We start from the raw sequence: 72,089 nt of genomic DNA on the forward strand, positions 1-72,089 counted from the left end.
AAATTTTCCCTACAAACAGGAGTGCACTAAAGCTGTGTTTCTGCTTCTAGCATTTCCTTCTTCAAATATACTACAGATCATTCCGAATCAGAATAGGCCACCTCATTCTCTTTAATTGCTTAATTGAACATTGAAGGGAGTATTCTGGGTTTATTCTATCTCTTTTTATTAATGGAGATGTGGGTCATATACAAGATGTTGCTGTTTAAAAAAGTAAAGTAGCATTGAATATTGTTGTACATATGTCACTTTACACATGTGCAAGTTTGTCTGTGGAATAACTTCCTGAAAATGAAATTGCTGAGTCAAAGTTTACATGAGTTTTAATTTAACAGGAATTTTAATCTATTTTTCCCTGAAGTAGCACAACTACAAGCTCTTATCAACAATGTATGAAAGTGACTTCCCACATGGGGGTGGCATCAAACTATTCGATCTTTGCCAACAAATAAGTTTTCAAAACTATATTTGAAGTTTTAACTTAAGTATATTTATTTGTGAGAAGTTTACAAGATCAGAAGCTTTTCTATCTTCCACAAAACTGCCTTGCCAAGCCTTACTTGTTTCTCTATTAGATTCTTGTTTATTTTAAAAATATCTTTGTGGGGTTTGGGAGATAATCTGATGCTTGGGTTGTCAGCTGTTAAGTCTATGCTATAGTCTTCAGATATTTCCTGCACTTCACTGTTTGTCTCTTGACTTTTGTCTATGGTATTTTTTCCACACAGGATTTTAAGACAATTTTTTACGCAATTAAGTTTGCAAACTCAGCATGGCACGAAGAGAAGCGATTGAGGATGCAAAGGTTGATAGTGTAAAAGTGGTTGATTAATGGATTAGCAGTTGTACAAAGTGCCAAGTTTAATTGCCAGATAAGGAGCACAAAGGCAAGTGGGTTGATGGGTTGAGATGGAAGGCGAGAGTGGAATGGTGTCCTTCTCAAGAGATCAGAGGTGCACTGGTGATGACAGGTTAAACATTGCCCTCGGAATTATAGCTGGTGGGAAGTGAATGACTGGTGATGCTCAGGCAGAAGAACAGTGTGAAATAGGTGCTGGGAAAACCCGTGTGTGGCTGCGATGTGACAGGTATGAAGGAATATTAACACAGGTAAGGTTGAAGCAACATCAGGGTATTTAAAAATGCTCAGTTGCAAAGAAAAATGTGCAGAAGGCAACAGTTTAGAGTTTTATTTAATTTTGTTGTTTCAGTTTTATAATGTTGTATCAGCATTGCACTGTAGGTCAAGGACTGGATGGAGAATTGCACGATAGGTCTCTGGGACCTGGATATTTGGCACTGTGGTTAAGATGCCTGCATTCCGTATCCACATGCTTGGGTTCAAGTCCTCGCTCCACTTCTAATTCCAGCTTCATGTGAATGCACACTCTGGGAGGCAGTAGATTATGACTCAAATAGTTGGGCCCCTTCCATCCACACGGGAGACTTGGATTGAGTCCCTGGCTCCTGCTTATTACTTTGTATTACTCTGGCTCATGGGCATTTGGGAAGTGAACCAGCAGATGGAAGATCTCTCTGCCTTTCAAATAAATAAATATAAACAAAATTTTATAAAGATAGATCTCATGTATGGGACTCTTCTCTAAACCTTAGCGTTTTCATCTGTACTGTTAGTCTTTTGGACTGAATGAGTTATGCAACCATTTACAGTTTCAGTAGTTTATAGTGCCCCAGCAATACAGAATGATACTCTTCCTGGCATACACATGATGGAGATGGGTATGAAACCCTGGCACAGACATCATCCTATCAGTGAAGGTAGACCTGTTTTCTGGGTTGGCATGACACCATGGATAAGCAAGGCTGTCTCCAAGGAAGCCTATGAAATATTGACAGCCAAGTTGGATTGAGGCCCAGAATTGAAAAGAAATCAAAAGCATAGCCTTAAATAAAACCAGCTGGAGATATAACTATTGAAAAAGGAGTGGGGAGGAAACACATTCTGTAGGCTGGGACCTTATTTTAACACATAAAACACAAACACTGGAGGCCGAAAATCAGACCCTTTGGCAGAGCATTTGCAGAAGAGGTTGGGCATCCATTCTGATGTATGCAATGCAAACTGATTGTTTAAACAAGTTTAGTCTCATTAACCATGAGTGGGAAGAGGTGTCTTTCCTTTCCTGCTTAATAGGACTGTGGAGCATTTTTTGCAAAAAGAACTTGGAGGTGAAGAGGGTAAAATCCCTCCATTTTCTCTCATTTAACTTTTATTAGGAGGTGTCCAAGATTATGTAATTAAGTGCTGTGAGGCTGAGTATGTTTCTAAATAACTTGAGGCTCAGACCATTAAAATAACTTGGCCAAGAAAATCACCATCCTGAAGCCCTTAAAACTAAAACTCTGGCAGAAATAATAGAAGTTCAGCATGGAGTTGTGTCAGTAGACAAATGGGATAGACGGATTCCTAAGTGCCTTGGTTCTAGAGTAGGGTCACACTTGGATCTAGAGTGGGGTCTGATAATTCTTTTCTCTCTTTTTGTTAAAGATTTACTATTTATTTATTCGAAAGGCAGAGTTAGAGAGAGAGAGAAAAAGAGATAGAGAGGGAGAGACAGAGGAAGAATCTTCCACCCACTGCTTTACTTTCCAAATGGCTGCAATCAGGGGCCCAAGAACTTGGGTCATCTTCCACTGCTTTCCCAGGAGCATTAGGAGGGAGCTGTATCAGAAGTTGAACAGCTGGTATTCGAATTGGCACTCATATGGGATGCTGGCCCCACAGGTGGCAGCTTCACCTGCTATGCCGCAGTGCTGGCCCCAGATAATTCTTTTCTAACAAGAGATTGTTCTCTACATAGTAGAGCACTTAATAGCATCCTTTTTTTGGTCAGTATCCCCCTCCCTCCCAATGATACCAGCCACAACTGTCTGCATACATATCAAACAAGTGTCCCCTGGTCAGTCTCAGACTCATCACTGGTAGGAAACCACTGCACTGAACTAAAAAAGGTGGTTATCACACATGATGTGGAAAGGGAAACATATTGGAACTAGAGAACATGATGGGGACATGATCACACGAGGAAGGCAGAAGCTGGCTGTAGGATCTGAGTCCCAGTGGACAGTGATCTGTTTTCTCAACTTAGCAGGTTGACTCTGGAAAGAGGTTCATGCATGATTCAGACATCTGTGTTTCTAAACACTCTAATGTGTACCTTGCTGCCCTTGTCATACGAGGAACACAACAGTGATCAAGTCAGTTGATCTCTTTAATTCAACATTTCTTCATATGCAAGATTGGATAAGGATATATAATTTTATACTCTTGAGAAAGTTCAAAAATAAAGGTAAAATAGAAATCTAGATGATGTAGGATTTGACAATGACCTCTTAGCTACAAAATGAAAGATGCAATCAGTGAATGAAAGAATTGTTGAGTTAAACTTCATTAAAATTAAGAATTTCTCTCTGAAGTGAGGAGAAAACATACACTTTACTTATGGCCGTGTCCAAATACTGATGAAGTCTATGGTCACAAAAGGCTTCCATAGCCTTGGCAGCCCATGGCAAGAACCTTGGGTGGTCACAAACATCATAAATAAGAGTGTTAATTGTTAGAGGAACAACAGAAGTCACTGTGCACTTACTCCCCATGTAGGACCTCCGTCATTAATGAGTTGCACTATGAGAATTAACTGCAAATCTTTTTCTCAAATTGTACTCTCTCTATATATATATGTATATTGTGTGTGTGTACTAACTTGAAATCTGTGCTTAACATGGAGTTTGTCCTCTGTATATAAAATCAAACAAAAGACGAACCATAATGAAGAAGGGGATGGTGAAGGAGAGGGAAGTGGGATGGGAGTCAAGGTTGGAGCGTCGGGAAAGAATCACTATATTCCTAAAGTTGTACCTATGAAAAATGCATTCATTAAATAAAAACTTTAAAAAATAAAATAAATTAAGAATTTCTGTTCTTCAAAAGACACTGTCAAGGGAATGAGAAGATAAGCCACAGACTTGGAGGGAATATTTTCAAAACACATATCTAATAAATGATCAGTATCCAAAATATACAAATAGCTATTGAAATGCAATAAGAAAACAAATAACACACTTAAGAAATGGATCAAAAAACAAAAGAAATGGGCCAAAGATCTTTAGGGAAACCTCCCCAAAGAAGATACATATTTCACATGACAAGTCATCAGAGAGAAACAATAGTGGGATACTATTACACACCTGTTGGAATTGCAAAGATTTGGAACACTGACAACACCAAATGATGGTGAGTATATGGAGCAACAAGAACTCTCATTCATTGCTAGTGAGGGCACAAAATGATGCAGCCACTTTGTAAGACCATAGCTTATTATAAAGGTGAATCCCCCTTATAATAGTATCAAAGAATTATGCTCTTTGGTGTTTATCCAGAGGAACTAAAAGCTGTGTCCACACAAAAACCTGAACCTGATGTTTACAGCAGTTTTACCAATAATTGCCAATATCTGGATGCAACCAATATTTTTTTCAATAAACAGACACATTTTGGTACATTCAGCAAATGGAATGTTAGTTCTAAGACATGCACTATCAAGATATGAAAAGGCATAGAGGAAACTTTAATGCTTATCACTAAATGAAATAAGGCAATCTGAAAAGGCTGTATATTATGCTTCCAATTATGGACATTCCGGAGGTGGCAAAACTATAGAGCTAGTTATAGGATCACAGCTTGCCAGGTGTTAGTGGAGGAACAAACAATGACTAGGAAGGGCATGGAAGAATGTATGGGCAGTGAACCTGCTCTGTGCAATACTATCACAGTACATGTATGTCACCACACAAGCCAGTGTTGTGGCATAGATTAAGCCACCATCCATGATGCTGGAATGCCATATAGGCACCAGTTCAAATCCTGGCTGCTTCACTTCCAAACCAGTTCCCTGCTAATGGCCTGGGAAAGCAGCAGAAGATGCCCAAATGCTTGCGCCCCTGCTACCCACGTGGTAGACTTGGAAGTGGTTCCTGGCTCCATTGTGGCTATTTGGGGAGTGAACCAGTAGGTGGAAGATTCTCTCTCTCTCTCTCTCTCTCTCTCTCTCTCTCATTCTCTCTTTCCCCACCACCCCACATCTTTGACACCAAATGATGGTTCAAGCAGGGTGAACTTATAGAACACTAACTTCAAGGTGTTGTAGGGAACCATAGGAGATAGTACAAAGACTGGAACTAGCAACTCAAAGGCACATGAACAGGGAGCACTTACTGACTTTTGCTAATAGTTTCAGTTTGTCTTTGCAGGTCAAGCAGGAGTTCAGCACTTGCTTTGCAAACTCTAAATGTCGGTGGCAGACAGCCCCTCTTCTTCATGTCAACTCAGGCACATTCCTTAATTTATAAAATAAATGCAAACATGAGAGTGTAACTCCAGATATTGGCTGGCTGGAATTGTTCTCTCCAGACTCTGAAAATCCTCAGATGGCCCTGTGCCATGTGTCTGTGTCTCTTGGAAGTTTGCAGGAAGACTTAGCCCTTTCATTTAGAAATAATTGTGAACACATTCAACAGGTGCAGTTCACCCCGTTAGTCTTTTCCCGGCTCACGGCTAGAGTTTGTGGTGCTCTCCTATACCACAATAGAACAGTTGCCTCCCAACGACTTCTGTGCAAAGCCCACCCTTCTGCTTTCTCTAGAGCTAAATGACGATTCTCCAACATGATGCTGCTGTGCCACTATCCTGGGTCCATGGAAGATATCACCAATCAATCATAGCATGTCCGTACAACAATTAAACTCAAAGCTTGGTATGTGAAACACAAGTAATTTGTAACCTCTGCTGTAAGTTGTACTCACAACAGAGTGGTACATTCTCCAGTTGGGATATGTGTACATATGACACACACATGAAAACTAAATGAAAAACAAAAAACAGATCTCATTTCTTACTTACCAGACACTTAATGAGCAACTACTATGTCAAACTCTGTGCCAGGGTGATAGTGTAAGAATATGGTTATTGTAAAAATGCTTAGAGTTCAGGGAGCTACTCAAACTAATAATGTCCATGAGTTTAATCTACTTTAATAGAACTTTATACAGAGGGGATGGCTCAATTCTGTGTGGGAGACACAGATGCCAAATAGGCTGTTTTTATCTTCATGAACACCATTAACATGGGCTCCAAATGGGGCCTGTGTTCACTGGGGAATGATCTTACTAGCATTTTCTCCATTTGACTCTGGAAAATTGAATATGACTTAATAACCTATCAAGGGGCCAGACGACATTCCACTTGACCCCAGGAAATGACTTTTCTTTTACTCCGAAATCATAAATGCAGACACTCGGGAAAGGCTTATTTCATTTTATTTATTTACATGGTCATCATCATCATTATTATTGCCACATTTAATATTTATTGAATTTCAAGCAACCTTGGTCTAAGAATAGCATGGAGTAAGGAGGAAGCTTGTGGTTTGACATACAAAATGAGTCTGAACAATGAAAAATCTGAAATTCTTTTGTGATGTGTAGATTCATGCTCAGAAAGGGATTTAGGATAATAACAGACCACAAGGGTAGGCTCAAACTGTATGGCAGACAGCATTGCTCTAGCCTGATTCCTTTTAGGGGATTTTTTCATTTCTTCATAAAATACTTACTAGTGTCTCTTCAGCCAATCTGTTGAACAAGTCATGGTTAAATATTTGTACTTTCTCCAGAAACTCAAGCTAGTTTTATATAAGATAAAGCAAATATATATTTCTCAGAGGGAAAGAGAACAGTATAATAATCAGGTATGAAAAGTGAAAAATAAAACAATAAATTTGAATGTGCCCTAGTTATTTCAAATATAAAGATAATAGATTTCATGTATTTCATAGATATAATTCTAAAAAGATAACCATACTTGTCTCCTTTCCTCTGTCCCTCAAACCCTCTCCTTCTTACTTCTTTTTTTCCTTTAATTTTTGCAATAACATATTTCTGTATTCTGTGTATACAGTTTTAAGAGCATAATATTTAAGACTTTATTTCAATCTTATTTGAAATGGGTAGAGACAGAGAGAGAGAGAGATTTTCATCTGCTTGCCCACTCCTCAAATGTCTGCAGTAGTCTGGGCTCACCAAAGTAAGGGTCCTGGAACTCAATCAAAGGTGCCAGGGACCGAATTACTTTCGTCATCATCTGCTGCTTCCAGTGCTGTGCGTTAGTTGGAAACTAAAATGAAAGTGGAGGCAGAATTCAGACCCAGGCACCCTGACGTGGGATATGGGCATCCAAGTGGTGACTCAACTGCTCTGCCAAATACCTGTCTCTAGGTACATTTCTAAAATGTTTGAAAAAAGAAAGAATAAAAGAAAAAAAGTTTAATTCTTAGTCACCAAGTAGGCATGTCTCCATTCATGTTGTTGCAACTCAAGGACTGAAGCAAAATGGAAAGAAAGGGTATGTTTTTGTGTAAGGAATTTCAGGATTTTTTAAAAAAATAGATTAATTTTTTATCACAATGTGAATTGTAAAATCAACACCAAGTGCGATTTTACAACATGCGGTTAATAATAAATTTTTGTCCCAGCAGAATGAATTATCCAATTTTCTCTGTTTGAAACACCTCTTCACATGTCTTCGTGGTTAGACATGTTCCTTTGGCCATGGAATTTAGCTCTGGATTAGAGATCATGAATATGAATCTAGTGGACTATGGTTGGATCGTTTTGGCTTCTAAACTTACAGAGTGTGGATACAAGGCCTATTGCAATAGCCAGTTTTCAGAGGAAGACAGACTGAGAACAACACCATAATAGAAGGCAGTGTTCAGGGTCTCTAAGAGATATGAGGTTGGAATCTTGATATCATGGTAAACATCCAAATCAAACTGCCTGAAGCTTCTCCATCCTTTGGGTTCTAAGTCTCATGAGTTAAACATTCATGTTATTGTTTACATCAATTCAGATACAGTCCTTTTTTTTTTTTTTTTTTTGACAGACAGAGTTAGTGAGAGAGAGAGAGACAGAGAGAAAGGTCTTCCTTCTATTGGTTCACCCCACAAATGGCTGCTATGGCCGGCTCACTGTGCTGATCCGAAGCCAGGAGCCAGGTGCTTCTCTTGGTCTCCCATGCGGGTGCAGGGCCCAAGGACTTGGGCCATCCTCCACTGCCTTCCTGGGCCACAGCAGAGAGCTGGAATGGAAGAGGAGCAACTGGGACAGAATCTGGCGCCCCAACTGGAACTAGAACCTGGGGTGCCGGCACCGCAGGTGGAGGATTAACCTAGTGAGCTGCAGCGCTGGCCCAGATACAGTTTTTATAAGTCGTCACTATGATGGTCCCAACCAACACATGTTTGGAAATGGCAATTTTATTTTTGCATACTTGCCAATGTCTGACTCTGAGATAAACACATGGAGTTAGAGAGTTATAAATTCCGTCAATCTATTTTCTCCTCTTTCCTCCTGCTTTGGTTCAATTCAATTTCCCCCTTCTTTAAGCTAGTCCAATTTTATTTTTGACTTTGAAAATAACCATTTCCTTTCTGCTTACATGATCTTGTGATTATACTTTCCTTAGGGCAGTTATCACTTTGTCTTCTGGTTGGTTGTTTATAAGATGGTCTATGCAATAATCTAAGTGCCTGAAACAGAATTCTTTGCATAGGATGTGCTCAACAAATATGAGGGGGCTTTAAAAAGTTAGTGGAAACTTTGCATTGTCCTTTCAGAGAACAATTTTTGTTTTATGACGGGAGCGAGTGGAGTCTCCTGTCTGTTGGTTCACTCCCCAAATGCTTGTGATGGCCAGAACTAAGCTGAGCCAAAGCTGGGATCCAGGAACTCCATCCAGGTGTCCTGTGTTGGTGGCAGGAACCCAGTTATTTAAACTGTCACCACTGCTTCCCAGTGAGCAATAAGCTGGAGAAGGAGCCAGATCTAGATATCAAACCCAGGTACTCCAAAATAGGGTGCAGGCATCTTCAGCACTGGGCTCAATTCCTGCCACAGTACACTATCTATAAATCCCATTTTTCCAAGACCATTTGGAAGTCCCTCCACCCTGTATATGTATGCATTTCATTTATTCCTTCTTAGACATTGTACCCAAAGCATGGGAATTAAAGATGAATATCTCAGTCTTGACTTTTAAAGAAATACAGACTAGGGATGTAATATTTTTTGATTGCACTTTTCTATTAGTTTGTATGTTATTAGTTTCTGCACTTAAAAGTAAATGAAACACATCTGGGATAATCAACTGTTTACTGATTTATAAATTATATAAGTTTACTACTCTGCTAACATACATTCATATTATAAAATGTAAACTAGACAATGGATGAGCTAATTATGCATAAATCAAAGATCTCCTGTTCTACTGATGCTTCCTGATACATTGCCTTGCAGTGCCCTGGATCCCACACCCACTCTGAAGACCTTTGTCTCAATGACTCAGAGATCAGTGGGAGATGGTTTAGGAGTTCCAGGTAAGACCTGGCCAGGAGGAGAGGGAGCAACCGCTCTGATCCAGAGGCTCCCTGGGAACGGTGGTAAGAACTGGGCACGGACTGCTCAAATGGCCCTGTGGCTTTACAGAGGGGGAAAGGCTTGTGTTCCCTCCAGAAAAATACCACATTTTCCCTTCTCCCAGAATGACCCATGGAAAGCAGGCTTCCTGTGGAGACTAAAGGAGAATGTCCTCTGGTGAGAGTTAATCCTGTTGCTTCTGCAGCGTTCTGCTTGCATGATTCTTCACAATTCCGGCTGCAAAATGCGTGCGGAATGCCACACTGCCCAAACAAGGCCTTCTCTAACTTACCCTTCAGTTCGTGCTCAGCATCCATATTAAACTCGGAGGACTTGACTTTAACGTTGACGCCAAGTGGACTTTATGGGCTCTCTGACTCGCAATGTCTCCACCCAGGCAGAACTAAGGGGGTTCAGTCTTTATTTCATTTGCTATATGCCCACTGAATATGTTTAAAAGGGAAGAATCAATGAACTAGAAGGCATTATCTCACGTATTTTTCTTCCTTACAAAAGCTTGATGATATATGTGTTATCACATTTTACAAAAATGATAATCAAGACCATGAGAATTTGATAACTTTTCCCAAGGTCAGTTAATAGACTGAAGAGTCAGGACTGAAACCAGAGTTCTCTGGCTTGACTTTTTTATTCTTCCCACTACATTGCATTGTTCTATCTCATTAACGATAGGAGTAATTGGAATAAAGTGGGAGATTCTACCATATTTGTAAGTAGGTAGCAGGTACATAGAAATGAAACAGTGTCAGAGGTTGAGAGGCACTAAGAAATAACATTCTTCTCATTGCAGCAGTGTTATTGTTCTTGCTTGTAGTATGTGTATGTATTTCACCAGGAGGGTGGAGCCTAGATTACAGAGTCCTCCTTCTACATCCGAGTTTCTTTTTTACCATTTGATGTGCCTTATCTGATATTTTATGAAGTAGATGAGACAGTGCTTTATAATTATCACGTTTTAGCATTTTATAACATCTCAGAATTTAGTTAATGCCTGTGCATGCGTTAATTCTTCTCATATTTACCCCAGAAGCATTCTTGCTCCACTTTACAGATGAGGTCATAGATAGACTCATGACTGGGTCATGACTGGGAACAAAATCTTAAGCCCACAGGACTCTGCTGAATTCAGTCTGATTTTCTGTCCTCATCCAAGAGCACCTAACATTAGACTTAGTTTTTTTTGCAAAGGATTTTATTTTTTGACTTATGCAAGAGGTGAGGAGACAAACACAGAGAGTACCCATCTTCTGGTTCACTTCTGAGAAGCCCATGACAAAGGGGGGTGGGCCAGACCAGCTTAAGGAGCCAGGAACTCAATTCTGGTCCCTCACATGGGCCATCACTGATGTTTACCAAGGTCTGCAATACCAAGAAGGTAGAGCCAGGAACTGGAGCTGGGTTTCAAACCCAGATGCTCTGATATGGAACCTGGGCATTTTAACTGTTATGCTAAAGTCCGCTCCAATTTGTAGCTTTTTGTTTGGTGTAAATGCTTTATTTTAGCTTCACACTTTATTTCCACCAACTCATACATGAAGAAGATGGAGACACAGTGATTCAAACTGACTTACTCCTTGTCACATGGAGAGTCGCTATTGAGCCTGCCTCCTAATTTAATCAGGAGAGCAAAAGGGGATGGAGTTATCTGTTGGTGAGGCTTTTACTTACTCAATCTCCAATTGTAAACAGTCACTTGTGTTAAAACAGAGATGTGAAACCATAATAAATTGTAAAAGTGTTAGTGAAGTGTAACAAGTGGAGATGAAGGATGGATAATGATAAAAGCCATGGCCTCCCGGGTTCTAGTCCCGGTCGGGGCGTCAGATTCTGTCCCGGTTGCTCCCCTTCCAGGCCAGCTCTCTGCTATGGCCTGGGAGTGCAGTGGAGAATGGCCCAAGTGCTTGGGCCCTGCACCCCATGGGAGACCAGGAGAGGCACCTGGCTCCTGGCTTCATATCAGCGCGGTGTGTTGGCCACAGCGCGCTGGCCGCGGCGGCCATTGGAGAGTGAACCAACAGCAAAGGAAGACTTTTCTCTCTGTCTCTCTCTCACTGTCCACTCTGCCTGTCAAAAAAAATTTTTAAAAAGCCATGGCCTGACTCACAGGGGTGACCTGAGCTCTCCTTCTATGACACTGATGTTAATAACAACAATAGACCCATACTGGGGCCTCAGTCTGTTTCCTGTGTTGTATCACTAAGTGCTCACAAAATCCTATGAAGTAGGCTGATAATCAAAAGGTTATCATTATTCTAATTTTACAGAAAGAAAGATCTAGTTGTGTTAAAACTCCATAGGGTCTATCTGACCTTTGGTTCCAGACCCTCTAACCATAGTTCAAACCCTACAACGTTCCTGGGAAGTTTTAAGATTTCTTCCCTTTTAAGGTATTCTTGGTGACAGATGCATGTGGAGGTTTAGTTCACCTTAGGATGAAAGGATGATCTTTCTTCACAGAAAATCCTCATACCATTATTTTTAAAATATTTCGGGTGTGTGTGTGGTGGGGGGAGGGGGCAGATGGTGGTGCTGTGGCATGGCGGATTAAGCTGCTGCCTAGGACACGGGCATCCTATGTGGGCACCCGTTTGTGTCTCTGCTCTGCTTCTGATGCAACTCCCTACTAATAGCCTGGGAGAGGCATCAAAAGATGTACCAAGTGTGTGAGCCCCTAACACCCCCATGGGAGACCCGGTTGAAGCTCCTGGCTCCTGACTTCAGCCTTGGCCATTCTCAACCATTGCAGCCATCTGGGGAGTGAACTAATGCATGAAAGATCTCACTGTCTCTCCCTCCCTCTCTGTAACTCTGACTTTCAAAATTAAAAAAAATTAAAAATGTTTCTTGGGGAATGGGCATTTGGTGCAGTGGTTAAAATACTGCATGGGAGACCCAAATCTCAACTGGAGTGCCTGGATTTGAGTGTGGCTCTACTCATGATTCTACCTTCCTGCTAATGTGCACCCTGGGAGGTAGCAGATGATGGTTCAAGTATTTGGGTTTCTGATACCCGTGTGGAGACTCAGACTGGGCTCCAGGCTCTGCTTCAGCCTGGCCCACCCTTTGCTAATGCGGGCTGCTGGGGAGGAAACTGTGGATGGCAGATCTCTGTCTGTGTGTCTCTCTGCCTTTCAAATAAATGAAATAATTAAATAATAAAAATTTTTTTCTTCAGTGATTCAAGACTCAAAATCCAATAAACTTTAATGTTCTTTGAGGGGGTAATGTCCTTCTCAAAGAATCTATAAGATAATGACAGTATCTTTTGTGTTGCTTCTCCTCCAGTCAAAATGGAAATGGAAAAATTTTTATTGAGTGCTAAGATTGGATGTGTGTCACAGAGCACATAATTAGTTCCGTAATTGTGATATGAACCGAGAGCCTGAGTGTGCCAATGCCACATAAGCAAAACAATGAAGAACTCAAGAAAAGTCCAGGATTTAAGCCTCATGTATCTGAACCCAAGCCTGTGCATGCCCCTTCCACACAGCATTCTCAATCCCCAGTTGAGCACCAGTTTTTTTTTTTTCAATCAATTTCAGCAAACGCTGAGCACCAGTTGTATGTGGGAAAGAAACTAACAAGACACAGAGATGACAAAGTCAGGACTGAGTTAATTATGGAAACCTTGTGACCACGGGGAGGAAGTCAAGTGTGACACACAATGTAAGAGCTGTCTCAACACCTGAGTAGATGTGTGCAAAGAACTAACATATTTTGAGAGGAGGACACAGCATGGGATGGGCTAGGAAAGGCATTGAAGAGTAAGTAGCCATTGAACTACGAAGATGAAGGAGAACAGAGCTGGAACACCCAATGACAGTGCAAAGAAGGAACCATAAAGAGGATCCTGTGAGTTCTAACACCAGCAGTGATAGTCACAGTGGTGACTCAAACATTTACTTTACCGGGTTGGGTTGAGTTGGTTACAGAGATCTTTAGTCTCATCACTTCTCCCTCATGCAGCTCCCTCTGCGGCTGTTGATGTATCTGCCAGACCCACTAGATCCTTTCTTCTTGTCTGAATGTTCAGCTATTTGGGAAACAATACAGGTCAACAGATAGAGATCACGTATGGCATTCATATTGCAGATAGTGGGACTTACCTGAAAGTAGGAGCAAAATGTACCTGGAAAGTGAACTCCTCATTTACACAGACTTCCACAACTATGATAGTTACTCTGCCAGGGTAGACTTCCCTAAGATGGGATGGGCAGGGGCCGCCCAGTTACAATTCACTGCCTGACAGGGCAGGAGGACCACACTGTGTACAGCTTGGTCTCCAGAGGAAAGTGGACAGAGATGAGCTGAGCATCCCAGCTTATTCTAGAAAATTTAACTGTTGATGGAAGTCACTAAACCTCCTTCATAGAAAGTTCTGAAAATGGCTTGAGCTTGAAATCGATTGGTTCCCTTCCTGTGTATGCGTTGGGGCTGGGTGGGGTCTTTCTTTGCTCTCACAGGACGTATGATTCTCTGCATGAGGACTAAGTCTCAGATAGTATCAAACATTTTGGGGTTCAGCTAAGATGAAGGGCAGATCATTCTAAATCAACTAAATGGTCAGATTGGTGCAACTATCAAAACTCATGCCTTATTCCAAGTTATAATTCCTCCTCTGCCCCAAATCATGTTGATTTTAGGCCTGGAAGCCTGGGTGGTACAGTGGCAGAGGTGCCTTTTCTCTTTTCCATCCAGTTTGTACACTATCCCCTGATCTCTGGGCAAGATCTCTGAGCACTCTGATGTTGAGTGTAGGATTGGTAGGTGTTGGGGAGAAAGGGATAATGTAAAAGGACTCACATGAGAGGGAAATGTGGGCTAAGTGTTGGTTGGTGCTGCCATGACCTAGCCTCTCTGTCCTTCATCTCTCAAGGGGTCCCTTCTGAAAATATATTTTGGATAGATATGTTGAGTCTTCAAGCTTGAGGTTGGTATCAACAATACACTGAACACAGATGATGCCACATCTCCAGATGTTCCTTGAAGCGTTTCCTACTGCCCACTGGGCTTCCAACTATCCACCACACATAAACTCCAGGCTGACTTCCAACACTGGGGCCAGGTAGAATCTTCTGGGTAACACTGCTTCATCCATCTCCTTCCTCTGCCAGAGTATCTGAGGTGGACAACCCTAGATACAATTCTCACAACCATGATCTCCCCAGGTAAGGTCACATGCTGCTCAACTCCCATAGCACACAAGTCTACCAATCTAAGTGTCTCACTAATGCTCCTTACACTTGGTTTGAGGTAAGGAAAATATCCCCCTCTTCTCCTTATATGTTTGGAGAACTCACCATGGCTGGGTAATTATACACAGACATTCCCTGAAAAGCAATCCTTACTCACCCATCCTTTACTCAAACTATTTAATCCTTTTAAGTGGGTAATGGACAATCTCAGCTGTACAATTTTTAGTAAAAGACCAAGTCTTTAACTGATGTGGCTGATTGGCACCTATTGTTATGATCTTCAGAAATTCCTCTGATGAGGAGACAGAGGGGTGTTCCATTTATCAGCTTCTCATGCTGACATTTATTGAGGGCTTACTACTTGCCAAACACTGTGCCATCTTTGATTATTTTATTTAATCTCTGGAACAACCTGTCAGGTAGAGAATATTATACTGATGAAGCAATTGACAATAATTCAAGTTAGCTTAGTTATGAGCATTGACACTGGATGTAAATCCAGGCAGTTTGATAAATTCCAAATGGTTAATCACTGCCTTGAACTTCTTTCCTCACAGATACAACAGGGTTGGGAGTCATGCCAAGATCAACTTCTTGGAGGAAACACAGGCTTCTTTCTTGCCAATGTTGAGAACACTGCTTGATTGCAAAGAGCACAGTGGATCCAGGGGGAGCACAATGATGAGAAAATGGATGGTTGCCCCTAGAAACCAAAGAATGAGGCAGGATGTAGAGAAAGGGTATAGACTTTGATTTTCAATGGTCCTGGGCTAGTGTCTGACCTTTGTCTGCTAGGGGTTTGACCTTATGTGAATTATTTCACTAATCTGAGTGTTAAAGTTCATAAAGTAAGCAATATACACAAAGTTAACTTAAAAGCTATTTAGATAAATCTAAAGGGCAAGTTTATGTTGGTGCAAAAATTTTTGAAATTCATGTACACTGTTTTCATAACATGTTATGAACTTTTTGAAGATCTTTGTGTGTGTGTGTGTGAGTGTGTATGTATCATGGGGCTTATCTGAGAAATAAATGAAATGTTGTACATCCCATAAAATAATTTTAATGTTACATAATTGAGGGCTGCAATTCTTATCATAGTAATGATAATAGCTAGCATTTATGAGGCAGTTACTATACCATAAGCCAGGTAATGGTCTAAGCATTTTATATGTATTTACTTGTTTAAATTTTACTATCTAAAATGAGATGAAAGTATTAGTACTGTCTCCTTTTACATAAAGAAGATATACTGAGGCATGGATGACTAATAGTTTTCTGGATGTCAACACAGCTAGTGAGTGGCAAGTGGAACGTGAGCACAGGTGACTGTCACAGAACTGCTAGGGTACCACTCAGGTCAGCATGAATCTTTTCAGCATGGTACATGGTAATGCACCACTCTAACCATTTTATGCAACTATTTAGGAAAAAGGATTCAGAATATCTCAATATTATCAGGGTATATTTGAGGAATAAATATTTCTTAAATGAATTATTGACTAAGATGCTGTATGACCAGTTAATTATCCGTTGCCCAGTTGGTTGAATACAGTATTTGAAAATCATTTTGTGGACACAAAGAATTCATCTTGCCCTTTACTTTGAAACATAGAGGAAACAAACAAAAATAGGTAGAAATATCCTGTGATTTTGCAGATACTCCGTTTGTTCTTCGTCATGTTTGCAGTCTGTTTATCTGGAGCATGCTTGGTTTAAGATACAGCATAAATGGTTTGGGAAACAGAAATAGATTTCACTTTATTATGCCTTTACCAACAAAACCCAATCTGCTTGCAATGATTTAATCAGCAACAGTGAAGTGTTCACAGGAAACCTACATAAATCAAAAACTTCCAATGCATATTTACTTGTGACTTTTCCAGTGACCTGTCACCAGATGGGTTAGCCTTCTGTAACTGTATTTATGTATATAACAAATCCTGAGCAGCCACAACATCGGAACAGATTCTCTTTTTTTTCCCAGCCTGATAATTACTAGCATTTTAGTTGACTTGTGTATTCTCTGTATTTGGAAAAAGTATTTTATTTTAAATGTGGAGACATGATTTTTTTAGATGACTGTTTATCTACAATCCCTACATGCTTACTCCTTTTTTCCTTTTCTTCCTAAATCAGTTAGATTTTTATGGTTTCAAGCAAGGTACAACTTAGATTAATTTGAGTAAAATAAGAACAAATGAAATAAAAGAAAGTAAGAAAGGCTATATTTGATGGATTCGGTGGATTTAGTGTAGCCCTTTGAATGCAGAGAAAAGGTGAATCATAGCTTTTCCATCAGAAGCTTTCTCACCGTTTTTCTAGTCTCCCGATACCCAATCAAAGCTGCTTCTAAGTTCCATTGTCTATAAGAATTAGCCATTATTGTGTAATGAACCCCTGGAAATCTCAGTGGCTTAAAACAGAAGACACTGCTTAGCTGAGTTTGCAGTTTGGCTGGGAAGATCTTCTTGTCTAGACCAGGTTTTGCATGTGTCCATGCAGACACGGTCAGTCGCTGCTCAGCTGAGGACTGGCTTCATGGATTGTACGTGTCCTCACACACTTCCGGGACCTTGCCTTGTGTGAAAAGGAAGACTGAGCCCCACCTGGTGTTCCATCCTCAGAGGAATGTCTGGAGTTTGTTTAAATGGAGCGGGAGGAGGTTCTAGGAAATCTTCACAAGGGAGAGAGGCCACCTGACTCCTAGGTTCAGACCAGGCCATTGCGTATTTTGGTCAAGGTATGCGCCATAGACACCCCTAATTCAAAGTGGGGAGTTGAGAAATGGCCTTTATTAACCACAAAGCCGCATTGGGAAGGGGTGCATCATGGCTATTTTTGCACACAATCACCCCTAATTCAAAGTGGGGAGTTGAGAAATAGCCTTTATTAACCACAAAGCCACATTGGGAAGAGGTGCATCATGGCTATTTTTGCACACAATCTCCTATAGGCAGGAACTGCAACTCCCAAAGGATCTCAGAAACAAGAGAACAAATGGACACAGTATTCATGATATCGTACTGGGATGAGTTGACTTCACTTGTCTTCATCTCTCTGCCATTCTACTTGAGACTCAATACTCACCGTCTCTGGAATTAAGGTGGGTCCAAAAGCATTTTGATAGACAGCCTCACCAAGATGCCTGGAGAGTGGGATGGTGAGTCTTGGAGAAGTGCCGAAGTCTTATCAAAACCAGAAGGAGAAATGGGTAAAGGAAGATAAAAGACGGGATTTTGCACTTCGCATTTCAATGTCTGAGTCTATTGGGAGGTGGAGTTGTACACCATTCAGCTCTGGAATATTATTGAGCTGGTTTTGATTAGATCTTCTTATCTGAGTTTGTTGAGGCCTCTACTTGGAGTGCTCTTTGTTGACGATAAGCTAAACCACGATGAATAGCAGGTGACTACTGAGGGAAAAGGAAGCATTCTCAGCAGGGACTGATGGTGAGAAATAAATACTCCTCACTTCCATCATCTGCATGTTGTGAAAGAAACTCAAGGAGGTAAGTCTATGTTTTTTACTATACATTTGGCCTGTGCATTAGTAAAATGCCTTACGTGGATGACATATTTGGAAGGAATAAGTGGGGATGCTCGCCTGAGATAACTCTGTATTTTAGTTGTTCAGGTCCAACACCGATTGAGCTTGAGTGAGTAGGTATACTTGATTCCAGAAGCTGTATTTACCAATCCACTCTATCAGCTTACCTAAGGAGTTGTCTTCCAATTTGGCTTCTATCTGTACTCAGTATCTTCTGTGGCTTCCATATTTGTTCTGTCCTTTAATTTCCTTACTTATTCACAATTCAAATGGGCAAGGATTATATTTTGTAGGCCCTTTTGGAAATCTGACAAGAGTGAAGCAATGTGTGTACAAAATCACCAGAAAAAAAATTTTTTGGAGCGTTTGGGAAGCTCTGGTTCATATAAATGGGCTGGACATGTGGGGTGGAGTTTTATGGTGAGATAGCTGGGCATATGAGAGTCTGATAATGTAAAATTCATATATCACATGAAACACTATGGACCTTTTGCTGAAGGCGTTATATGAGAACAAACAAATTACTGTTTCATCCCTGGAATAAACATTAAGGGCATGTCAGTATTTTGGAAAACGCACATAGGCACCATTGTAGAGAATGTCCAGCCACAGCCTCAAGCACAACACAATGGAGCCATGTTATGTGGATCACCTTGAGATTCAAGTGTGTACCTTCAACAGGACACTAACAAGCAGGTGAAGCCAAATGACCAAGAAAAAGAGATAAAGGGAGGTTTTCGAACAATGTGGATTACTTCACTGTCCAATCTGACAAATTAGTATGTTGGTGTTAGTTTGGCCCTAAGTAATAGACACAAAAGCACAGTCTGCTCAAAATCAATTTCAATCTGAAATTGTTGATCTTTAAATCTAGAGGGATCCAAGGATTTGGGCCATCTTCTACTGCTTTCCCAGGCCATAGCTGAGAGCTGGATTGGAAGTGGAGCAGCCGGGACTGGAACCAGAACCCATATAGGATGCCGGCACTGCAGGCGATGGTTTTACCCTCTATGTCACAGCACCAGGCCCCATATTTCAGTTTTCAATAAGGTATTTTCAGATCAAAACTAGCTCGGCTAGTTGTGTTAAGTATCTCATATGTATGTGTTATATGCCAGACTTGAGAAAGGAGTAGTTGTCCTCCACTCTATCTACTTGCTTTCTCTTCCAATTAGATTAGTTGTCTTGTTACTGGTTTACTGTGACATCAGGAAGTTCACATTAGAGTTATATTCCAGTGCAGCTCATTATTAATTATGTCAGTTCTCTGCTAAAAAGTTGTCATTCCACAAGGGTGTAAGAGCATGAAATAAGAACACAGTGTCTAAGAATTATATGAAAAATGCTAACATCACTAGCCATCAGGGAAATGGAAGTTTTTATTTATTCATTTATTTGACAGGTAGAGTTACAGACAGTGAGAGGGAGAGACAGAGACAAAGATCTTCCTTCCGTTGGTTCACTTCCCAGATGGCCACAACAGCCGGAGGTGCACCGATCTGAAACAGGAGCCAGGTGCTTCCTCCAGGTCTGCCATGCGGGTGCAAGGACCCAAGCACTTGGGCCATCTTCTACTGCTTTTCAGGCTGTAGCAGAGAGCTGGCTTGGAAGAGGGATAGCTGGGACTAGAACTGGCGTCCATATGGGATGCCAGCGCTGCAGGCAGAGGATTAACCTACTGTGCCACAGAGCCAGCCCCAGGGAAATGGAAGTTAAAACCTCAAAGAAATATCACCTCACCCTAGTTAGAATGGCCACTATAAAAAGACAGAGCATAACAAATTCTGATGAGGATGTGCATACAATGTTGGTAGGAATGTAAATCATTATAACCACTATAGAAATCAATATGAGAGTTCTTTAGAAATCTGGAAACGGAACTGCTGTATGATCTAGCAATCCCACTTCTGGGTATATGTCCAGAAGACATGAAATCATTGTTGAATCAAAGAGACACCTACTCTACCATGTTTATTGCAACACTATTTACATTAGCCAGCTTACAGGACCAAACAACATGCCTACCATCAGATGAATAGATAAGAAAAAATGGTGTATATGCACAATAAAATGCACATAGAAATAATAAAATCCTGTATTTTGCTCCAAAATAGATGAAACTGGATGATACCATGTTAAGCTAGACACAGAAAAACAAATGTCACATGTTCTGCCTATGTGGAAGTTAAAAAATCAAACTGAATACAGAATAGCAGTTATTACACATTGAGGGAAGTAGGGGAGATAGAGGGAGTTTGGATAATGGGCACCAAATCAAAGTTAGATCAAAGGAATAAATTCCCAGCTTTCCACAGCATACTGGGGTGACTGCAGTTTGAAATAACTATTATATATTTAATGAACAGACAGGAAGAAAGGAGTTCTAAGGCTCCAATCATAAAGTAATGTCACAGAAGCAGAAATGTTGATTACCCTGATTGGATCAGTACACATTTTTATATGTGTATCAAAATGTCACACTGTAGTACATAAGGATGTATAATTCTTGTTCATGATTTTGTTTCAAAAGAGGTCCAGGTTGTCTTTGCACCAATATTCTATGATTTTTTTTGTGGGCATGTCCCTTGTGCCCAGTCTTGCACCTAGTGCTTGAGGATACTAGGTAGAAGAGCCTAGACTCAACTAAGAATCACCAGACTTGCTCTAAACTACTTCCATCCTTGCCCCTGTTTATGCTGGTACTTACACTACTGTTGCCATCTCTCTGCTAAATCCTGTAGTTTCATTAGGTCACCAATCACCCCTTGTAGTTAAACTCCCAACACCTCTGCTTTCAGAGCAGAAGTTGGCAAACTATGTTCCGTAGGTCGGCCTGCCGTTTTATGGTTTTGTTACAAACATAGCCATGGCCATCACTTACTGTAGCTTGCATGCTTCAGCAGTAGACTTGAGTCATCGTGACACAGACCTTACAGTACACACGCTGGGAATGGGAATGCTTACTATCTGCTCATTGACAGGAAAAGTTTGTTGACTCCAATGTAGAAGGTTAACCACATAGCACTTTGCTTTTATCCAACCTAATAATAACCAGTGGCTGTTAACAACAGTCACCACTGATTGAGTGGTTGGGTTAAGAATGTGGGGAACAGGAAGATTCCTCTTTTACAACATTCAGTGTTGACATCATTATCCGAGGAGTAGATGTAAGTTTTCACTTGTAAGCATGCTTCAGAAAGTTTGTGGAAATTTTATTTACTTTGATGTAAAACATTTTTGAAATCCATGCATACAGGGGATCCTCAAAACATTCATGGAAAATGCACCTTCTGAAAACACTACACATGAATTTCAGACATTTTTGCATCAAAATAAACTTATCTTTTAGTTCCAATTTCCATCATTTTTATAAAGTACTCTCACAAGGAAACAAGTGCCTAGAGTGGTTAAGGAAACTAACTTTCAGCAGTTGTAAGTAGCAGAGGTGGAACCTGAACACTTTCTGGTGCTGAAGTCTACACTCTCACCTGCTTTCCACCTCATGGTGTGTGTTTCTTCCTACCTGGGCTGGATTTTAACCACTTTGTACAGGGCTTAACATGGTATCTTGTATGGCATATTATTGTCCTGTGGAGTCATTGCAATAATTTATGGTTACATTTGTGGGGAAATTAGGCACAGGAGGCAATTCAAAGATGGCGCCCAAAGGAAGTAAGGTGGGCGGTATCCAAAGTTGTCTACCACCAAAGCTGATTGCCTGCGCAGCATCAGGGGAGGTGATGACAACTGATGACGAGTGTACAGACATGTGGCTGGTCCTGTAGAAAACTGCCCCGTAAAATGACCTTTTAAGTAATTGGTTGGTCTTTATGCCCTGCCCCAGTAATCCTGCGGTCTTGTGATTTAAAAGGCTTTGCTACGCATGCAATAAACCGAGTTCTTGCTTGTTTGACTTGACTCCCCACTGCAGCTGCATCTGACTGTGTCCAGGATTGGGAGGCTGGGGAACGGGCGAGCGGCGCACTTACCTTTCTTCAGACCCAGTCCATCCTCGTTCAGGTGGACTAAGTCCCTGCAACATTCATGCATTAAGAAGAAAGAAGGCATGGAGGAGAACATTTACATATTTCTTGATGCTTGGAGCATAGTCATGGGTATAGGTGTTCTTGCTATCGTCTTATTAGAATCTAAGTTCCTTGAGGGCAGAGATATATAGCTTCATTGAAGCAACCAAAAAAAAAAAAAAAAAAAAAAAAAAAAGACCTGGGCTTACGGAATGATTTGAACTTGAATCTTAGGAGGTAAATTTTCTAGTCATGCTTCAGCTGCAAATTAAACTTCATTGGAGCAAGATACATCTCTCTCTAGACCTATTTATTAGTTTATATGTCAAGAGAATTTGGTTTGTTGATAGTTAAGGTTTTAAAACAAAATCCGTGCAAATGTAAGAATTTGTGAGTACACTCCTTTTTGTGTATGTCTTATATAGAATAATGAAGTCTAAGTAAGACAAAGGCAGGAAAGGAAGAAAGATAACTTTTAAGCAGTGCTTGCTATGTGTAGGCACAGGTCTGGATGCCTGCATGAGATCCTGTGAGGAAGGTGAAGGTGTAGTTATTATTATAATACAAGTGTTCTTCAAATCATTTCTGGAAAAATAGAAGGATAAGCTTATTCTGATGCAAAACATCTTGAAATCCATGCATAGCTTTTTTTTTTTTTTTTTGACAGGCAGAGTGGACACATGCATAGCTTTTTTATAACAGGCATTTCCCATAAATTTTTTGAAAACCCCTCATAATTTAAGTGGAGATTGAGAATGGTTAACAAAGTTTCCTAATCAAGCCCCAAATGAGGATTCCATCAGGAAGTCTAACCCAGGTCATATGCATGACCACGCGTGTGCTCTTCCCTCTACTTCACAGTGTTATACTGTGTCATTCCGCATTTGGCACTAAATGAAGGCTAAAGTTCATTCTTTTAGTTGCAGTTTAAGGCGACTGATCTCAAAGTGCTGAGAAAGTTAAAAGTATAGCCCAAGCATAAAGCATCATTAAAATGAGACTTCAATTTTCACATCGTGTGAATCACAAGCTGCCTGATTTCTGTTGTAGTAAGTGATACATCTTATCAGTGCTCTTAAACATAAAACTTTTGATTTTATTGTTGCCACCACCAGCCTCTGAGTGTGAGTCTTCACGATTTGTGGCTGACAATTAGAACAAGCCATTAGAAACACTGCTCAATCTTTTAAAAAAAATTAAAACTTTCCCCAAACAGTCTTCAGATACATCAAAGCTGATCATGCCACTCAGAAATTAGAGAAAAAACTCAATGCTTCATTTAGCATCTATTTTACTTTCCTGAAAATGGCTGCATCAGTCATGTTTTCTGCAATATAATGAAATATCTGAGAGAGACTCCTGGTGAAGAAAAAAGATTTATTTAGTTCACAGTTTGCGGTGCATAAAGTCCAAAAAGCATGGCCAGGCTATTGTGAGGCCTGCATGGTGGCAGTGTGTCGGGGTTGGGGTGGGGGGAGAAACCCCATCTCAAGGAAGGAAGCTGCAGAGGCTGGGTGAGGCCAGGCTCGGGCTTTTCTCACAATCCTCTCCTGAAAAGTCTCTCTGGGACACCAGTAGTTTTTTCTGAATGCAGAGCCCCCAGTGCCTTCAAGGACCTCCCACTTGGCCCCACCTCTTAAAGGCCCCACAGCATCTCCCAGTGCCACATCCCTGGAGACTAAGCTCCCAGCACATAAACCTTTGGAGGAGATAAACATCATCTAAACCCCAGCAACAATGCAGTCTACACAAGTGTGTGTACTCATTACATGAGAGGGCTTTTGGAAAATGTGCATTATTAAAAAGACAATTATGCATGTTTATGCACTAAAACATCATTTATTTCTATTTTGCATGAACTTTGTGAAACACACGTACATACAGACACGAATTTATAGTGTTACACATTCTTTTCAAGTTTGCTGTAAAAACTTAGACACAAACATTTTGTCACAATAATAGTTCATTTATAAATATTTAAAAATTTCCACTCTTATATACTACATCAATTAATCCTTTCACACTAGCCTGTGAAACAGGAATACTGATCTGTATTTTACAACCGAGTTACGGAGGCTCAGGAAAGTTAAAAGGCTTGCCAGCCATAACTAACCTTTGCTGACACAATTATGTCCAGGCGCACTTCCAAATATTTTACTTCTGTCAGCTCATTGTGTCTTCATGAGAAGTACACCCAGACTAGAATCCAGGCTCTTCAAACCCAATTTCAGGGTCTTCCTTCACACCCTGCCACATTTCTGGGGGTGGTGATGGCATCTCATTTTCCTCTTGGTTTGCTGTTTATGGGATTGGTCAATTTGCCTGCTATTTTGTCTTATAATCAAAAACAATGTATAAAAGAAAAAGCATGACCAATGATTGCATGGTGCCTCACAGTTCAGAAATCAACATTGCTGGAAATGTTTCATGTTTTGTTTTACTTTATAATAAAACCAGTAGATAATCACCACTTTTTCTTTTAAAAATTATTCTTTTAAGAAATGTTCACTAATGTATTCTCATTAACTTGAAAGACAGCAAGAGAAGAGAGAGAGAGAGACAGAGAGATAGAGACAGAGAAAGAGAGAGAGACAGAGAGGCTTTCCATCTGCAGATTCACTCCCCAAATGCCCATAAAAGCCAGGGTTGTGCTAGACGAAAGCTGGGATCTGAAACTCAGTTTGGGTTTGGTTTCCCATGTAGGTGGCAGGTGCCCAACTACTTGAGATACCACCGTCTATCTTCCAGGGTGCACACTAGCAGGAAGCTAGAATGGAATTGGATGCAGAGTCAGCACTCCATCCTGGCACTCTGATATGGGATGTGGACATCTGAAATAGTGGTTTAATCCAGTGTTTCACAATGCCCACCCTGAGATGATTTTCTTTATACTTAAAATTTACAAACAACTTCAAAGGATTAGGAAGGTGCCAGCAGAAAAGCTTCTATACCCTTAGTACTAGTCCAAGTCTTCTTCCTCTTTTTACTGCTCTATTTCTGTCCATCCTTTTGAAACAAGCAATACCTGGTCCTTACTTTAGTGTGATTCACACATTTTCAGAAGCTGATTACGATTGCTGTTAAATATAAGAGTGGGAATAAGAGAGGGAAGAGATGTGCAATTCGGGACATGCTCAAGCTGACTTACCTCAAACGGTAGAGTTAGAAACATACCAGGGGATTCCAATTCAATCCCATCAAGGTGGCATGTACCAATGCCATCTCACTAGTCCCAGTGATCAATTTCTGTTCACAATTGATCATAATGATAGGACTAAGAACCAAAGGGATCATATAAACAAGACTAGTGTCTGCAAATACTAGCTGATAGAATAAAAAAGGGAAAGAACAATTCAACATGGGAAGTGAGATACACAGCAGACCCATAGAATGGCAGATGTCCTAAACAGCATTCTGGCCTCAGAATCAGCCCTTAAGGCATGCGGATCTGGCTGAAAAGCCCATGAGAGTATTTCAGGCATGGAAAGCCAAGACACTCTGGGGAAAAAAAAAAAAAAACCAAACCTAAATGAAAGATCTGCGCGAATGAGATCCCAGTGGAAAGAACGGGTCATCAAAGAAGGAGGTACCTTTCTCTGAAGGGAGGAGAGAACTTCCACTTTGACTATGACCTTGTCTAAATATGATCAGAGTCGGTGAACTCAGGGGGCTTCCATAGCCTTGGCAGCTCATGACAAGAGCCTAGGGTGATTACTGATGCCATAAACAAGAGTGTCAATTTGTAAAGGCAACAACAGGAGTCACTGTGCACTTACTCCTCATGTAGGATCTTTGTCCTTAGTGTGCTGTACATTGAGATTTAATGCTATAACTAGTACTCAAACAGTATTTTTCACTTTATGTTTCTGTGTGGGAGCAAACTGTTGAAATCTTTACTTAATGTATGCTAAACTGATCTTCTGTATATAAAGAGAATTGAAAATGAATCTTGATGTGAATGGAAGGGGAGAGGGAGTGGGAAAGGGGAGGGTTGCAGGTGGGAGGGATGTTATGGGGGGGAAGCCATTGTAATCCATAAGCTGTACTTTGGAAATTTATATTCATTAAATAAAAGTTAAAAAAAATAAAATGTATTATGTTAAGGAGGAAAAAAAAAGAAGGTGATTACACAAAACAGAAGATTCCAGTGACACCAAACAGAGTGACTGTTTCACCTACTACCTCTGCTTGTCTTTCATAAGCAGTTCACTCAGCTTTCCAGGGCTGAAATTGGGAAGATTAAATTTTATGATGATGGCAATTTCCCTCTGGGGGGTTGCAGTTCACTTCATGTATAATGAAATCTGCTTTAACCACTACAAGTATAACTGCATGGCCATGCCTCAACTCCAGGAGTCTCTGGTTACAACATCTATCTACCTGGGGTTTTCTTTTTTTGATTTTCATTTTTAAACATTCATTTGTGAGGCAAGGAGACAAAGAGAGAAAGAGACAGAGAGAAAGTGAGCGAGAGCACTCACATCCAGTTTCTCACTGTCCAAAAGTCCACCACATCTGGAGCCAGGAGCCAGGAGCCAGGAATGCAATCCCAGTCTCCCACAGGGGCGGCAGGGACCCAATCACTTGGACCATCACCTGCTGCCTCTCAGAGTCTGCATCAGGAGGAAGCTGGAGTCAGGAGTTGAAGTTGGGTACTCTGATGTGGGACATGACCTTTGCTAATCTACACAGTCACTCCCACCTTTGTACTCTAAATTTCTGATTCATATTTTACATAGAGGATGCTTTGATAAAGCAAAACCCACACACTGCTGCCCTTCCAGGAAACTATTTAAAATACAAGGGTACTTCAGACAATTTGTGGGATAATAGAATTAAATTATTTTGGTTTTAAAAAGTTGAAACATATGCATAGTTTTTCATAATATACATTTTCAATGGACTTTTTGAAAACTCCTTATTTGCATGGATTTTTAATTTCCAAATTTTCTTGCTCCAAAAGAAGCATCTTTTAATTCCGTTTTGCAGTGAACTTTTTGAAGTACTCTCATACAGCAACCTCCAATACTTTATTCCTAAACAGATGCTGGGCAGTGCATCAGTGGATGGACAGGGCTAAGCGTTGACTTTTATTCTCTCAGTAGCTGTGAACATTTGGTGGACAATGTGCCTACATTCATAAACCATCGGCCCAACAGAGTAATTCATTCCTTTCTTTAATATTCAGATTTCCCCACTTAGGTTCCCAGAGAGGCCTTGGCATGCAGTCCCCTGTCAAGTGCAGGAGTTAGTTCTCTGGAACAATATTGCTCTGCCTTTGTGGCCACATGATTTATGCATTACCTTTGACGTGAAGTCTATTCTCTGAGATTTTTCCTCGATAACCTCCCTGAAGCTGGCATGAATTATCTTGTTAAAAATTTAGGAAATGTCACAGCTTTATGCAGTTTCTTAAGAACTCTGACCCTATTTAAAACTAATATGAAATAAATTTTTATTTCTAGATTCGCTGTATTGAATATAAAAATTCACTGTGGCAGTGCTGTAACTTTTATGCTAAGCCTTATCTTAAGGTTGTGTGCCCACAGGCGAGACACACGAGTCCACGGACTATATCCTCATTCATGTGTATCTGTCTAGTACTGGACAGGCTCTATCTAGCCAGATTGCCTTAGGACTAAGTTTTGGATCAGCCTCCAACCACTAATTGACCTTGGGCACACGTGTTAATCTCTTTGAGCTTACTTTCTTCATCTGTGATAAAGGGCTGAGGGGTTGGAACTGTAGTGCAGCTGTTTAAAGCCCCAATCTGCAGCCCGGGCATCCCATATGGCCACCTGCTTGAGTCCTGGCTGCTCCACTTCAGATCCAGACCCCTGCACTGGGCCTGGGAAAGCAGCAGAGGATGGACCAGATCCTCGGGCCTCTGTACCCATGTGGGAGACCCTGACTTCCGATTGGCTCAGCTCCCGCCAATTCACTGGCCACAGTGAATTTTGTTATTCAAATGGTGAACCTAGAAATAAAAAATATTTCATAATAGTTTTAAATAGGGTCAGAGTTCTTAGGTTCTAAATGTGGCCATTTGGAGAGTGAACCAGCAGATGGAAGATCTCTCTCTATCTCTACCTCTTTCTATAATTCTGACTTTCAAATACATAAAATAAAGTTAAAAAAAACTGAAAGAATAAAGGCTATCAAGGACACTTTTCTTAAATATCTTGGAGGCAGATTGAAGACAACCAACCATGTTAATTTTATGTTAAGGGCAGATCATAGTCTCCAACTTAAAGTCATTGTATAACATGGAAATTATTATTAGACATGAGGTTTACAGAAAGTCTGCTGAACTAATCCTGAGTAGAACTGGAAAATTCATAATTCTACAAAGTCCAGGTTTTTCTGTTTCATAAAATTACTCAAGGAAGCCACTGAGATGTAGTGGAAAAGATGAAGATAGTTATGATCAGACATCCTGGCTTTATGCCCCTGCTCAGTGACTTACTAGCACGTAAGTTTTCCTGTCCTCTGAGGTTTGTGCACCTCTGATGGTAAGGATGAATAATTCCAGTGACAGCTGCTGGCATTGATCATGAGGACGGTGGCTGTGGGACTGTTCACCACAGTGGGGCTTTCGGAGTCTCAACTCCAAATACCTTTGTTCAAAGGATTTCTCAAAAGGGCCCAAAGAATAAGCAAAAAATAAAAATAAAAAAAACAATAGAGCTGAATTTGTGGACTTGAAGGTGAGGTGGATGAGAGCCCAGGCTACTCTGATTCTTCCCCCTACCTTAGTTCATTCCTTTTCTGCAGGAGGATGGAGTCCTGACCTTGGGGGCGAGGGAGGTATGGAACTTGGCATCTGGGTGGCTCTGAACTGAGTGCTGTGCAGAATTAAGCTGGTGGTAGAGACCTGGTATCATAGAACTGTTCGCTTCCTATTTGTCAAGCTCCATTTGACTGGCATTTCACCACAATTATAAATTTGTTGAAGGTTGATTCTTTCCTAGAGAAGCAGGGAACAATAAAATCCGATGCTTTAAATGTGAAAGAGGCTTTCAAGGACAATTTATTCCAAGCTTTTTATTTTACAGAGAGAGATGGTAAAACCCAGAGAAGTGAGAGGCTTTCTCACCTGTCTTAGGTAATTGAGACACTTGACACCTGAGGATGAACTGAGGGCGTTGGTCAGAAAAGCTCAATTGCAATTAAAATGGTGGAGTGACCTTGTGCTTTCAGAGTGGGTAGAAAGAGGAGAGAACATACACATGTGTGTCTACTTTTGAGGGCGTTTCAATCAGAGCTACACAAATGGATGAACAGATAAACAGATGACAGACAGATAAAGACACATCATTGATGCCTTTACAATTGTCCAGTGTGTCAGGTGTTTTAAATGCCTTATGTCTAAAATTGTATTTAACCTTTATGACAGCCCTTAGCAATCATTCCATATCACTATCCCTATTTTATACTTGAGACAGTGGAGGCACCAAGAAGTGAAGTATTTCGCATGTCATCCAGAAAGGTAGAATGGAAGTCAGGAGAACTAACTGCAGAGCCCAATGTATAAGCCCCTTGCTGTGCTGAGGAAAGAGCCTAAAGCCCCCGGGTCAGGCAGGGGTGGAGGGAGAGGGCTGTGTTGAGCTACCCACCACACACCCTCTTCTAGCCTCATCCTCAGGGCATCCACCCCCGGGACTTAATGTCTCACACACTCCCTCTCTCCTGTGCATCCTTTCCCAGCCCTAACCCACACTCCACTGCAGGGCTTGCGTTCCTGTCAACCTCACTCTTCAAACAGGGTTGCTCTTCCTTGAGTCTGTCTTTGCAGCTCATTCGTGTATGTGCTGTGGGGCCCAGCTCTTCCCCAAGCAGCTTCCCCGGCTAGACTAGGGAGGCAGAAGCCAAGGAACACACCAAGAGTCAGAAGTGACAGCTGGTTTCCCAGGCAGTTTCCTCTGCTTGTGTGAATCTTTTGGGAGGGAAGGGTCACCCTGGTTCACAGCCATTGTATTTTGCAGGGGACAGTGAGGCTGGATGGGGAGTGAAGTTTCATGTGTAACTAACTATAAAGGGTTGCCGGGCTTAGGAGAGCTGTGTCTTACAGACCAGGAAACTTGGGGTGGAACCTGACAGAAGAATTCCTTATAGCATGAGCATGCTTCATGCCCAGAGAGCTTTGGTGGAGAAACACCCTGGCAGCGAGGGGGTGGCATCGGAGCATACACATTTCTGTAGCCAGCTGAACTCCCTGTAGCTTCTCTGGCACAATCTCCTCTGTACTCCTAGGTCTAGAATTTTCCACTTTGTCCAGTAAGGGGCTTTCCACTGTGGCCTACCAAGAAAAAAGAAAGAAAAGGAAATAGACAATTAAGAAACTGGGCCATCAATGCTAATGTCAGGCACCACCGTGCTACTCTGGAATCATAAAAGAGCATTTACCATAGAATTCAGAAACAACTGCTTGAGAGGAGGAATTCCTGGCATTTCAATCCTGCTGAATCTCTTATGCATGTCCTGCGTTTGAGCTGCTATTGTGGCTTGGTTGCTGGCTCTGACGTCCCTGTCTTCGGGCTGCACCTGCCCGCTTCCCCTGCTTGCGCCCGTTGTTTGTCACTGCTCTGTGTTGCTCAGGCGATTGTACCCTCCAATAGACAGCAGCGTCCTGATCAGCCTGATGTGGCATCTCCTCCTCCCTTCCCTGGCTCTTGAGCTCACCCCCAGGGTCTTACGAATCCCTCTTAGCCCAGACCTTGTTCCCCACTATGAAAAGAAAGAACATTTATAATATCTTCTGGCAATAGAAAGTCACTTTCTTCTCAAGCACTAGTCCCATCCTAGACGGGTTGCCCAGCAGCTGCTGCTGCTGCACACTGGGCTCCCATGAGGCAGATCCTGAGACAGAGCTTGGTGCAGGATGCATATGCAGGAGTGATTCTGAGAGTGATGTTTGTGGAAGGCAGAGGACAGCAGCAATATTAGGGGGGAGAGAGAGAGAGAGAGAGAGAGACTGAGACTCCCAGAAGCCCAAGCCCTGCAAATGTGGCTCGCCCATGGGACAGTGTGGAAATGGAGTGGTCATTAGATTTGTCCAACGTAGGACCAAGATGACCCGGCCTTTGAAGTTGTTCATTGTTTCGCCATCTGTTGTGGATCACCATGGCATGATGCATGACCTGGCACAAGGTAGCTGTCTGAGAATCAAGTGATCCACACAGGGGCTGAGCTGCAGGCTGTGGGCTGATGGTACTCCCAGCAGATGGGACAGGATAGCCTTCATTGAAAGGTGGCCTTGGAGCTGTGTCAGTGTGTTCACCTGTGTTAAAATACCCCTTCTCTGAAACCCAGGAATTAATACTTTGTAACCATTCTGTGCCTAACATTGTTTATAGCTATATCCATTGAGACTCTCTGGGAAGTAGATGGGAAGATGGAGTGAGAAGAGACTTATTAGAGGGAGGAACCTGTGACACAGAAAGGGTAACACTCCGGGTGAGAGGGAAGAGTGGGCCAATCTCAGTTTAAGTCTGGTGCTGGGGAGAGGAAGGGAAAGCTTTGGAAAGCAACACAGCTCTGAGAAGGACTTGGTGAACAATTGGGAGCCCAGATCAAAGTGAAGGTGCTGCCTAGGCAGGGTGGCCCTTCCCCGGTACCTGGAGTGCTCCATCATTGACCAAAAGCAACCCAAGGTCAAGGTGACCTCAACCCGAGCCCCACAGCAGGTCCCAGATCTGCAGCAGTTGAAGGCTTCAGCCAATTTCACTCCGTGCAGCAAGTGGTCCTTAGAAGCAATTCTGAGGTTCACTTGTGGGGGTAGGGGAGGGAGAGGAAATCCTGCCTGGGGTGCAGCCTTTCCTCCTGCCTGAGTTTCTCTTCTGCTGAGTTGATCACATTTCAGACTTGCCCAGTCAGACCCCACTACCAGGCAAGCCACGACCTTAAGATACAGAGTCAGCCCTCTGCACCTGTGGATTCAACAAAGTGCAGATTAAAAATACTTAGAAACCCTGAAGTGTGTACTGAACATGCACAGATTTTTATTCTTGCTGTTATTCCCTAAACAATGCAGTACAGTGACTACTTAGATAGCATTCTCCTTGTATTAAGATTGTAAGTGATCTAGAGATGTTTTCAAGCATAGATTCTAGAATCAACCCTTTGTGGATTCTGGAATAGTGAGGAATGTTAGGGAGAGAGAGAGAGAAGGAGAGGGAGAGGGAGAGCTAGAGGTAGGGGGCGAGGAGAGAGTTCTGGTCCCTGGATCACTTTGACTGACATAGCCACTGACTGAGATCAGTCTCTGTGCTAGCTGAAGGGACGAGCTCCAGGAGGGGCAGAGGGTGGAGTGAGTTGTGTTTGCAGATGCAGGGGGAAGCTATGGTTTTGCATTCATTTTTTTAAAAAAGATTTATTTATTTATTTGAAAGGGAGAGTTACAAGAGGCAGAGAGAGAGACACGGTTCTTCTATGCACTGGTTCACTCTTCAAATGGCCACAACAGCCAGAGCTGGGCAGATCCAAAGCCAGGAGCTTCTTCCAGGTCTCCAACAGTGGTGCAGGGGCCCAAGCACTTGGGCCGTCTTCCACTGCTTTCCCAGGCCACAACAGAGAGCTGGATTGGATGTGGAGCAGCCGGAACTCAAACTGGCACCCACGAGGGATGCTGGTGCTGCAGGGGGAGGTTTTACCTGCTACACCACAGTGTCAGCTCCTCTCGTTTGTATTTTACCCAGGTGTCCCTGAGCCTGAGAGGGAGCATGCTGGGCATCAGAGCTTGTCTGTCTCCACCGACTCAGGACCTCTTGGGGCCGTCTTTGCTCCCACGTGAGTTCCCCACTGTGTTGGCTGAGACTTCCCGGCTGAGTCACAGTCAAGGCTCTCCCTGCTCCCTCTGCTATCCTTAGGGCTCAGATCTGCAAGCACTCTGAAAGCCTCCCTGTCTAGCCCTTCAGCTGCCTCTTTGTTCCTTTGACAGACCTCACCTCTGCCCCAGTTAACTCACTTGCACTCCTAAATCCAACACAGCAGCTGCTTCCTGGAGGACCTGGCAGCCATGGCTCCTAAACCCTTACAATGCATGTCCCATTCTGTGGGCATTAGCTCAAGCTACCATCTAGTACACCACAAGGAGGTTTTGCTTGGATATTTGCCTTCCTTCCTCACATTTTTGGGATCCTCTAGCATTCACTTCTCTCATCTGAAATCTGAAATGATCTAAACCCAGATTGCCAGGGTAACTGATTTTTCCCAAACGTGGGGTTAATTATTTTTGCCTGCTTCCCTTTTTCCTCTAACAAGGCTCAAAATTCTGAAACAAATCTGGATACGCCTGCTACTGTTCCTAAATTTCTGTTAAAGCATGGAGCTCTTTGTGCATGTATGTGTGTCTACAAATAGAGAAGGTGAGGTCATGTTATGGAAAACTTCAAAGAAATTTACGTCCTTGCTGTACCAGAAAGGAATTTGCCCTGAGATTTGAAGCCGGGCCATTTTGGCATTATTTAGGAAAACTGGGAAATGCCCTCCTTTAGGCAGAGTAATCCAAAGATTTGTTGCATACATGAAGCTTTCAGACTAAATATTGACACCAACCACCCAAGAGCAGTGTACTTTTAAGTGTCAAGGGTTCATGGAAATGTACCACATTATCAGTGCAAGATGTTTTGGTTTTTGCTTTGGGAGGCAGGCTGCCCACATTTGAGGTCATGCAGACCCAGGCATAGCCTAGAAAGTAGTTTTATACATTCCATTCCAGGTTTAATCACTGCAAACAGAATTCAAAGCTTTAAAGGCATTTCCAGACCAATACAATAGGCCACCTGGATCTTCCACTGGGAATCATTCAATCAGAGAATTCATTGATCGGCTCCCAGACATCAGGCATTTTTTGGCACTGGATTTGGAAATGTTAACAAATAAACACAAGTCAAGGGATGGGCAGCTTATTGAGGCAGTTGAAAATTAGTTGTACAGACTCTTTTGGTTAATATAGGTGTTCAGAATTAGAGTTAATATTATTGTTACTTATGTGTGCTACATACTCAGGAAATAAGTGAACTTTTCTGAGCCTCCTTCTTCACCTATAAAATGCATACAAAATTCTTATTTTCCAAGATTTCTGTGAATACAACATGAAGTACAGCTTTGCTAGCTACATGTTAAAATATTGGGAAAACTCAAGATGTACACTTCCCTAAATTATTATTATATTTAAAGATGTATTTATTTACTTGAAAGGCGGGGTTATAGACAGAGAAAGAGGCAGAGAGAGAGAGAGAGAGAGAGAATCTTCCATCTACTGGCTCACTCACTCCCCAAATGGTTACAATGGCCAGGGCTGGGCCAAGTGAAAGCCAGGAGCCAGAACCCCATCTCAGTATCCCACATGGGTGGCGTGGGTCCAAGAACTTGGGTTATTTGGTGCTGTTTTCACAGGCACATTATCAGGGAGCTGGACTAGAAGTGGGCCATCTGGGACCTGAACCAGCACCCACATGTGATGCTGGCATCCCAGGCAGCAGCTTAACACACTGTGCCACATTGCCTGCCCCTACTTCCCTAAGGTACTGTTTCACTTCTCATTTCTCACTTTTCAGCTCATTTTCCTCCAATCTCCAGATGTGCCCCCTGCCAAAATCCATGTTAGTAGAATTGTCACACACACACACACACACACACATTCATTTTTAAATTGAGGATATGCTTCCTGAAATCAAAGAGAATACATTTAAACTGTAGTTATGAGCCAACCAAGAGCACACTCTAATTCTGGAAATCTGCTATAGCTACAAAGGTTTGGAAGTAAAGATGATTTGCCAATATCCAATGAGAGCAATTCTGGGAGATATTGTGCTCCAGAACATGACAGTGCTTGCTTATGTCCCAAGCTATGTGTGCTCCCTGTGGTCACCTGCCTTTAACTTGGACAGAAATCTTGTAGACAGGAAGACAACTCTCAGAAGTTTAGCAACAGCTCCTGGAGGACTGTGTGCCCTTTGCCTGTTCTGAGAACTTGGCCAAGTTGGCTGGCCTCTCTGAGTTCCATCCCCCTCTTCGGTAATGACCAGAGTCAAAATGACCCCTTGTGGGGTTGAAGTGAGGATCCACTGAGAACTGGAACGGGAGTGACGTGAAAGTGAAGACCACCTCTGTCTAGCTCAGAGCTTTAGTTTCTTCATGGATACTTAACTGTTGTGTAATTCAATCGCCAATGTCCCGTCAGCCTGCAACAGCAAAGCACAGTTACATTTCAGTTAAATATGCAAATTAAAGTGGTCAAAGCTCTACTCACCCAAGGAGTAGGAACTCTGCTTTTTATTTCCTCAAATTCTTATGATTTGTTATCCTGCATTGTTTGGATATCAGCTGGGGGAGGGGGTTGGGGGTCTTATTGAAGCTGTTGGTAGATGGGAAATAGAATCATATCTTTGATGGTCATGTTCACAGCCACTAACCCATGGACAGTCCCTGCTGCTTTGTGTGTACATGGCTACTGTCTGATAACTGAAGTTTCAATCGCATATCTGTGTGCAGCATCCAAATGGGTTACTGACTTGGCACCCCAGGTGCCTCCCTTTCTGACCTCACTTTTGCCCTTCCCAGGCCATGGTCAGTGTTTGAGTTAGGTGGGCAGGCAACAGGTCTTCTCTCAAGATCCTGCTGAGTCATTCTTCTTAGCTTCCATTTACATCTTCAAAAGAACAATATTTTCTGATTTACACAATCTAATCATTTCTCACCAAGACTTAAGCTTTGATTTGGACAGCTGTTAGTACCAGCTGCATACTGGGGAAACAATCAGTCCTCACTGTTGACCCCAGTCCCTTGTTTGCCCTTGATTTCTTTTATTGGAGAGTCCTGTTAGGGCTTCCCAGTTCTTCCTGTGCCCTGACTCAAGGATGCTCTAATTTATCAAACTTTTGTTTGATAAATTTTGTAACTTGAAACTTCAAAAGGAGATGGCCAGAGTCTCTTCTGCCCTTGTGCCCTGTCCAGATCTGTGGAATGTGCTAAACACTTGGTTAGCAGTCCTGTCTTGTGTTCTTTGGGTGGGAGCATCTGAGCCCCAAATACCAGTGAATCCATTGAATGTTGGGTGAGGACACCTCCCCTTGAAACTTGTCCTGGAATAGCCAAATTTGCATGATGCACATGTGTCACAAGTTTTCAAGAGTGGAGCTTTTGAAAGAAGATTGAATAGGAAGTAGGCAGGAACAGCTCAGGAAGTATTATGGGGAAATGGAAAGTACAAGAATGAAAACTCATCTGTATTTGGAAACCAACAAATATCTCCTTGCATGCAGAATGTAAGGTGAGCAGGGAGGTCATTAGCAGATGAGGCTGAAAATGTTTTGAATTCTACAGAACTCAGAAATACTGTGCATGACATCTTCAGCGGATTAGTAGTCAATCTGGTTGCCACTGGGGACTGTATGAGAAATTATTTAGCACACAAACATGACTTTGAACTGATGATTTCTGTCCAGATATTTCTATCACGTAAGAAGCTGGAGTCAAAGCCCACACTATTTCCAGGCACACACACACACAACCTCATACATATGCTGCAAACACTGCAGACAAACAGAGCATCTTAAATATCAAGATGGCCCCACACTCCCATGAAGATGCAGTGAGCTTCTCTTTTGTAACAGATCCTCTTCTAATTTTGCTTAACCCTGCAGGATTAAATAGAGAAGCCAAATTAATTTGTTTGAATAGCAAATCCCCTTGTAGGGTTATGTTCATGTTGATTAGTTTAAACATAGGGAAATCATTACCATTTCAAATGTTGTGAGAACTTGACCATGTAAGCACAAGGGAAGCAGACCTTAACATTCCATTTATGGTAGTCCCCCCATTAACAACAGTCCAAAAACATTACATGGAAAGTTTCAGAAATAATTTATGAGTTTTAGATTACACACTGTTCTGAAGAGCATGATAGAATTTTGCAACATCCTGCTTTGTCCCACCCAGGACGTAAGTCATCTCTGTTTCCAGTATCCAAACTGTATTCACTACCTGTCCACTAGTCACTTACTAGTCATCTCAGTTACCAGATCCTCTGCTAGTTCAAGTAACCACTACTTTGCCTATAAATGGTGGCAAAAGGCAGGGGTAGTGGTGTTGGTAACTTGGATACATCAAAAGAAAGGCAGCTGTAAAATGGTTCCCTTTAGTGAAAAAGTGAAAGCAGAATAAAATATTAGAGACCACACTCACATATCTTTTCTTACAGTATGTTGTTAACATTTATTCTATTTTGTTATTCGTTATTGTCATTAATCTTTCACTGTGTTTAACTTCTAAATTAAATTTTGTCATTAGTATGCAAGTATAGGAGAAAAATAGTTTCAGTGGGCTTTGATCAGTTGCCTGGTTTCAGGCATCCACAGCAGTTGAAACAAAAGTCCAGTGGATAAGGCGGGACTACTGAGCACGACACCACACACACTAAATTTACCGCTCTTACTGAAATTTCCTGTTTATGAGTATGTAACTGTGATTTGGTTTTGAACTTCTTGAAGGTAGGAGTTATATGTTATGTGATTGTATTTCTACCTCCTACTATTTTGCCTAATGTGTACTAATGAAAGTTGCACTGCTTATTTCATGAGCAAAGAATGGATGAAACTACTACTTGAATATTCTCATTTTATAGATGAGCCACTGAGCATGGAATTATTTAGACTTCATTGTAATTTAGTGATTCTGGATATACATATCCCAGCATCCCTTCTTTATATGATTATGGGGTGGAGAAAGCCGCAGACACATGTGTGCACCTGTTAGAAGATTGAAGTGTGTACACTTCCCTCTGAAAGCTACCAATGGCTGGAGGAGATTAGAGCCAGAAGCAAGCCTTCCGCAGTCTCTAGTTTGCCAGTGGCCTTCCCAGCCCTGTGTCCACTCTCCTTTCAGATCACCAGAGCTGATGAACACTGTGACCCTGCCCACCTCCAAAGGCATTATTGCAAATTCACACTGGCAGATCCATAAGAACTGAAGAGCCTCCATAGAATTCACCCCAGTCCCACTTTAGCAACTAGGGGTAGTTCTGAGACTTCCTGGCAGATTCTGACTCACTCACCCTTGCCAGGGCTGGGAAAGTTAAGCTGACTATCTCAGGTTTAATTCCTATAAGCCTCTGATTCTACAATATTTATAGAGGCTTTACTCCCTGGCTGAATGCTGTCTGGGAAACATGTACACCACTTCTTATTTATAATATAGCTTATATATTTGTATGAACTTTTATTGTTCTTAAAGTCTTATCATTTCCGAAGGCTTCAGGAACACATGAACCTACTAGAGGAAGGAATCATTACTGTAGTTATAGGACACTAGCTCATTCGGCACTTTCACTGGGTTTCTTTTACTCTCCTAAGCCTTGGAGCTTCAATGAGGTTATTTCACAAGGAAAAGGATAGATCCTGAAAGACGGCCTCTGAGTCAGATCAGGAAACCACTGCAGATTGTTTCTTGTAAGCTCCAAGGCATGCATTCATTGTGCTCAACCACAGCCCTCCTGTCCTCACAGCCTCATTCACAGAGAGATAGCCGTGGCCAAGGGGCAGGAGGGAGCTGGGGCGAATGCTGTAGAGCTTGACTCTGAGTCAGAATTGGATGCACATATACACACGCACACACCAGGATTCAGTCAGGCAAGCAGAAACTCTGTGAGCGTTATGGAATCTGAGATTTTTATAGGAATTAGACTTCAGACAACTGGTCTGCATTAGGCAGCCCTGGTATGAGTAAGCAGGCCAGAGCCTTCAGGGAGATCTGTGAGCTGAGTACATCTATCACTGTGGCGAGACTGCTAAGGAGGCTGGGATAGGAAAGTGTGTGGACATCTCTTCGACATAATGACTGCATTTCCTTTGGACGTGTGCACAGTAGTGGGATTGCTGGATCATACAGAAATTCTGCTTTTAATTTTTTGAGGGACCTCCACACTGATTTCTATGATGGGTCCGTTGCTTTACATGTTCACCAAAGGAGTGCAAGAATCCCCTGTCCCCACATCTCTGCTAACACATGCCATCTGAACTTTGGATAACATTCTAATAGGTATCAGGTGGTATCTCATTCCCCAGATGACTGCAGATGTTCAGCATTTTGTTCATGGGTCCACTGGCCATCTGTGTGTCTTCTTTTGCAAATGCCTATTCCAGTGCTTTGCCCATTTTTAAAACCCCCTGTATGTTTTCTTGCTATGAAGTTTCTTGAGTTCTTTAAGTGTTTTGCATACCAATCCTTTATCAGATGTATGATTTGCAAAAGTTTCTCACAAAAATAAATATATGAGGTTTTATATATAATATATACATATAAAATATATAAATATGTATTTATATACATAAATCAGCTAAATTTAGCTATTTCCCAATGTGTATGTATTTAAAAAATAAATAAAAAGAAAAGAAAGGGAGGGAGGGAGGGTGGGAGGGGATGGGAGAGGAAGGAGGATGGTAAGAAAGAATGAAAGAAAAATATGGCCTTGTTGCACAGTGAGTTATGGCCTCACGTATGACACGAACTGCTCCAGTTCTGATTCAGCTTCCTGCTATTGTGCCTAGGAAGGCAGCAGACAATGCTGCAAGTTCTTGGGTCCCTGCCACCCACGTAGGAGACCCAGACTGACTTCAGGACTCCTGGGTTAGGCCCAACTCTGTTCTCTGTTTCAGCTATCTGGGGAGTGAAATGGAGGATGGAAGATCTCTCTCTCTCTCTCCCTCTCCCCCTTGTTCTCTCTGTTGCTCTGTCTTTAAGTAAATAAGTATATATATCTTTTTTAAAAAACCGTGTCTGCAGTTCTGTGTAGAAGTCTCAGTTACAGGCATATTGTTTAAACTCTCCTAAGTTTCTTAGTGTGTATGTTTGAAACTAGAGGCAAACAGACCCTGCAGAAAAATGATGAAAGAATAAAGGACTGGCAGCGTAGCTGATGACATTAACGGTCACTCTCTAGTTTGTAGGCCTTTACAAATGGGACAATACTTACAATAATAATGTTTTCTAATATGTATGGACAATAAGTTTATTTTTTTATGTGTACAATTTGATTACATTTAAATTCAATGTTATCTAACTCTCTCCACCCCACACCAAAATTTTAAAAAGTCTTTGCCAAATTGTTAGTTAATTGTTGGTCTTTGAATTTTAAACAAAGCATCTCACACACACCACACACACACACACACACACACACACACTTGAAGTTACTGTGAAAAGCCTAAGCTTTTATCATCGGTCCCTTATGTTTTGATTGTTTTACATTAGACTTTCTGGTCTAAGAGCTAATTTTCCCAGAAACAATAGTAATGAAATTATGGCAACTTTTTTTGTTTTTTACATTATAATGACACTCTAATCTTTCTAAAGCACTTTGCATTTAGCTCTAACCACAATGGGCACAAAGCTGCCAGTGCTGGCCCAAGTGCACCTCCTCTACAGCACGGGGCGAAGGCCATTGGTGGGATGAGTGACTGCACAGAACAGTTCAGAACCCAAATGCAGATTCTGCCCATCGGCCCAGTGAGCAGGCTCTCTCCTTAGCAACAAAACCAAGCTGAAAACTGAAGAATTGATGCGCAGATGCACAAATATGTAAAATAAATGTCATAGAAGTGTAAAATAAATATAACTGGTATTTACCTTGAATAATATAAAATTTGGGAGATGTTCCAATAAACCAATGGCTACATTGAAACAAGATTTTTAACTTGCTCACCCTCCATGCATTGGCTCTGGTTGTTCTTGAATCTTTAATGTTAGCCGTAGGTTCTGCACCTGCAGATGTTTTTTCTCTCTCTCTCTCTTTTTTTTCCCAATATTTACTTGTGTGTTTGAAAGGCATAGTTACAGAGACGCAGAGGCAGAGAGAGAGGTCCTCCATCCACTGGTTCACTTCCCAAGTGTCTGGAACAGCCAGAACAGGCCTGATCCAAAGCCAGGAGCCAGGAGCTTCCTCTCGGTCTCCACTTGGGTACAGGGGCCCAAGGACTGGGGCCATCTTCTACTGCTTTCCCAAGCCATAGCAGAGAGCTGGATCAGAAGTGGAGCAGCCAGGACTTGAACTGGTGCCCATAAGGGATGCCAGCGCTGCTGGCAGTGGCCTCACCTGCTACGCCACAGCACAGCCCCTGCAGATACTTTCGAACCACTATAAAAAACACTGATACAAATTATAATTATGTCTGTTTTGAAGATGTACAGGCTTGTCTTCTTGTCATTAATCTCTAAACAATACACTAAAACAACTATTTACATTATAGGGCATTAAATTATAGGGCAAAAATTATAGGGCAAAAAATTTATCTCATTAAAATATGCCTTTTGGTATAAATATTTGAAAGGCAGAGAGCAAGAGAGATCTGTCCTCTGCCTCACTCAGCAAATGTCCACTACAGCAAGTATTATAAGTAATTTAGTATGTGCCAGAAGTACTTCATGTTGTATTAGAACTTGAGCATCCTCAGAATTTGGTATACATGAGGAATCCTGAAATCAGTTCCATTTGGGACATTTGCAAAATGCTGGTGATACAAGTGCCTGAGAGAAGCTCACCATACTATCTAATTTCTGTGGATTTGTGTTCAGTTCTCCCTCTTAGGAATGGGAAGAATGGCCTGGGAAAACCCAGTTATCCTACCCATCAAAGCCCCTGCTGCCAGTTCCGATGTCACAAATATCTCCCAAGAGGCTCTGACCCCTAATGCCAGATAAGGGACACAATGAAACTTTTCTGAGGTCAAAACAGCTGCAGAGCTAGTTGGTGCCTTTGGCTCTCCTAAGTGATTGCTTCACAAATGTTTGTTGAGCAAATGGGTGTCAAGGACAACAGCAAGAAGTAGTGGGCAGAGCCAGCACCCTGGCAAGGAAGGCGGTGGTGTCCACTGAGCTCATTTTCCTGCTCGGCCTCCTGGGGAGCTTTCTCCTGCTTTGGAACCAGGGCACGAGGGTCAGGGTACTGGGTCAAGGAGGGCTTTGGGGTCAGGTGCTTACTCAACGACTTTGCTTATCCACCAGCAAGATCCCTGGCGGGAAGCAAATCAGAATCAGTATATGAAAAGGAGCTCTCGCGTGTCCCTGACGATTTGTAGTTTTGCTAATATCTTGCTCCCTGGAGATCTGCGTACACAATAAGTATGACCTGAAAAATCACAGGAAAGAAGGGGAAGTATTCTGGGTACCAAGTGAAGCAGACAGAATCAGAGGTCATGGGGTTTCCAAGCTGGACTTAAAACTGTAATGGATCTGTTTTCCTTTCTCTTTTCACACTCTGATTACCAAAACCTAAATGCAGATCTTGTGACTGAGCAGAAGTATGTTTAAACAAATAGAATTTGCTTGGGAATTCCAGGAACTGACTGAAATCACGAGACCTGGCCAGGAGCTACAGCCATGCACTCTAAACAGTCATGCCTTGGGTCAAAGGGGCCACTGCCCTGCTGATTTCAAGCTGACCTTGGCAATCTGCTAGATAATCAACTGAGCCCATTATCTTCCTAACTTCCCCCACCCCCTATTCATCCTTTCCAAGTGCTCTTGCTAACTAGCAAGGTGGGAAAAGCACTTTTAAGGCTGACGATGTCTATTTTCCACCTAAGACTGCTGGGCTCTTCAATAAATTTGTTTCCTTGCATCAAGTCTCCTCTGGAATTGGCTACACAGTGTTGGTGGCCCAGGCCTATGCTTTTCCATGTCACAGACACAGAGAGGAGGCAATAGGAGTTGTCACTGACTCAGCACTACATTGCCCCTCCGGATGGTGGGAGGCATCTGATATCCCTGCACTCCTATGCCCTGTGAGTGTCTGACCATGGCTGCACATCGGGGTCCTCACTGAGATCTTTACAGGCCGAAGGATGCTGATGATGGGCTGTCAGGAGAGAATAACTTGGATAGAAGAAGCCCCAGTCAGAGCGCAGAGGGGCCAACCCTGGTTGAGTAGAGATACAGAGGCAAGGCGGGGATTCATGGCATTCGTCAGCAAGCAGCGAGGAAGCCAGTACGATGGGAAAAGAAGCCTCCGAGACAACCGCAGGAGATGGGGCTAGAGACACCTTGGTGTCAAAATTCATTTGGCTCTTAATACAAGCAGATGTTCCTCTCATTATAGGGCAAAAAATTTATCTCATTAAATTATGCCTTTTAGTATAAATATTTGAAAGGCAGAGAGCAAGAGAGATCTGTCCTCCGCCTCACTCAGCAAATGTCCACTACAGCAAGGGCTGGCCAGGCCAAACCTAGAAACTGGGAACTGAATCCAGATCTGCCATGTGGGTGGCAAGGCCCCAGCTACTTAAGTCATCACCTGCTGCCTTCCAACAAACGCCTTAGCAGGAAGCTGGAACTGGGGCTTGAAATTAGACACTCTGGGGAGGATTGCAGGCACCCCAATCACACCCTAACCACTGTGCCAGATGCCTGTCCTACTCCTTTTTTAGAGCACCAACTAAATTTTAGGTACAAGCATTTCACATGATCTTTTTAATCCTCCTAAAGTATTCAGTTATCCCTGCACTAAATGCTTAGTGTCTTTTATGAAGTTAACTTTAAAAGCCCATAAAGAATGGAATGAAATGATACCTTTTTGGCACAAAATAATTTTAAAATTCATGCATAATTTCTTTATAATATGCATTTTCCATGAACATTTTGGAAGAACTGACATAGATTCTCTGGAAAACCAGGGACATGCTAGCAGCATTCTTCATTCCAGTAGAAGAAATAAATGAAAACCAAATAAGCAAATATAAATCAATTAATAATTTTTAATTAATTAATTAATTTTAAAACTCAACTAAGCAAATAAATACGTGTCCTGCCCCCAACCAGTAGTAAGTGCTCTGGGTAAGTAGTGTGATAAGAGAGAGCTTTTCAGATTAAAACGGTCTTTCTGATGTCTCTTAATAATGTCTCTTCTTAAGGCGAAATCTCACGTTTGTTCAGAAGTTGCCATAGCACATTCTCATGACTCTAGCAGCCCAGGGCACAGCAGTTGCCTAAAGGGAGAAGACAGGAGTGGTAAGAGTGAGCCCTCTGGGCTCGGTGGGGATCTTGACTTGAACTTACCAGCTGGGGGATTTTGAGAACACTTTCTATTATTGTTGTTTGAAATCGTAAAAGTGAAGGGAGAATTCCTGTCCCGTAAATCTGAGAATCTGAGTTTGCGGACAGGCAGCATATGCACTTCCTGCCACAGATGCTGGTACATAGGGACTGCTGAAAAATGTGGCCTTTTTCCCTTCATCCCCTTCAGATGCATGGCTGTAACTGAGCCTTCCCTAATACACACCTGCATACACACCTGGCTGTCTGGCCCCGAGGGCTGGATGATAGCTCTAGTAAAAGACAAATATTGGGAGCACACAAAACAGTCCATTGGTTTCTATTCGACTGCTCCCCAAATTGATTTTAAGTGCAAGCACTTACTGAGTAATAGACGCTGCCGTTGCACCCCTAGGCAATTTCTCTGCAAGTGGAAAATGATAAGTCTGTGGAACCTGCTGCACAGGGTCTGGGAGGTCACCGGAGATCTCCAGGGTGTGAGAGGAGGGACAGAGATTCACAGCCTGGCCCACCCTAGAGGCTTATCGCCGAAGATTTGTTAAACAAGGGGTGTAATGAAGTGTCCTCCAAGCTTACAGAGACGGCTTCTGATCCTGGCTTTCCTCTGTGATTCCTCAGCGACTCTAGGGTCTCAGGAAGAAGACACAGCTAACCAGGCTCACGCTGCCCTGCAAGATGAGAGTGCCATGACCATTGTGAAGTGGATGAGTTCTTTCGGGGCCCTCCCAAGATGTCCACTGAAATGCTGTGTTTCTTTATATAAAAAAGAATGCATGGGTTAATTATCATAACTTTGGAAGGACATTTTACGAAAGTCAGCTCTGTGATATCTGATAGGAAATTGACCTACAATTTTGCAAGATGCTACCACTGGGGACAGCTGGCTAAAGGACCCAGAAGATCTCTCTACCATATTTTCACAATTTCTTGGGAATTCACAATGATCTCAAAATAATAAATTTAATTTAAAAATATGACTCAGGACGTCCATCAAGCAGACACAATGGGAAGACTTTTGTTAGATTTTGATCCAAGTACACCAAGTTTAAAAGGGCATTTTTAAAGGATTTATTAATTTGTTTATTTGAAAGGCAAAATGACAGAGAGAGGAGAGATAAGATCTTCTATCTGTTTGGTCATTTCCCAAATGGCGGCAGCAGTTAAGTTTGGGCCAGGCCAAAGACAGGAACCAGGGAGTCTCTCCTGGACTCCTATGTGGATGGCAGGAGCCCAGATATGCAGGCCATCTTCTACTGACTTCCCGGGCACTTTAGGAGGGAGCTAAATCAGAAGCAGAGTTGCTAGGACTCAAACTGGTGCTCTGATACGGGATGCTGGCATCACAAGCAGTGGCTTAACCCATTGTGCCACGGGACTGGCCCCTAAAAGGGCATTTTTGAGTGAACCAGGAAAATATGGAATAGATGTTAGAAGATATCAAGGAATCAATGCTAATTTGTTAGAAATTTTAATGATACGGTGATCATGTTGATCAAGCTGCCCTTATGTCTTAGGTAAGCAGACTAATTATTTATAGGTAAAAAATAAAAGCATCCTGTTTTGAATTCACTTTAAGAACTCCAGGGAAGAATGTAGTAAGAGCACAGTAAGGTGTTGGTCGTTACAAAAGCTAAGTGCTGGGTAACTCATGGTAGCTAGTTATGCTATTCTCTCAATTGTTATACAGTTGTCTAGATTCTATGATTTTAAAAACTAAAATCAAAATCAGGACAAAGCACGGGGAATGGCTAGGTTCTGCTTACAAGGGTGCTGCCAGGTTTGGCTGTGTGATGATTGGCTAGCCACAAACAACACTGAAGGAGCTGTGCCCAGCCTGTGTTGAGAGGGAGTCTAACTCAGCAGACAGCGTCAAGGCCCTGAGGGGAATACAGTTCCCTGGATTGCAGGTCCCCAGGCGGGCACTTTGTCGTAAAGGGTCTAGCACGGGGCCTGGCCCAACGCTAGTTCTTGACAGTTACCTGTTGGATGAATGTATGGAAAGGGACAGGGTTCAAGAACACAGGGGGAATACAAAGTGGAGAAGGAACACTGAGGATGAGTTTGGGGGGTGGAGGTTGTGCCCAGCAGTGTGCTGTAATGACTCAGGAGGGGAGTCTGGCCTGGCTAATAACCATGAGCAGGACTGCCCAGTGGCAGCTATGGCACTGCCTCACATCACTCCCTCTCTCACTCCCTTTCTGACTCAACTTTCTTGCCCGTAAAGTGAGAAGGCAGCCCCTGGCCCACCATTTCTCGTGAGGAGTCTGTTATAGAACTTTGGGAACCAGATTACTTGCCTTTAATTCCCATCTCTGTTATTACTGACTTTGGGCAAGTTCCTTAACCTCTCTACTGTCCTCATTTGTAAAATATAGCAATGACAGCACCTGCCCCAGAGGTACTGTAGGTTTAAAGGTCTCATGTCAAGTGGCTGCCATTGTACTTGACGCTTACTTAGCACTATGTAAGTGAAAACACTATTAGTACATTGTTTCCATCATTGTTAGCGAGCTACCAACACTGGAGAAGCTTCTCAAAGGCCGATGCTCTTTTCTCTCAAATTTGTTTTTAACTCAGACAATGCAAGGAGGGGTATGTTAGGGAATGAGAGCTTGATCCAAGGAGCTCTGTACAATGTGCCTAATAATCTAGTAAGAGCCTAGTGAGTACTGAAACCAACAAACTGCAACTTTACTATTTGTAGACATTAGTGCTTCCAGCTCCTAATGCAATATTCTTCCCTTTATATTATGCCCTGGATTTTCAGATATGACTCCACTCAACTTGTAAATACAGCAGGCCATTGAAAGCACACCTACCTGAGGTGTTCAGATTCCCTTCCTAAAATCTGGTTCCAGGGTCCACATTTTCTGATATCCAGGTAGGATGAGTCACTTCAGCACTGAACTCTAGTGCTCCTTGGAGGAAAAGAAAGAAATGAATTTGCTTTTATCGATCACAGACCTTGCTCCTTCTAACCCACCAGAACCAACTACACAGACATGTAAACATATACACACAGGCAAATACACACACATGCATATACATTCACATGCACACACAAAAATGCATGTGTGTGCAAAGACGCAAGCATGTATATGTACCCATAGGCGCGTACACACATACACAGTAGAATAGCAGGAAAGGCCAGCTAGCCTGTCTGTCGGGCAAATATCCTCCGAGGTGTGGTGGGAAGGAACCAGTCAGGAGGTTCATGAACTTGCAGGAGTTCTCTCCTGCACCAGTTCCCTTCTCTAATAGTAGTAATGCTGGCTACAGGCAGTTTAGCCCCCTGGGATGGAAAAGCCCTCTCTCTGCAGTTATTCTTAGAAAAGCTGGTTATATTGGCTGAGGGAGGCACGCTGCTCTGGAAGCATGGGGCTGAGACTGTCTGGAAACTTTACAGCACAGATTTGGAGGTGGGTGTCGAGGGTCCACGCGTGGTAGTTACGTTGGGAAGAGCTGCAGAGTATGGTCAATTAACATCTGGAGATTCAGAGTTTGCCTCTAACGAGCTTTGTGACTTTGATAAAGTCATTCTCAGCTTCTGCCTAAAAAGGAATTTGTGAACATTTCATATGCAGTAATTCTTGGAGACAGCTAGCACCGTTCCTGGCCCATAGCAAAACATTCAGTAAATGTTGGTGCTCGTGACTGGATATGGGACTGAGCTATGTAACTGAGGAGTCCATGGGCCTGGAGGAAAGAGAACCAGACAAGTAAGAGCACGCACAACCAGCGAGGCATCTAGAAGACACGAGGCACATGCATGGGAGAGGGTCTGGTCTTTCTGTGGGGAAGAGAAAAGATGCGGGAAGGCTTCCCAGCTGCACCATGACAAATCAGCAAAAGCTCAGAGAGGTAGGGGGCACTGTAGGCAGCGGGGAGGGCCTGTCCACAGCCCAGAGTCTGGAAGAGCCCGGTGGTTTTGGGTTATTCCAATGAGGCAGTATCACACCAGAAGGAAACAGCAGAAGAAACAATGCAAGCATGGTAATTAGGATCGAGGCAAGAGCTTCAAATTTTCTTCTACCCTAACAATCAGCTTGAGGCTAAAACACCCAACTTGACCCACCCTCTCTCCATTTTTTCTATTTTTTTTTTTATGTTTTCATTGAGAAGTCCTGACCTCACACAGTAGATGCTTCCAGTCTGGACTGAACCTCAGGTGTGTGGCCGAGGAGCTGGTGTCCCCTTCTTCTGTATCTGTAACAAGGGCATGCCTGAATTTCTGCTGGGAAGTAGCACTGGCCACTTCCTTATTATGAGGGCCAAGCTACTTCATTGGGAAGGGCTGGCCACATTCAGAGGGCTGGCTCCACCAGCACTGCACAAAGGTCATGCTCTTGCCCTCGCCACTCTCGCTCTCCTTTTTCTGATTGCATACCCTAGATGTTTCTTCCCCTCTAACTGGCTAATCTCTATTCATTTTTCAATTTCTGTTTAAAAATTATTTTTAATCTAAAAATTGTCAGCATAGAAAGTATACTATAAGTATATATAATAATTATGAATACTTTTAAAAACTGGAAAGCAACTTCTGCATATTTACAATATAGCTTAAGTTATTTGATGTCACCTACATCTTGAAGCCGTTGCTTTGTCAGCCCTAATTGAATGACTGTGAATTATATTGAATATGGTCCTAGTGGTGCTGGTTAGCATGGAAGCCAAGACAATGGACCAAAATGCATGAAGACTGGAAAGGAGAAACAAAGTTGAGGTTTATTGGTTTGTTTCAGTACTCACTAGACTCCTAGTAGAGGATTAGACACATTGTATAGAGCTCCTTGATTTTCCCATAGATCAAGTTCTCATTCCCTAACACACAACCCTCCTTTTATTGTCTGAGTTAAAACGAAATTTGAGAGAAAAGAGCATCGGCCTTTGAGAAGCTTCTCCAGTGTTGGTAGCTCGCTAACAATGATGGAAACAATGTACTAATAGTGTTTTCCCTTACATAGTGCTAAGTAAGTGTCAAGTACAATGGCAGCCACTTGACATGAGACCTTTAAACTTACAGTACCTCTGGGGCAGGTGCTGTCATTGCTATATTTTACAAATGAGGACAGTAGAGAAGTTAAGGAACTTGCCCAAAGTCAGTAATAACAGAGATGGGAATTAAAGGCAAGTAATCTGGCTCTCATTATTCATTGATTTTATCATTTTTTTAACTTTTATTTAGTAAATATAAATTTCCAAAGTACAGTTTATGGATTACAATGCCCCCCCCATAATTTTCCTCCCACTCGCACCCCTCCCATCTCCCGATCCCTCTCCCCTTCCATTCACATCAAGATTCATTTTCAATTATCTTTATATACAGAAGATCAATTTAGTATATATTAAGTAAAGATTTCGTCAGTTTGCACCCACACAGAAACATAAAGTGTAAAATACTGTTTCAGTACTAGTTATAGCATTATTTCACATTGGACAACACATTAAGGACAGATCCCACATGAGAAGTAAGTACACAGTGACTCCTGTTGTTGACTTAACAATTTGACACTCTTGTTTATGGCACCGCGGCTCAATAGGCTAATCCTCCGCCTGCGGTGCCGGCACATCGGGTTCTAGTCCCAATCGGGGCGCCAGATTCTGTCCTGGTTGCCCCTCTTCCAGGCCAGCTCTCTGCTGTGGCCTGGGAGTGCAGTGGAGGATGGCCCAGGTTCTTGGGCCCTGCACCCGCATGGGATACCAGGAGAAGCACCTGGCTCCTGGCTTCGGATCAGTGCATCGCGCTGGCCACAGCGCGCCGGCCGCAGTGGCCATTGGAGGGTGAACCAACGGCAAAGGAAGACCTTTCTCTCTCTCTCTCTCTCACTGTCCACTCTGCCTGTCAAAAAAAAAAAAAAAAAAACAAATAACTAAAATCATGATTTTATGATTTTTAACATAAAAGCCCATCTGAAAATATCAAAAGATTAATTATTAAACTATTAAGAGAGTTATACCAAGTTTCTAAATACAAAATCAACACACCAAATTGGGTTGAATGTCATATAGTCTGAAGATGTAAAATTTTAAAACCTGAAATTTATAATAGTAAAACACATATATATGTAGAGAACATGAAAGTCCTAGGGAAAAATCACTACGATCTTTATGCAAGCCCATAATGGTGAGCGTCACAGAAATCCTTTGAAAGATAATGAAGTTCTTACAGAATGGAGAGAGATTCTCAGTACTAAAAAGACCTGGAGCATGTCCACAAGTGAAGCCATGGATCTAATGCAGTTCCCATGAAAATGTCAACAGAGTATTTCTTAGGATTTGACAATCTAAAGCCTAAAATATAATTGGAAATACTAAGGTCAATAATAGACAAGAAAGAAAGATGGATTTGGCAGCCTTCTTCACAGATGGCATAAGTTATTGCAAAGTTAGAGTGAGTAAGTAACAGTGATAATAGGCAAGTTGACAGCATCCACAATTTGGACAAATTTGGAAACATAATTTATGGCAAAGTTGGTGTTGCAAATCAGTGAGGAAAGGATAGATTTTTTTTTTAAATGATGCTGAATTCTGGGTATCAATAGGGGAAGAAGAAATTGCGCCCCTACATCACTCTATTGATGAAAATCAATTCCAGGTGGAATGAAGACTCAACTATGAAAGACTGAACTATAAAACTTTAGAAGACATCATTGGAAAAAATCTTTAGCCTCCCAGGGCAGGAAGTGACTTCTGAAGATGCAAAATGTGCAAACGTAAAGGGAATGACACAAGTGACAGCTTGCAAATGGCGTGATCTCTGTCACTCCCTAGATAAGCATGTGGAATCAAGAGACAGGCTGGGAACAGGACCTCTGGGAGGCACAAAACCTTCATTCCATACATGATGACTGTGAAAGCTAACAATTTTGTGTTATAAGGTAATTAATTAAATCTTACAAATGATTCAATAGATAAACAGATTGACAGTTTGCACAGACATTGGAAGCGTGTATTTTAGTTTTGTAAGAGTAGTAAGAACATCATTTTAGAATGTAAAAATATTTACACAAATTTAGTTAGTAAGGTGGGAGACTAAATCAGATTAGGTTATACCACAATTCTGATCTTCATAAGCTGTATACATTATTGTTCACACCACTGGTCTACCTGGCTTTCAATTACTTTATAAAATCGATCTTTCTGCATATTTATGTTTAGTCCTAGTTAGAGTCAGATTTGTTTTTGTTCAAAGTTGATAGCTCATCTTACTTCAATTTCAATTTTGAAACATTTCTTTCACATACCATAATAGCTATATGAAGATAAGAACAGTTTGAAGGGTAAGGGTAAATTTGGCAGAAATTAATAAATAATAAATTCTATAAATTGCATTATTGATCATGTCTATTTCTTTTCCTTAGGATCAATTCCAATGGCTTCCAAATGTCTGTGCCTTGCAAAATGCTCCACTGAAGTACCTTTACTTGGCAACTTCTTATAATTTTCATTACATTTGGGTATGGTTTCTAAAGGCATTATTCTGCAAATATCAGAGAGAGATTTTTGAATGATAGAAGACATGGGGTCATTTCATCCATCACTTTGGAGTGAGTGTCCAGGTCCTGGTGAAAACGGGAGCCTGGGATGTTGCCACTTAGATTTCCTCCTGCAATGTCAGAGCAGCATCTTTTGTCATTTATTTCAATGTTCTTTGAAAACTGATTCTCTTATTAAAAAAAAAATCACAATTACTTTTACTCTGATTAACTTGTCTATAACTTTACACCCAAAGGGAATGATAACCCCAGGAGATTAAAAATTCACATAGAGTTGTCAAGAAATGTTTCAAATCTGCTGCTTAAACACAAGAATATGTGTGAAACCATAGGTATTAAAGACACAAACTTCACCCAACATGTGCTTAGGAACTTTCAAAACCTGAGAAGCTACTAGCTAAATGCACATTGTTGAGTTTTGTGTTTGTGGGAGTTCAATGTGATGGTTGGAGTTTCCAGTTAACTTTCATGTGAAAATACTCTATTAAAGTATAGCTAACAAAATAATCTACAATGGGCCGGCGCCATGGCTCACTAGGCTAATCCTCCGCCTGCGGTGCCAGCACTCCGGGTTCTAGTCCTGGTTGGGGCACCAGTTCTGTCCCGGTTACTCCTCTTCCAGTCCAGCTCTCTGCTGTGGCCTGGGAAGGCAGTGGAGGATGGCCCAAGTGTTTGGGCCCTGCACCCGCATGGGAGACCAGGAGGAAACACCTGGCTCCTGGCTTTGGATTGGCACAGCGCCATTTGGGGGGTGAACCAACGGAAAAGGAAGACCTTTGTCTCTCTCTCTCACTGTCTAATTCTGCCTGTCAAAAAAAAAATAATAATCTACAATGAGTATTACATATAAACCCAGCAGCACACACAACAATTGTTTAGAAATTAGAGTAATAACATTGTTTTCAGGGAGGATTAGTTTAGCACTGATTCTCTATCTAGTTATTGGTATCTATGCATCAAAAAGTAAAAAAGGACTTTCATCTGATTTTATTATTGTTTTCAGCTGTTTACATACAACATATCATTTTGTGTCCTGCACCTCAATGGATGACTCCCAGTGTCCCACCCTGGGTTTGCCACTGTACAATTCATCAAGCACCTTTCTTTAAGATGAATAGATAATTGTAAATTTGAGTTGTTTAGACTTTTTCAGTTCTTTGTTGGTTGAACTAAAAGGTCAACTTTGCCAACTCAAAATTTCATAAGGAGGAAAATATCAAAATCATACATAAGGTCCATGCTACCTCATTTTCAATTCAGACATAGAAATAATATAAAGAATGTGAAGAACAGAAGGGTTCCTTTGTTGATTTGCAGACGTGTCTGCAAAGACCTTGCTCCACCGCTGGCTTGGGTAGAAGATGTGCAAGTCCTCATTCAGCCCTGGCACCCTCTGCATTCCCACTCTCTGAGGTTTAGCTTTGGTCTCCTCCACCCTGCGGATTTCCCACGCTCACCTATACTTCTTACATCTGCATAATGCATACATTATCCCCAACTGAAAAGATGATTAAAATTAGAAGGCAACTTCAAGAAGTTTACAGACAAGTGAAACTAAAAGATAAATTTATTTTGGCAAAAAAAAGCTTGAAATCCAGGCATGGCTTTTTGTGAATATGCATTTTCCATAAGGTTTTGAAGATTCTGCATGTTTTCCTCATTTTTCTGTCTGATTTAGCTTTTAAGCTACTCACATTTGAAGAGTCATTCTCAGTATCTAATCAGCCATCCCTGTGGATGTAGGTTTCTTCAAAAGACTTGCTCACGTTCTCCCATGTGACTTCTCAGTGCTTCTAAAAGGGCCTTGCCAACTTGGTTTATACTCTCATAGCTGCACGCTGTTCCCCGTCCAGAACAGTCCCTATAATGTTTGTCAGCTTCCTGAAGCCTCTGCGTTGCTTCCCATAATATCCCAAAAGCCTTGCCCAGATGCACTGCTGTGAGCCCCTTCCTTCTTGCCCTGCCCACTCTCCTTTCTCAAACTTTTGTATTTGTTCTTCCAATCAATATTTAATAAGAGCCAGCTATGTGCCTGGACTATTTAAGCAGCTAAAATAGTTTCATGAGGGTTACAATGTGAGAATTAGGAGGTGAACTGGGGAGTGCATTTAAGCCAGGACTTCCTAAGTTTGGGAAAGCTCACAGAGTTGCCCACACCATTTATCTACTTGCTGATATTCCATTTTTGACCATTATCTCCCGTGTCACTGCCTCCACTCACTCCCTTTTACTTCCAAGAATTATCTCCCAAAGAAAGCACCAGCACCAAATGCTTGCCTTGGGCTCTGCTTTCATGGGAAGCCAAACTGGGACATAGCTGAACCATTCTGCCTGTCTTCCCTGCTTCTCATCTTGATGACTTCTGCTTTGAGATCCTAGTGCCAACTCCGTCACGTTTGCCGAGTTTTTCAGATTAAATATCTGAGAGGTAACCTTATTTTCCATGGTTCTTTTCCTTAGACCAGACTCTCCTTTCAATCACTGGGACCCTACGGATTGGTTGCTATGAATCTGTTGCCACTGGCTGAGCAGAGTATACAGGCACTCTCCATAAAGTTGGCTGTCAGAGTGGTCACACTATGGAATGGCAGATACTTTTATTGACCGTTCAGAGGTAGGGGCCAGGGTACTGGGTAAAGCTGCTGCCTGCAATGCTGGCATCACTGGTTCATGTCCAGCAGCTCCCTGCTAATGGCCTGTGAAAGCACTAGAAGACAGCCCAAGTGTCTGGGCCCTTTCCATCCATATGGGATACCCAGAAGAAGCTCCTGGCTCCTGGCTTTGGCCTGTTCCAGCCTGAGCTGTTGCAGCCATCTGGGGAGTGAACCAACAGATGGAAGATCTCTCTCTCTCTCTCTCTCTCTAATTCTGACTTTCAAATAAATAAGTATATCTTCAAAAAAAATATAAAGTTCAGAGGTGATGTCAGTTTAACTAGTACTGCACAGTAGGCGTTGTTACCACTCTCTGATGGGGAAACCAAGGTTCGAGGAAGTCCAGTGGCTGGTCCAAAATCTCTTCATGCACATCAGTGTGCCGTCTGGACTCACACCAAGGACTCTCTAAGCCCAGAAGTATCTTCATTACCCCATAGCACATCTTCAGCATGATAGGCTGAGGGCCGGTAAACCTGGTTAGAACAAATACACCCCCTTTTAATTTAACTACGATATTCAAATAAGAAAATTACATAGTTCCTGAGATGAGCTCATCCTTGTCCCTTATCTTTCTCATTTTGAGGATGGGACATGAAAACCCGTAAGACAAGAGATAAAAGAAAGAAACAGCAGGGGCAGACATCTGGTGCTGTGATTACGATGGCACTTGGGATGACTGCGTCTTGTAACGGGGTGCCTGATTTGAGTCCTAGCTCCTCTACTTCTGATCGAGTTTCCTATTGATGTGCATCCTGGGAGGCAGCAGATGATGGCTCAGGTACTTGGGTACCTACCATTCACATGGGCGACGCAGATGGAATTTCTGGCTCTTTGCTTTGGGCTGGTCCCATCTAAGTTGTTGTGAACATTTGAGGAATGAACCAGAGGATGGAATATCTCTCTCTGCCTGCCTTGCTCTCTCTTTCTCTCTCTCCCTCCCTCCTTTCTCTCTCTCCTCTCTGCCATTCAAGTAAAGTGAAAAACAAATAAATAAAAATGAATAAAATTTATAAACAAGAAATTTGTAACCAGGAAGCTTGGGGGCTATGTGATAGGGTAGGGGATGATTTGTTTAAAGGTCACCAACTGGTAGGGAATTGGTTAAATAGTTGGATTTTTTTCTAGTTTGTTTTTATAATGAAATATATTACATACTCTGGCATGTAGTAAGAAATGAAGTCCAGAATATAATTTATTGGGTAGTCACCACTCACACAGCATCTTGAAATTCCTTCCATTTGTTTCTGGTTCTGAACAGGGCATTGTGATTGGAATAGCCTGTACCTCCACGGCCTCAGTCACTCAGGACATCCCGCCCCATCAGCACAAAAGCCTGTAGCAAAAGCCATGTCTGTAAGGTTTCCTGTGGACCAAGTATCTATTTCTGCCTTCAAACATATACACAATACAAGGCAGGGGGACTTTCACCATCTACTGCAAAAGGACTGCATTGCCTGCACAGAATAGGAGACCCTGTTGGCAGAGATGAAGTGTCTGATGTGTGTGAAGTCAGGATCACACACAGCAAGACTCAGTTCTATGCCTTTGTTCTGCCTTGGGCTGATAAGATTTTAGTCTCTTGCCAGGTGGTGGCAGCCATCCCTACACTCTTCTCTCTCAGCTTTCAAGACCAAAACAAGAGTCTGTTTCCCAGGAGCTCAGCACAAACCTCTCTGGGTATGATTAGCTCTGATGTGAACCAATCACTGTAGCTAAAGAAGTAGGATTGCCTGGTGGCTGGTCCTGATCTGTTGGTTCAAATACAGTTTTACCTTTACCTAAAACATCTTAAAGGAAAGTGACAAGGAATTGGAATCCCTGACAGAATCTAGGTCCTTTTATCACAACAGGGTTGATTTTGGATGATTTACACCCACACCCATATCCACACACACACACACACACACACACACTATGAATACCCTGCCTTCGCCTTGCAAAGAGAGCTGCAGCATTAAAACTTTGGAATACAGACTGTCTGAGTCCTTCTGGTGTTGTTGTAACTTAATACTTGATGCTGAGTGAGGTATAAAGAAAATAGATTCATTTTGGTTTGCTATTCTGGAAGGTTCAAAGAACATGACTCTGGTGTCCTGGCAAGAGCCCCCAACTTTTCCTCTCATGATGAAGGAATACAAAGGGAACCTGCTGCATGCAGAGGAGTCAAGCGTGCAGGGTGGCCTCACTTCGTAACCATCTATGCTTGCAAGAACCAATCCAGGGGCCAGTGCTGTGGCATAGCAGGTAAAGCTGCCACCTGCAATGCCGGCATCCAATATGGGTGATGGTTTGCATCCAGGCTGCTCCACTTTCACCCCAGCTCCCTGCTAATGGCCCAGGAAAAGCAGTGGAGATGGTGCAAGTGTTTAGGTCCCTGCAACCCACATGGGAGACCTGGATGAAACCATTAGCTTCTTACTTGGGTTTTGCCTATTGTGGCAGTCTTGGTAGTGAACCAGCCAATGGAAAATCCTTCTCTACTTCTCTCTCTCTATAACTGACTTTCACATAAATGATTTTTTTATAGAAAGTTCCAACCCAGTCACATGAGACCTCACCCATTCTCTCCAGACGGACGTTAGTCCCTTGCAAAAGAGGCATGTCAATGACTTACTTACCTTCTGTGGGAGCCCATATCTTAAGTTTCCAACACCTCCACTCCCTTACACTGGGGTCCAAGCTCCCAGCACATGGACCTTCAGGGGACAAATCACATTCAAGCCATAGCACAGATGTGCTCAGGTGTTAGTTGTTCTTCTACTATCTTCAGATATGAAAAGGAATGAATCATGTGAAGGATTCTACAGGTGAAATTATAGAAGAGAATTCACCACAGAAAGCAAATCTGGATTGTCCTCTTGCTGGTCTTGCAACCCCCTACTTGTGTGTTGATCACATCTTACTTGCCCCTCCTCTGTGGAGGACATCCTCATGGATCCTGATCTCCTAGTCAGTGTTCTTGCCTTTCACACGACGGTCTCTTGTTGTGCAGCCTTGTTCCTTGCCTTATTCGTCATCGCGTCGTGACACTTGTCCAGCGTCTGGCCCATGTGAAGTCAGCAGCCTGCACTTACTGGAAAACAGGATGAAGCACAGTATCCAGGACAGAGCTGACAGTAAGGGCTCAGTGTGCCAAATGTATCAAGGCCACATTTCCCTGGAACAAAAAGCATCCCTCCTCCCAACCCCACTTCCTGCTGTTTGATGTAAATCTGCTTATACTCATTGCTGTTGACTTGCAAAACTTGGACAGATGCACTGGCAGCCGTCTTAGACATCAGTTTGCTCAACATTGTCTCTAGCTCCATGGCCAACGTGAGCGAGTCAGAGATTCTCCTTACAGAGGTTCACGGGCTGCAGCACACACTTTATTTTGATTTATTTTGCCTTCAAAGACCCATTGTGGCTGATTTCTCACTCCAGTGAGGTTGCTGATGAGTGTATACAGGATAACACTAAGCCTGGGATTCCCGGACTGGCTTTGCACATGGAGGGAAATTTTTGAAAACACAATCACTGCCATCATGCAGACCCAGCATGGAGCCCCCACCCTTTGTATTAGCAGAGGTGCACAGTGTGTGCCCTGAGATGCTTTGTCCTCTCTGATCTCAGGTTTGTCTCTCTGTAGAGAGTGACAGAATCATACCTAGGGCATGAGGTGGGATGAGAATTAAGGAAAACAGCATTCTTAACGTCCCTCACTGAGCTCAGTGAAAGCCATCCTTTGTTCCATTCCTCCCTGCATCTGTTTTGTACTTTGCTACTGGCCAAGCTCTCAGCCAGGTGTTCTAAGGAAATCAAGCTGGGCAAGATCCACACATTCTTCCCTCAAAGAACTCACAACTGTGCAGAAAACAAAATATGCTCTTACAGGAATAAATAGACAAGGTGATAATTAACTAAAATGGAATAAAATGAAAAGATTACCAAGTGAACTTTTTATATTAAACTGAGATCTTGGTTTCTATGCCTTTTTGCAAGCATTTTATGTCCCTTCCTTGTGTGTAGAACAGAAGCCAAGCCTCTGATCCTGACACACACATCTGCCTGCTCTCTGCTCACCTTATCTGCATAATCACTTGCGATATCCCAGCTCCTGGGTTCAAGGGTGAAATGCTGACGTTGGTTATGACTTTGTTCATGCTGTTCCACCTTCCTGGACACTCCTCCCTCCTCTTCACCCATGAGAAATTCCTCCTCATTGCCCAAGCGTTGGTTCAGGTGCCAGTGTCTGTCCACTCCCACGTGAATGGCACACCCCTCTCCTGTGCTCCTACCCCAGCAGGTAGAGAACTGGGCCAGAGTCCCTAGCCTTGACAAGATCAATGAAAATATTCCTCTCTGAAACGGCGTTATGAGATCTGCCAGAGCAGTGTGCAGGTCTCATTCATTTTCACATCTCTGGAGTCTGCTGTGTCACCTGGCACCTAGTTGGGACTCTAAGCATCTTGTGGCACTGACTGACTACACTTCCCTTACGGCAAGTTTTGTGTGGCTGTTTGATTTCATATCATCCTAAAGTTTTGCCCAGACTTCAGTGATGGCATAGATAGAACTTGGAGCTCACTCTCAGTGTCTAATGTGGGATTCTGCTAGCTCTACTAGAATGAGCACATTGTCTATAGCTCCATGGCCAACCTGAGCAAGTCAAGAGATTCTCCTTACAGAGAGATTCTCTTTACTCTGGTAACTGAATCACATTCTAGCATTGGAGGAGGATACCAACATGTTAAATCTGCATTTATTTGGAGAAAGTGTGTATTTCCTGCAGTCGGACTGGAGAGCCTGCTTGGGCACTGAGAGAGGAAAGAATCATCACCGTTCCACTAGCAGGGGTGTGGCATTTGGAGTGAAAGATTTATTTTACCCCAATCTCCACCTGTGAGACCTTGGGAACTTCTCTAAGTTTCTGTATTTATCTTCATCTATACAGTAAGAAAGATAATTCCTTCCCAAGAGGGCCACTGTGAGGAATAGAAGACAGAATCTACTGTCAAACAAGTAATCTGCAGTCATATGTAGTACGAGGGTACTTCACAAAGAGTGTAGAGGGTGGGTGTCGGGCTTACAACATCTCTCGGGACACTTTCATCCTGTGTGAGGCTGCCTGGGTTACAGTCCCAGCTGAGAGCTGGGAACTCCATCTGTGTCTCCCATGTGGGTGGCAGGGATCCAACTCCTTGAGCCATCATCACCTGCTGCCTCCCAGAGTGTGCATTAGCAGGGAGTCATAATTGGAAGAAGAACTAGGCAATGTGGTATGGAATGTGGGTGACCAAATCTGCATATTCTCCACCAGGCTGAATGCCCACAGCTGTTCCATTTTTCTAAGAACTTTTGGAAATATCTTTGTATTTAGTACCTGAAGGGACCTGCCAAGGGACCCTTCTTCTTCTTTTTTTTTTTTTCTTCAAGATTTATTTATTGATTAGAAAGGCAGAGTTACAGAGAGGCAGAGAGAGAGACAGAAAGAGAGAGAAAGGGGTTTTCCATCCACTGGTTCACTCCCCAAATGGCAGCAATGGCTGGAGCTGAGCCAATCAGAAGCCAGGAGCCAGGAGCTTCTTCCGGGTCTCCCACACAGGTGCAGGGGCCCAAGGACTTGGGCCATGTTCCACTGCTTTCCCAGGCCATAGCAGAGAGCTGGATGGGAAGTGGAGCCGCCGAGTTGCTAATCAGCGCCCCTGTGGGACGCTGGCACTGCAGGCACCCGCTACGCCACAGCGCCGGCCCCAGGACACTTCTTTTGACAGCAGCAGCTGTTACTGAGACAACATTTCCAGAGCCCTGAGTTGCTGCCGAATCTGTCAATCCGGGCATCTGTACTGGAATCACAGATCTGTCCAGCAGTCCCTTCTTTTCAACCCTCTACCACTTTCCTAAAGAGAACCGAAACAGGACAGCTGTGTACCATACACTGGGTGTCTCTGAAGCTGGCAAGACCCCAGCGCAGCCTGAGACCTGCCTTCAACTTGCTTTTTTTCTGGGAAGGTCTTAGCAAATGGCCAACCTCATGCAGCGGCATAAGATCTAGAATTTTCTATGTGATGATGCATTCTTTGACTTTCTATCTTTGGTATTATTATTAACTGCTACCATGATCTGCCAGACTGCTTAACATGGTTTATAAAGCCTTCCCCCATCCCATCTGCCAGCCTTGGCATGACTGTCCCCTCTTCTGGGAACTCTGAGACCTACCTTTGTTTACTTCTGCCATTCACATGTTCTTTGCCAATCTGACACCTTAATGGGTGTCAACAGCACTGCAGTAGTTGTGGGCTCTGAAAGTGTTTCCACCGCCCTGTGTGCCTGTTTTATCCACCACTGACTTTGTAATGCTTCTGCAGTCTAAGTCCCGAAATGCACAGTAACTTTTCCTAAGTTTTGGTTTGAATGAGGATGATCCAAACTTGTGCAGAGAAGGTCTATGCATGGGACTTGGTTTTTCTTTTAGTACTTGATTCCTGACTGGAATTGTTATATTGAATGTCCCACAAGCAGTGCATGAGTGGATGGACATAATTATGAATGTCCCTGTGAGTACACGGTCTGGGAAGCATAAGGTGGTATAAGGGAACTCCAGCTTTGAGACCAGGAAGGCCTAGGTGGAAATGCCAGCTCTGCTTCCTCTTATTTGGGAAACTGGAGGAAAGCTATTTACTTCTCAAAGTCCTGGATTCAGCTATAAAATGGAACCAAGAATCCCTCTTTTACAAGTTTGTTGTGAAAATAAATAAAACCAACTCAAGCACCCTACATAGAGCAGATGTCTTTCTCACAAGAGTGTCTTGCTCCTCTAAACCCTGGCCATGTGGGGTCCACACGTTTGGAGCTGTGTATACATGTAGTGTGCATGAGGAAGCATGCACCTGTGTGTATGAGCAACTGCCTTCATCATGGAAGAGAGGTCAGAGAGTGCAGGTGCAACGTGTCAACAAGGCAGTGTCTCAGCAAGTAGGCAAAGTTTAGAAACCTCAGTGGTTCATCTGGTTGTCACCTCCATCCTCTGACTTGCTCCTTAAGCACCAGCCTCAGGCAGGTTTTCCTCTCCCTGTGTGGTCTTAGCCACTCAGCTTGTGGCCCAGGAATCATCACCAACAGGGAATAACAAAAGAGGGTGTGCCTTGGTACACAGCAGGTTAAGCTGACACTTAGGATGTGTCTATGGATATCAGAGTGTCTGGGATGGAATCCTGCCTCCATCTCCAATCCAACTTCCTGCTATTGCACACCCTGGGAGGCAGAAGGTGATGGCTCTGTCTTCAACATGGAAGACCACATGGAATTCCTGGAGCCTGGCTTTGGCCTAACACAGCCCTAGTTATTGTGGGCATTTGGGGACAGAGACAACAGATGGACATTCTCTCTCTCTCTCTCTCTCAGCCTTTCAAATAAAGTTTTAAAAAGGGAAAAATCCCATGAATTGACTCCATTATGCCTATAGAATGCAGATATTATTTTCTTTACTGCTTTGGGCATAAATGACCTCCTGTATTACAAAGAGAGGTAGGAAAAATTTGCCCTAGATAATTATTTTCTTCTTTTTAAGAACAAAAGAAGGTAACTTAGGAGGAAGAGGAGCCAGGAATCTGCATCCTGTTTTGTTTCCTTTCTGTTCCAGTTGAGTGGGTTGTCTAACAGCCTTGAGCCTCTCCACTCTCTTGTAAATCAGAGAAAGGGACCCCCTTCACAGGTTTGTTGGATCAAATGAGAACAAATGGTCTCAGTAACCGACACACAGAATGTTAATGTAGAACACTGTTGGTGCTGTGGCACCTGTGCTCAGAGAGGGTGTGCTTCAAATCTAGTCCTATGCAGCAGATTGTCTAGCTAATGTCAAGGTAACCAGACAAGATTGGAAATGTGTCACCAGCACTCTGATGGCCAGATCTGTGCCCTGGCTGGCTATATAAATATCAGGGGGAATTGATTTTGGTCTCCAGCCTCAGGAGAGAGTGCTGCATGTGAAGTGGAGGAAGACGCAGATTCCTGTTCCCTCACTCCCCACTTTTGCCTCATTTCTGCTGTTCTTTTACACAGTTTAAACCTTCAGACTCTAGGTGAGCAGTAAGCACTTTTTTTATACTTTTCTCCAAGTCACGAACACTCTTCAAGCAAAAATTATTAGTTTTACTCCATTTTCTTGGCACCAAATCGCAGTCTAATGACAGATCTAGGGTAAGGCTCTGCTGCTTCCATGGCAAAGAGAGTTGAACTGCATTTTCCAATAGAATACAGCAGCGGTGGCACCTGCCAGCTGCCAGGAGGTAAAACAGACTCTGAGATGCCAGGCGCTCACTCCCTGGTTCATTTTCTATTAAAGCCAATACTAGATATTAGTTTCAACCTGTTTAGTACCTGCCACTATTGTATCCTTGTCATATTGACATTGTCTATGCTGCTGTGTCTTGTATTACAGAAAATAAAGCTGACTTGTGGTGGACTGTATCTAAGCTCCCTCCATACTGCTGTGAGGCCTAAGGGCAGCTTCATTTCCTGATTTGCTTAAATGTGCATGCAATCATTAACCTGGCTTCTAAAAAAATCCTGATCCAAGATAAATGCATAATTAATGTTCATTTCATTATAACTGCGCACATGCTGTCCATTCCTGAAGATCTCCCACCTGTCCCCTCCTACCTGGGTACCCTCCAAGAAGCATGTAACACATCCACCATCAAAAAACTTAGGTAACATGCCTCTTACCCCTCAAACCCTGGAGCCTCATTTGATGGGAGTGTCTCTTGGGTTGCTACAATTCCATCAAATCACCTTGCAAGTAGGCTAAATGTGGACACACCTGAAGATACAGAAGTGCTGAGGTGTTACTGTGCCCTAAGGTGCCCTGCAGGTGGGCTGAATGAGCAACCACAAGGGCAAAGCCTCAGGCAGAAATGTGCAGAGAAGCTGATGCCTGAGGGGAGGTAGGGACACCCTTTCAGGAAGGAGAACACAGTGGGGTGGGGCAGGCATCCATAGCTCTGTCTGCTGCTATGTAGACTTAGAGTTGGGAGGGATCCAGAGGTGCTAATGACCAGCAGTGATGATGACAAAACATAGAGTGTTAGGTACTGTATTTGCTAAGAGGCAGGGGGATAGTGGTAATTGACTCAGGGAGGATTTAATTTAGATGGAGTGGCCCAGACAGTTAGCTTAGCTCCATAAATTTCCTTGCCAAGGAGCCTGGGGTCCCCATGGACCCAGACCCTTGTTCCAACAGCAGTCTCACTAGGCCAATTACAAGTCCTCTTCACCCGTCTGTGAGAGTCTAACTTCCTGTAGCTCAGATTGGTTCTGAAATGATCTATCCTCTTCTTTCCTAAACTAGTTAGTGACTCTCAGCGCTTTGCCTCCAAGACATCCCAACTAAAACACGCACCAATCACAATCCAGCTCACCTAAGCCAGAGTCCTGATGTCTGTCATAGATGCTGCCCCACGCTCCATCTGCCTGGTGATGTGATGGGACTATTAAGAACACATGCCTCAGACCCCAATCATCCAGGTTCAACCCCCAGCTATTCCACTTATTTATTATGTTACTTTGGCAAATTATTTAGCCTTTCTATGATTTATTTTTAAAGGGAAATGATAATAAATCTACCTGGTTAAATTCTTGTGAACAGTTAATTAGTTAATACACAATGTGTTGGGAACAATAACTGGCTCAGACTAAGCTCTTAATGTTAGCTTATTTTATCACTGGACATAACCGCCGCATTGACTGTCTTCAGGCTGTCCACATTCCCAGTGCAGAAGAGGAAAGTATGTTCAAGATTGCACTGGGCACGCACACAGAAGAGAAGTCTTCAGGGCCAGAGCAGGGAACAGAGCTCTGCAGTGTGCCTTGCTGGAATGACCAGCATCAACCTGGCAAACACCAGGATTCAGTAAGGATTCTGAGTTCTCATTGAACAAAAGGACTGAAATTGTGGCTGTACTATTGAACGTTATCTCACTAGATGGGGGAGAACTAGATGGGTGGGCTGGACTGCACAACTAATGTTCTTTCAAAATTTAATGCCTCAAACATAATCCAGGGATCAGTCAAGGAGGTAACGGCTTCAACTTGGTGGACAGGTTCCTATCAGGGACTCTCATTTCTTTTGAGTTCCTAGGGTTTCTTAGCACATAAACTAGGGCAGGCCTTGGTGGTTACACTCAGTGTCTGGTTCAGGACATGATGCTTAAACCAGCTGGGAGCTTGGCTAAGTATCGGACCAAAGATCATATTGGAGGCAACTCTAAGTGTATTCTGAGTAAAAATCCCACTATTCCTTCTATTAAGCATGGGTAACATCAGTGCTGACACCTTAGCAGGTGGGACGTAGCTGGTATTGTGTTACCACATCCAGGGACAGGATCCTGTTGAGCTAAATTCCCTCACTGGACTCTTAGTTTGCCAGTTCCCTCAAGTCTGTTGGCCGTTCCCTCAGCTCATAGCTTGGGGTCCCACGTGCACACTAGGGTCACTGATCGAAGGCCTGCCTGTCACTGCTGCTCCTGTCCTGTTCAGGTGAGCTGTTATGTGCTTGCCCACAGGCTTCCGTAGTGGTAGTCTAATTTTTAAATGGTGCCTGCCCTCTCTCAGCCAGATTGCAGGTTCTGTTCTGCCAGCCAGCTCATGCCACTCTCTCTCTCTCTCCAGGTCCATCTCCACGGATTGGTTCAGTCAATCACTGCCCCCCCCCCCCCCGCCCCATCTCAACTATGCCACCGGCTCTGGCTGTTCCTGGCTCCGATCCTCTGTGTTCTCTGTGTGTCAGCACTCACCAAGCTGTTTCCCTTCCTCCTGGGGGGCTTCCTGGGAAGTTTTCTCTCCAATTCTCTGTGGAGCATGTACCTCCTACACTATTCCTTTCACGGTTTCTCTCCAGCCCTGTGAAGCGTGCCGCTCCCTAATCCACCATTTTCCTCCTCCTCCACAGAGATTTTTCTAACTTCATTAGCTTTTTTTTCTTTTCTTTTTTTTTAATTTTATGTTTTATGCAATAATTTTTTTCTTTTCTTTTCTTTTCTTTCTTTTTTTTCTTTTTTTTTTTTTTTGGACAGGCAGCGTGGACAGTGAGAGAGAGAGACAGAGAGAAAGGTCTTCCTTTTGCCGTTGGTTCACCCTCCAATGGCCACCACGGCCGGCGTGCTGCGGCCGGCGCAGCGCACTGATCCCATGGCAGGAGCCAGGTACTTATCCTGGTCTCCCATGGGGTGCAGGACCCAAGCACTTGGGCCATCCTCCACTGCACTCCCTGGCCACAGCAGAGAGCTGGCCTGGAAGAGGGGCGACCAGGACAGAATCCGGTGCCCCGACCGGGACTAGAACCCGGTGTGCCGGCGCCGCAAGGCGGAGGATTAGCCTAGTGAGCCGTGGAGCTGGCCACTTCATTAGCTTTATACTAAGAACTGTGGTCAACAATTAAGCAAAATTTTTAAAAATGCCCAAGGAACAACAAGCAAAGAACACAAATATGTGATTCCTCAAACATGAATCATAGGCAGGAAATACATGAGAAGACATTCAGCCACATAGGCAATGGAAGAACATTAACATAATGAGTTTTTATCCAATTTATTATCTGGGATTACAAATGCCAGTGAAGACAGAGGTCAGGGGAAATTGCTACTTGTACAATGCAATAGGAAACAAAAAGTAGTATGACTTTTGGAGGAAAATCTTGCAATGATTACACAAAATTTATATCCCACATGTGTTCTTCTTCTTTTTTTTTTTTTTTTTTTTTTTTTTGGACAGGCAGAGTGGACAGTGAGAGAGAGAGACAGAGAGAAAGGGCTTCCTTTTTCCGTTGTTCACCCTCCAATAGCTGCTGCGGCCGGCACACCGCACTGATCCAAAGCCAGGAGCCAGGTGCTTCTCCTGGTCTCCCATGGGGTGCAGGGCCCAAGCACTTGGGCCATCCTCCACTGCACTCCCTGGCCATAGCAGAGAGCTGGCTTGGAAGAGGGGCAACCAGGACAGAATCTAGCGCCCCAACCGGGACTAGAACCCAGGGTGCCGGTGCTGCAGGCAGAGGATTAGCCTAGTGAGCCGCGGCGCCGGCCCGCACATGTGTTTTTATAACCCACCTGTGTTAATTTACTTAATTTTGTCTTACAACTTATTCAGGAAAGTGAATAATAACAACTGCTATGTGGATGTTCAACATGAAATTTGTTATCACGGCAAAGCTTAGATGTCCGTCACAAGGAATGTTTAAATTACTGATACTCATATGTATAACAGAAAACTCTATGACAATTTAAATAATAGCATAAAGCCATATTTATCCACATATAGAAGAACTCAGAATATCTCATCCAGCCATAAAGTAACATGTTTATTGTAATCCTACTTCTCTAAAGTTATTTGTACACTAATATAGCTTATAAGCCACCCCTGCTTAAAATCCATGTGTAGCTTTTCATTGCGAAAGCCATCCCAGCTCGTCATTGTCCACAACACACCTCCCGGCTGTCGCACTTAGATGGGCTTTGCTCTGCTTCTGCAGTCGCAGATCATGGTCCCTTAATTGTCCTGCTCACCACATAGGTGTCTCTGTGCCATGGACATGCCAGGTGCCTTCTCATTTCAGTGCCTGGGTCTCCTCCTGCCTGAGCTTTCCTTCCTTTGGGACAGCACCACAACTGGAGGGTCATCCTTCACTGAAACTTTCCTTAGCCGCTCTATGGAAACCTTCCCAAGTCTCTAGCAGTGAACACTTTTTTATTGTCCCTGTGGCACTCGTTCCAACTTTTAATTGTTTCTTTGTTGAGTTGTTTTCCAACTTATTATCTACTCCTAGCACTAATGGAAAACGCAGTGAAACCAAGGATCATAAAATTTCTCATTTGTGTCTAATGCATATGAGTTGATCAATAAATATTTTTAAAAAAATGAAAATACATGAAGAAAAATCTATGAATATTCCCTGAAATGTTAATGCTTATCTCTGGGCATTGAAACTTATGACAATTTTTAATTTCTTTATATACTCCTTCTATAATTCTGTATTTATATTATGATGGCTATATTTTACATTTGTAGTCATAAAAATCTGTCACTTACATGCCCATGTATAGATGTCTCTCAGAATTGTGATCACTGTTAGTCAGAGATCCTGATGCAGACAGCACCAATAGGATATATGCAAATTTCTAGAAAGAGACTATTATGAGGGATTGGCTCACACAGTTACAGAGGACAAGAAGTCCTACGATTGGCTGTCCACAAACTGAAGGCCCAGGAAACTGGTGATGTAGCGCTGGGAACTCCGAAAGCCTGTGACCAGGGAAGCCCGTGATGAAAGTCCCAGTCTGATTCCCAAGGCCTGAGAACCACAAGCACTGCTGTCCAGCAGGAAAAGTCAAACAAACCAGCTCGAGGAGAGCTCGTTCTTGCCTACTTCCACTTTGTTCTATCCAGGCCCTCGCAGACTGAGTGATGCCCAGCCACATCAGTGAGGACACTGTGTGTGTGTGTGTGTGTGTGTGTGTGTAGAGAGAGAGACAAAAAAGAGGGCAGGAGATTTGTGTGCTTGTATCTGTGTCCTTCCTTTCTTTCCTCCCTTCCTTCCTTCCTTCCTTCCTTCCTTCCTTCCTTCCTTCCTTCCTTCCTTCCTTCCTTCCTTTGCAGGCAGAGTTACACAGTGAGAGAGAGAGACAGAGAGAAAGGGCTTCCTTTTTCTGTTGGTTCACTCCCCAAATGGCTGCTACGGCCGGCGCACTGCGCCGATCCGAAGCCAGGAGCCAGGTGCTTCCTCCTGGTCTCCCATGCGGGTGCAGGGCCCAAGGAACTGGGCCATCCTCCACTGCCTTCCCAGGCCACAGCAGAGAGCTGGCCTGGAAGAGGAGCAACCGGGACAGAATCCGGCGCCCCAACCAGGACTAGAGCCCAAAGTGCCGGTGCTGCAGGCAGAGGATTAGCCTAGTGAGCCGCGGCACCGGCCTGTGTGCTTTCTTTTAAAATATCCATATGACCATACTCCTCATAATTAACTATCGCTCAGATAAAATTTAAACACCTTATCATGATATTCAAGGCAACTGCTTCTGGATTTTTCTAGATGGATTCATCCTGCTGGCTCACTCTGATTCAGCCACAGGAGGCTTTCCTGTCTCAACGCCACAGTGAATGCACCCCTCGGCGCTCACTAACAGTCTGCTCTCTCATACAATGCTCTTTTCAGCCATCAGTCATCTCTGCCTGGTGCATGCTTATTTTATTCACATCAATAAGACAACATGCGGGATTGTGAAAAGTTGGTTCCTAGCTCTCTGCATTGCTGATTTTGCTATGAAATGTGAAGTCTTCAGGAACTTCTCTTACTCAACATTGACTCTGCAGTCTAAATAATGGCCTTTGGTAGATGTCTCACAAATATTGGTTTTTACTAGGTTATGCTACAAATAAATTTTACACATACAGGGTTTCAACTGCTAACTTTATAATAAAATAGCTCCCAAATCAGTATACTTAAAAACAATTAAGATTGCACAATCTTCCCCCTCTTTCTGTAAGTCAAAAATTGAGAAAAAGCTCTGCTGTGCCATTTTGGCCCAGGGACTTCCATGTGGCTGTGCTCAGACAGTGAGCGGACTGGAATAGTGAGAAAATGGAATATCACGTTTCCCTCTCCAGGCAGTCTCCACGTCTCCCCGTGTGGTCTCACTGCACAGAGTGAGTTGAGCTTCCTTCTAGCATGGAGCCACCAAGGCAGGCCAGCTGCTTCTATGGAGCCTCGGAAGCCCCAGGATAAAAGTCCCAGCCAACGCAGGGGACGCTTCATCGCCTTCTACCATACGACTTCAGAAATCTGGCAGCCATTCCGCTGAATTGAAAGAGTGCAGAGTGAACCACCAAATCCAGCCCAGATCCTGAGGCAGGGTGGGGGGACATAAATCAAACCTCTCCACAGGAGGACTGTTAAAGAATGTGTGAAGACATTCTAAAGTCATCACAAATGATCTTCTATTCCATACTGCATCCCTGAGATTCTGGGTATTTGCACTTACTGAAATCAGTAACAATTATTGCAAGAACTGTGTTGTGAGATTTGACTGAATGCTTCCCCTTGCAAACACTTTCTCAAACCGTTAAGAAGGAAATACAAAGCAGTTGAGTAGCCTCTGAAAGTGATTAATACAGATTTGATGTGGATCATTTACAACTAATGTAGAAGTTGCTAACTTCTACTACTTTTATCAGTTGTGCTTCCATAGGAATCAAGGACTTATGCTAGCATGTTAGCTAAAAAGTCTTTTAAGTTTTTTTTGAATCTGGGAGATCCCACTCAGGTAGATACAGGAATGCTTAGTCTCAAATACATATAGTGGATCTTAAAACAAACAGAACTGGGGCCAGCATGGTGGTACACTAGGCTAATCCTCCGCCTGAGGCGCCGGCATCCCATATGGGTGCCAGGTTCTAGTCCCGGTTGCTCCTCTTCCAGTCCAGCTGTCTGCTGTGGCCTGGGAGGGCAGTGGAGGATGGCCCAAGTGCTTGGGCCCCTGCACCCACATGGCCATTTGGTGTAGCTCTGTCCGTAGTGGCCATTTGGGAGGTGAACCAATGGAAGGAAGACCTTTCTCTCTGTCTATGTCTCTCACTGTCTGTAACTCTACCTGTCAAATAAATAAATAAATAAATAGATCTTAAAAAACAAAAACAGGACTCGCTGAGTTCTGGAAGCCCATGTGTGTGCACAGGCTCATTTGATCATGGCTTGTGCTCGAGACAGGGCTCAGGCAGTCACACTAAAATCCCCCTACAGGGGCTGGCAATGTGGCGTATCAGGTAAAGCCACCACCTGCAGTGCTGGCATCCCATATGGGTGCTGGTTCGAGTCCCAGCTGCTCCATTTCCAATACAGCTTTCTGCTATGGCCTGGGAAAGCAGTGGAAGATGGCCCAAGTCTTTGGGCCCTTGCACTCACGTGGGAGACCAGGAAGAAGCGCCTGGCTCCTGGCTTCAGATTGGCACAGCTCAGTCTGTTGAAGCCATTTGGGGAGTGAACCAACAGAAGGAAGACCTTTCTCTCTGTCTCCCCCTCTCACTGTCTGTAATTCTACCTCTTATAAAAATAAATCAACCTACGAAAAGTAGAAGATCTTGACTCATGCTACAGAACAGCCAAATCTGAAAAGGGACTTGAAGTTCAGATAAAGTACTGACAAAATCAAAAGGAGTGGAAGTTCTACTTCCATCTTCCTCAAAAAACTAACAGTACGAAAACTAAAATGAGAGTTACCATAGGATCCAGCTATCCCATTTCTGGGTAACTCTCCAAAAGACATGAAACCAATGTCTCAAAGAGATACCTGTGCTTCCATGTTTATTGCAGCATTATTCACAACAGCTACAGAATAAGCCTAACGACCATCAGTGGATGAATAGATAAAACAAATGTGTCATGTATGCACGATGCAACACTCTTCAGCCTTTGAAGAGAAGTGCACCCGCATGGGAGACCCAGAGGAAGCTCCTGGCTCATATGGGCCCAGCTCTGGCCATTACAGCCATTTGGGGAGTGAACCAGCAACTAGAAGATCTCCCTCTGTCTTCCCCTCTCAGTCTGTAACTCTGCCTCTCAAGTGATTAAATGAATCTTTTAAAAAATAATTTAGAAATAAAGCTGTGACTCAAACTTTAAGAAAAAAGAAAATAAATACCTACACGGATTTCAAAAAGTTTTCGCACCAAAAATATCTTTTAATTCCTCTTCCCTTGCCCCCCCCCCCAAAAAAAAAGGAAGAAAGGAAGGAAACCCTGCCATTTGTAGCAGCATTGGATAAACCTGGAGGGCATTGTAATAAGTGACCTAAACCAGATGCAGAAAGACAAGTACTGTGTAAACTCACATATGTGTGGAATCTAAACACATTCTAAGTCACAGAGGCAAAGCAAGAATGGTGGTCCAGGGGCTAGAAGGCATGGAAGAGGGATATTGGTGAAGGGGCACAAAATTTAGGTTCTAATTTGAGTAAATTCAAGAGATATAATGTAGAGAATGGCCTTGATTGCTAATAGTAATGTATCTTAAATGTACTCAACAGGAAAGAAAGAAGAAAGGAAGGAAGAAAGAGGGAGGGAGAGAGGGAGGGAGAGATAGAGAGAAGGAGGGAGGGAGAGATAGAGGGAGGGAGAGAGAGATAGAGGGAGGGAGGGAGAGAGATAGAGGGAAGGAGGGAGGGAGAGAGAGATGCTGGATGGATGGAAGGAAGCGATGAATATATAAATTAGCCTGATTAAGGTAATTGTGTTACAATGTGTATCTATATTAAAGTCTTTTTCTCTACACCAAATATATGTAATTTTTATTTCTCAGTTATGCCTTACTAAAGTTGGAAATAAATTCTCCTTCAAGACACAAAGCTCAAGTGTTGTGAGAAAAAAAAAATCAGAGATGACATCAAATAGAATAACAGTAGAATCACAAAAGTAGAACATAAGAGTAGAACCCTGGCAAAGACTAGGGTTTAATGGGATACTTCTCTTAAATCTCAGACGTGCCCAGGAACATAAAGTCCTCTTGCCTGAGAGAGAAAATAAAGCAGGGTAAGGGCATTGGGTCAGCCTGGATCTGAACCTACAGTATGGGGTTATCAAAACCAGCAC

Source organism: Oryctolagus cuniculus, chromosome 2 (genome assembly GCF_051225735.1).
Source record: "Oryctolagus cuniculus isolate XC-2025 breed Fujian yellow rabbit chromosome 2, ASM5122573v1, whole genome shotgun sequence".
In the NCBI taxonomy this organism is placed as follows: Eukaryota; Metazoa; Chordata; class Mammalia; order Lagomorpha; family Leporidae; genus Oryctolagus; species Oryctolagus cuniculus.